Source organism: Panthera tigris, chromosome D1, assembly GCF_018350195.1.
Source record: "Panthera tigris isolate Pti1 chromosome D1, P.tigris_Pti1_mat1.1, whole genome shotgun sequence".
Classification (NCBI taxonomy): Eukaryota; Metazoa; Chordata; class Mammalia; order Carnivora; family Felidae; genus Panthera; species Panthera tigris.
Window position 1 is genome coordinate 19,294,928 of NC_056669.1, and position 72,089 is coordinate 19,367,016.

Consider the following 72,089-nt stretch of genomic DNA (forward strand, 5'->3'; position numbering starts at 1 on the left):
CTTACCCCAGTGATCTACAAACATGGAAAGACCAAGAGGATTAATAGTGACTGTTTTCTTAGGCTACTTTCACCATCGCTTTAATGTGGCCTTCAGCGTTGGCAGCTTGTTGTGGTGACCATACTTTCCAGCCATTACCAGGGTGCTCATGTCCCTTTGACAGCACAGAGACAGAACTGGGAATATCTCCTGCCACGTTATAAAACAGAAGGATATGGAGGCGAAGAAGATTCTAGTCACTGCCATCTAAGATTCCTGAATGACAGTCCCAGAACTGCAGTTTATTCTATCATAGAGGTATCTCAGAAATTATCTCGTTGTTCTCCATGGACTTAGATGTTTGGACACTGAAAGTTGGAAAGTTTAAATAATGTGAGTACGGCAGAATCAGGTTTGATATCTGCACTCATGTCCCTGGTTGAATTCTTTTTACACGTGCTATTCAAAGATGTTTCTGCTGAGTGAATGATCACTGCAATGCAAAAATCTTTAGGACTATGGCTCAATGTCGTAGAGTCCCTATTTCCAAGATGCAACCGTCATAGGGCTGCATCTTGGGTTCTGTGTTGGTGAAAGGAACTAAGATATATATATATTTGTTTTAATGTTTATTTTTGAGACAGAGGGAGACAGAGCGCGGGTGGGGGAGGGGCAGAGAGAGATGGAGACACGGAATCTGAAACGGGCCCCAGGCTCTGAGCTGTCAGCACACAGAGCCCGATGCGGGGCTCGAACCCACGAACCGTGAGATCATGACCTGAGCTGAAGTCGGACGCTTAACCGACTGAGCCACCCAGGTGCCCCAAGGAGCGAAGATATTTTTAAGAGAAAGCTGGGTGGCTACAATTAAAGGAGAAACTGCTGTATTTATCTAAAGATGGAAAGCTGTCTCCAAATCTCTTACCCTTAGCTTAAAAGCCTGGACATCCTGGGATTTGGAAGCACCGGATTATGTAGAACTTTGCTACCCAGGAGCGTGTCCTATACACCAAAAGCATCAGCTTCACATAAGAGTTGGTTAGAAATGCAGAATTTCAGGCCTTGTCCAGACCTACTGAATTAGAATTGGTATTTTAACAAGATCTCAGGGGATTCATATTAATTAAAGTTTGATAAATACTATTTAAAGGAAGTTTTCAATAGAACTTGGAAGTATAACTGTTCGAGAAATAGGCTATGAAGACCACCAGAGATTGGTTCTACTCAGAAGGGAAAAACAAGTATTACAGTGGGGTTAGAATTTGGAGGGCAAGAGATGAAGGGAAAATTGTCCAGTGGGACAAGAATGGCAATGAGGTAAGGTATGGCAGTCGCAACTTGTATGAAGTATCTAGAAAATATACATATTTAGTTGAACAAGAAAACGTTGGTTTATTCATTTTCCCTGGGTCTCAAGAAAGCTCAGGAAAGACACTGAGCCAAAACCAGCCTGGAGAAGTCTAGGGCCTGTGCTTCCAAAAACATCTTTGGAAGTATACACTTACCCAGCACAAGGAGGGGACCAATGCCATCATTTCATACTAGTTAAATGCCTCCACTAATCCACCAAGTTAAAAAGGATTTGACGCCTGCAAATAAAGAAGTACAAACGACCTGTCTTCAGAAAAGTTTATAAACTCACTATTCTGACTGGCCAGCGTCTCCTTAAATTGTGTCAGCAAAATGTTCCTTGATTGATGAAGAAGGTCAAGATGCCAGCAACACATTTATGTTTTGAAGTTTATCAGCGTGCCGGAAAACAGCTGGATTCAATTACCAGATTATGGAAAAATTAGAGTAACATTTACACCACCCGTAGAAATATTATAATTTGGTGATGATATTTAAAAATGTAGCATGTTGCACCTCTTTCCTTTTTCCTTTTAGATCCTAAAATTAATTCTCAGAAGATGCCATGCTTATTTGTATTAAATCACGGTGTATTTAGGGCTTCTGGGACTAAGAATGATTATTAGACATAAAAGTCAGTAAAGAGTTCCCCTGGGGGAAGAGAACACATACTCACCAAAAATGAAGATAAGAAACGATTCATTTTGAAGAATATTTTACCCATTTCTTAACGCTGAAACTGACACTAACATGTGTCTAAAGTGTCTGCCAACATAATTTATTGTCCTTGCAGTTCCCAAAGCCTGTCCTACCATGGGGGCTACTGGCTGAAAACACGCAACACTATGCCCTCCTAGACACCACAGCTATTCTGAAAGCAAAGAGGATATTATGTAAATTCAGGTGGATATCACCTTATTACTAAGTCAGTAGAAATTCAATCATATGAAAGTTAGCTTGTTTTCAAAGCATGATTCCAAATACTACTTGGCCCTTGGGTAACCGTGACCACTCAAGTTTATTGACCACTGCAAAGAAAGGATCTTATTGCCTTATACAGGAAGATAACTTGATTTTTTAAAAAAAGCTTTATAAACGTATGAACAGCACTCAGTAGGTCTTCACATGTCAAGTGGCTGCAGGTATTTAATACGCAAACTCTTAGCCAATACGGATACAGGTAATACCTGTGTTTCATGTCAAACTCATTATAAATGTAACAAAGTCATGGCAATGTCTTCTAGAGTAAGGCCAAAGGACTTTCTAAAGGATGAATGGGTGAACGGAGGAAGGAAGACTATACTGGAGGCTTAGAATCGCTCCCAGTTCTAGTGTAGACTTCCAGGGTGGCCTAAAACGAACGTTGCTAGCTGCGCTTTATCATCAAACTGGAGCTACTTATCCTTGAACCTCTTAGTAACGTAACAATCACCGTAAATCACCATGAAAATATCTGAGCATGGAATCAAAATGGTGACACAGGGGTCTCGTCTCTTTTTTAGTGTAGCTGAGAAGTAGAGAGGGAGAGCTAAAATGTGCAAAAAACATTCTCTTTTACAGATGTTGTATATTAAAACACCAGAAAGTAATAAAATGGATGAAATAACCCATTAAGCACTTTTGACAACATCTTTGCATTTTGTGTTAAAAGTGTCTAGGCTTGGAGCAACCCCATCCTGGTCAACAGACTTGGATTCTAGTGCTGCTTTGCCACCCATGCAGTCTGTGTAGATTGTGGGAGTCCGCCCCAGGTCAAGCAAAATGTCCATCTTTCGTGACATTGGTTATCACCATGAAATGACTGCGAGCTTGTTTCCATCCAGCTTAGTCGATCCCCACATCATTACAATTCCAGTGTCTTGGCAATTGCCCACAGAAGTTGGTTGGAGCACATCTCATTAACGGAGATATACATAACATTCAGACAAAGACCAGCTTAGCCCCCAATCCAAAATGTGAATTCACAAACATGGCCCTCGATCTTTGGAGCTTCCAAGAATGCAGGGTGCACAATTACTTTCAGTTTGATTGAATCCAAGAAAGTGCAGTGTGATTGCAAAAATGGTCCCAATTCGCTGTGCGTGTCTGAGTTCTTGCCCTTTGCCAAGAAATTTCCTAGTGCCTCCTACTCTGGCTCCAGGCTTGGTCATGTGACTTCCTTTGCCCAATGAGATATTACCAAACATAAAGCGAGCAGAAGTTGGCAAAATACCTAAGCCTTTTGGCTCCTTCTTGTTCTTGCTCCTCTGCCTTTATCGGGAGAACAGGCTAGGAATAACCTGTTGGAAGATGGGTCACAGAACTGAACTGCCTCAGTCATCCTAGAGACCCCGTCCTATGGCTGACAGAATGAATGAGGTCAGCCAAGACCAGAAAAACTGCCCATTCTACATCACTGACCCCCAGACTCACGAGCTAAACATGTTTATTGTTGTGTGTCCCTGAGGTTTTGTGTTGTTTATTTATGCAGCATTATTGTGCCAATGGAGAACTGATCTGCTGCATCCCTCAAAGTCTCACGTTTTTGGTAAAACAAAATCCAACCCAAAGAAACAGAACACGAAAATACAGCATGGGTACGCGAATGAAACAAAACCTCAATCCTAAAATGCCAATAAAATAACTGTACCCAATCTTACCTTTCATAGGCTTTCCTAGAAAAAAAAAAAAGGCCCGGAGGAATCATGATCGTTCTCGGCATGTTGTTTTGTGCAAGACCCAAGGAAAGCTAGGAGGCTGTACAGTTATCTCCCTTGATGTAATTCTAAACTATACAACCTACTACCTCAACCTGGGCACATGCAGTCACAATGGCTGGAAAGCTACCATCTCTTAAGCAATGAAATTAGAAGTTAGTCTTATAATTATTCTTCGTGTTGTCATCCCTCTGGGCCATGTACAAGAGACAACACCTCAAAGGGTCTGACGCTAGAGAAAATAACGCAAGAATCTTGGCTTGAGATTTACTGTGCATACAAGAAGGGAGGAAATACTTAGGGTTGGTTTTCTTGTTGTAATTTGTGCCTGAAAATTAGGGTAATGTTACATAACGGCATTTGTTCTGCTCAAGCTAATGTCCTCCAGTATCTGTTAAGAGAATATAAAAGTAGACCAATATTTAAACTTGAACAACCGGCAAAAGAGTTAGGAAGACAAATGTTTCTATCGTGAAACTGGACAACTGGAATCTCTAAAGGGTCAGCATACAAGGAGAAAGAGCTTAAGCCAAAACATGGTGAAAAGTTACAGGAAACAGGTTTGTGAGCAAAGCAGAGATGGGAAAATAATATAGAAGCTACGGGGAATATTCACTCAACAGTATTCATCATATTACATAATTCGCATATCTGAGAAAGTCCCCCTCCTTCCAGAGTTGACTGTCTCAGCACTTTTTTTTAAAGAAATTCTGTCCCCAACAGTTTACTTAGCAATGTATAGACTGAATTTTTTTCTTTATAAAGGAACACAGTGAATTTCCCTGTTTGCTTTTAATTTTTAAACTGGGTCTTTCCTTTATCTTCAGTCCCAGTTTGCTGCTAAGAGCAGCAAGAAAGACTCTTACAAGCTCGATGGCTTCCCATTTCCATGTGAACTCCTGTTTGATCAGGTTTGTACGTCCCCGTGAAGGCTGCTCTCTGGTCTGTAGATGGCCACCTCTCCTTATAGCTTAGCTAGACTCTGGTGTTTGCCTGGTAAAGGTTGTTCCACACAGGAGCTGGGCCCAGGCATTTTGAGATGGAGGAGTGTCTAAGCACATGGGGAATAAAAGAGTAATAATTCTAGGGCGCTGATTCAAAAAAAAAACAAAGATCCAAATGATGTACAGTTCATGTTTCATCTTGCTGCTGCACTGACCTGGAGAGAGACCATTTTCTCAATTTTTCCAGCCCCATTCCCTGATGCTGATATCAGGGAGTGGGGCTGCCTTTTTGGAGGAGGCTGCCTCTCTTAGATCAGTGGTACCTGGTTTGGAGGAAAGACCGGGAAGTTGGTCTTACCCAGCAAACTCCCACTCATCCTTAGCCTCAATTCAAAGCATTCTTGTTGGGTCATTCATAATTCCATACACACATTTCTAATTTAACCCTGACACTATTGCATTATCATTTACCTATCTGTCTCCTTTACTATACCTTGAGCTATTTGAAGACGGGCTGTTCTACTCACCCCTGCAAATTTAATCCTACCTGCACACCTATTACCTGGCACTTAGGAGAGACCTAAAAATATGTTTATAAGCTGAAGTATATGAATGAATGGGTAAAGTTGGGAGTATGAATGAACCTAAAGATAAGGGCCAGGTGATTTTTATTTTTATGTCACGTCTCTTGTCCTTCTACTTCTACTGTAACTTCATAGTAAGGTTAAAAAATAAAATAAAATCACAGAATGGCTGAATTCAATTTGGCCAGTCTGCCTTAAGTCCTGGATCTCATATGGAAATTCAAGGAGTATCTGAGAGTCCTCTCTCTATTCAATTATGTGTATGCTATCATCTTCACTGGGACACTATAAAAAATGTAAGTCATTTTCTTTTGTTTACATTTGAATTTCTTTCATTTTCCTTGCACTGACTGTTTGCCTGATTCCGTAAACACTGTCAAGATATAACCTCATGAGTTGGAAGCAAGGCAATGGAGGAACCAGTGAGAGTTAGCCAGAGGTGATAGAACAAAGACAGGGTAAGATTCAATGTACCAGCATGCTAGTATACTGGCCTAAAGGTATAGCTGATAGAGCTTTTAAATATCTGGAGATAGAAAAATTCATATTTTTCTAGAGGTCAAAGACAAAAAGATGTTGCTGCTAGAATACTAATGGTTTTCAATACCCTGCTCTTTTGGTTGTGTGAATTTCCTTGTTTATTTACACTGATTTTAGCCCATTATCATGTATTAGTGCAATTATGGCTCATTACATAATTAGTGTAAATATTTGTAGGCGTGCAATAACAACATGCAATTATGATATGGAATGATGTCATAAAAGTCTTATTGAAAAGAGGAAGTAAAACATAAAATAAAGTGGCATTTACAGAAGAACAGTAGTTATAGATCTTTAGGCATAGAGAATCGACAGTACTCTATAACTTTAAAAAATATATTCCAAAGGTATTCTGAATACACGCCAACAGACTCTCAGTCTGTTGAACACTGCAATCCCCTCAAATGACAGTGAGGATGAACTTGAAACAATGTTACAAGTGTCTGAGATGATGGAAAAGGAGGGGCCCCTCATTAGTAAACATACTCTGCATCGATCAGGTATTGGGAAGCTGGACAGCTATCGTGATTAGACCATGTGATTCATTAAATATGCATCAGTATAACTGACATGCAGTACCACAAAGGGGCTCCTGACCAAATAAACATTTTTGTGAAGTCAGAGTCCTATCCTCACCGTTTCACAGAACGCTGACTATAGTAAGCATTCATAAAAGATTGTTGAATGAAGGAGTGAATGAATCTCCCAATTTTGGGCTCTACCAAAATAAACAAGGTGCCTTATTCTAACTTATGCTTTATTGAGCACCATGTTAGGTGTTAATAAATCTTTGGAATGTTTTAAGAGTCATTCGTATTGACTTCTCTGTAAAAATGTCAGCACTATGACAGGCGTGAGAAGCTTTAAAAACCTAAATTAGAGGGGTGCCTGGCTGGGTCAGTCAGAAGAGCATGGGACTCCTGATCTCAGGGTCGTGAGTTCGAGCCCCACATTAGGTGTAGAGATTACTTAAATAAATAAAACTTAAAAAAAAAATCTTAGTTGGAGAGGCTAGGGGACATCAGATGAGGTATTTAAATACCATAGTCAGCAGACAAAGATCCACAGGACCTAAGAAATAGTAGGGAATTATTGGTAGGCACATTGAAAAATAAGAAATCATATTAACTTAAAATTCAAAGTTAATTCTATCCCAGAATACCATGTTCTTCCCATGTAGAAAAATTCATTTATTAATGTTGGAATAAAAACAAGAAACTCTTTTAAAACTAAATATTAGCTCCCCCTCTCTCCCCAGTCTCTGGTAGTGAGGGTTGAGTTGCTTTCTCAAAAGCAATTCTTGTAATAAGAATTATAATTTTCTGTGTTTTTCTTTAAAAACTAAACTATATCCTGGTGTCATAGAGCTTAAGAAATATATCTGGTGGGGCACCTGGGTGGCTCAGTCGGTTAAGTGGCCGACTTCGGCTCAGGTCATGATCTCTCGGTCCGTGAGTTCAAGCCCCGCATCAGGCTCTGTGCTGACAGCTCAGAGCCTGGAGCCTGTTTCAGATTCTGTGTTTCCCTCTCTCTGACCCTCCCCTGTTAATGCTCTGTCTCTCCCTGTCTCAAAAATAAAAATAAATAAAACATTTAAAAAATTAAAAAAAAAAGAAAGAAATATATCTGGATACTGATGATTTGAAGATTTTAATAAATCTACTTTCTTTTGTACTCATTCTCTCTATATCGCCATGCAATAATGACTACTGAAATATATTTTTAGAGTCTTTCTGGGGAAAACTTGAAATTATTTTACTTTCTGCAGCTTCCTGTACAATATTTGGTCCACTCTGAGGGAGACCCAAAGGAATAATTAATATCTACAGGACCATTCATTCATGAACATGGAAGGAGGGAAAAACACTGAATTGCATCATCATGTAAAATATTTAATATCCTGTTTCTTGTGGCCACTGTCCAGGGGCTTTGGGCTTTCCACTAGAATATTTTCTAGTCCGATGAATCAAATAATAATATCGTCAGTCTTTTAGAAACTTTGAATAGACTGACTTCTCTGTGTACTCTTTTTACTTGGGGTAATGGGGTTTAAAAACCTCCTTAAAAGAAACAACCTGGGGCGGGGGCACCTACAGGGCTCAGCTGGTTAAGCCTCCAACTTCAGCTCAGGTCATGATCTCACAGTTTGTGAGTTTAAGCCTCGTGTCGGGCTCTGTGCTGAGCCTGCTCCAGGAGCCGGGAGCCTGCTTCCGATTCTGTGTCTCTCTCCCTTTCTCAAAAATAAATAAGCAGTAAAAAAAAAATTTAAAAAAAAATTAAAAAAGAAAGAAAGAAAAAGCAAACAAGCTGGCAGTCACCTAGCGGCCATCCTGTGGTCCTTCTGTTGTCTCTCTACAGAGACTATAGGCAGCTAATGTCTCCTTGGGTTCATGAACTCCATTGGCCCCCTGGTAACACACTTTAATGGCAGGTTAAAGGGATGATGTGTAGAGATGTGATTTTGCCTTTATTAAATACATATTTATCCAGGGAAGGTACAAGCTTAATTTGCTGGCAGCTTATCCGTTCTAAGTCAACCACTTCAAAGAAGTAGGTAAAACCAACCAAGTAGATTGTTTGCTTAATGAGTGGATAAAGGCCTTGGGCAAACAGTTAGACATGATACACACCAATGGGGACAATCTTTCTCTTCGGGCTATAATGGTCTATCATTCCATAATAAAGTAATGGTTTCTTGGCAAGCTGGAAGTTGAGGGCTACAACCCTCCTCGATGCAATGCCAAGCAAACACAAAGGAAATGCATGTCCGCCATATCCTCTGGGTACAGCACTGGCCAACTGTTTATTCTCCCCTTTAAACATATGTGATCTATATCAAGATATTCCCAATTCCAACATACAAAATTTCATTTTTATATACTTAATAGAAGAACGAGTTCTACTATCCCGGAAGAGTGTGGATCTGAAGAGGAAAGAGTGTTTAATGAAATGAAATGTTACCATTTGAATTTCAAGCTTCTTGTTGATGGTAAATCAATAACTGCTTTATATTGACTCGTTGGATAGAAGAGTCTGCACACACACACACACACACACACACACAAATCTTAAGGGAATTCTCGGCACCATGTTTGACAAAACGGGAATGCAAAAGTTTAAGAGTCATCCAAATCTGATCAACTTTTCACCCTGGGTTCTGTTTACAGACTCTTCAGCTCACATTGTTGGAATGAGACAAATATAGCCACTTTTGCTTTGATCTGTGGTCAGTTTGGCTTTCCAATCCTGGCACAATGGTGACATTTAAGAGGCAAGGGGATAAAATTATTTTCATTCCAGCCTCTTAAAACATGTGAAGACTTACAATACAACTCTGGCCAAATATGAAGTTAGACCTAAACAGGCGATTTCTTTTTTTATAAAAAGTTCTTTTTCTTACAGTGCAGGCTATTTACAGAAGTATAAATACTTAAGCAATCCATTGTGCCCCCCCCATTAATTTTATTTTTAACGATAAGGACTGATTCGAGAACAATGGGGAAGAAAGAGTTGCCACAAGGTACAAGTCCAACCAGGGTGCGATGGGTCTTGTACACAAGCTTCTGTCAGTTTCCCCACAAGATAATAGTGACTTTCAAAACAATTAGGCCTCCAGAAAATAAGAGACCCTCCTTTATATGTCTATTTACTCACCACTCAACGGTAAGCTGTCTGAGTCACCCAAATTCTTGCTGCCTCACCGGCAAGCCTGGTCTCTTAATGGGATAGCTGAGGAGAGTTACAAGAGCTAAGGGAATTGAGCGCAAGCTTATAAGTTCACCGGTGAAGAGTCCCATCCATCTCAGAACAAAAGGTCTCTTTCCTCCGTATCAGCCCTTCTTTCCATTTCTACCACTCTTAAAGGACCCTAAGGAGAAGAGGGGGGATTAAAGGGATCGGAAGGGGAATCGAGTGGCATACAGGCAAAGCCCACGCGCGGTCTGTGAGGTTGCCTAACAGACACATACCTATAGACACAAGCTTGTGTGGACTATCACCACAAGTTCGGATCTACGGGTTTGTGGCAACAGGCCTCAGTATCTTCTCTCGTTTGGGGGTCTGAGATGTCTGAAAATAAAACGTTAAAGCCATTAATCCAACCAGAGATTCTGCCATTCTAATACTCGATGCCCCAAATTGGAAGAATTCATCCTGCTCTTAAAAAGGCAAAGGTCAGGGGCACCTGGGTGGCTCAATTGGTTGAGCGTCCAACTTCAGCTCAGGTCATGATCTCACGGTCCATGGGTTCAAGCCCCGCATCAGGCTCGCTGCTGTCAGCCTGTCAGCGCAGAGCCCCCTTCGGATCCTCTGTCCTCCTCTCTCTGCCTCTCCCCTGCTTTCACTCTCCCCCAATCAATAAATGGTTTTTTAAAAAATAATAGAAAAAAGAAGGGCAAAGTTTAGGGGCACCTGGGTGGCTCAGTCGGTTAAACGTTCGCTCTTGATTTTAGCTCAGGTCACGATCTCACAGTTCATGAGATTGAGCCCCACGTCGGGCTCCACGCTGACAGTACAGAGTCTGCTTGGGATTCTCTCTCTCCTTCTCTCTCTGCCCCTCCCCTGATCATACATGTGCTTTCTCTCTCTCAAAATAAATCAACTTGAAAGAAAGAAAGAAAGAAAGAAAGAAAGAAAGAAAGAAAGAAAGAAAGAAAGAAAGAAACTTTGCTGCGAAGGCTAAGCAGCATCCTCAGTGTTGTCCCTCACGCAGGTCCTTCTGTTTTTACTTATTCCACAGATACGCTAGGCTTTAGGTAAATTTCATCAGGTTACTGTTTAATATTTTGGAAGACTCATTTATTCAGACCTTAACACGAAATCTGGGCAAAGTGGTACCAAATTATAAGCAGGAGAGAGAGGGAGAGAGAGAGAGAAACACATGAAATCCCCAATGGAAGTTCTTCCTCTTAAATGCCTGTAATCACATGAACAAGGATGATGAGTTTTTTTCTTTTCTATTTGCATTCTGGAAAACAGGTAGAATAAACTGGCAAGCACCACGAACAGGCTTATAAGTATTTTCTGAAAAGTCTTCTGGAAGAGATTTCTAGCTACGTTAAACTGAAAGACTCATCTTTAGGAAAAGTTTATGGTTTTGTTTCCACCCCACCCCCCACTATTGGTACAAACATGAACACAGAGCAAGTTTGGGCTTATTTTATAAAATTTGAAGTAGAAAAGAAATAGCGTAATTGTCCCCCCCGACCCCCGCAAAACTTTTCAAGGATGTGACAACGGACCTGTTTCTGAGGCCTTCTTATAAATATAAATGATTTCATTTGTCAATATAACATTCCTTCTCCCAAAGCAATGTTCCACATGTAAGAATGGGAATCCAAGGCAACGAAGCTTCATTAATGGCTTCTTTTATGAATTTTACGGAAGACACGGTCTTAATCATAAGCACTTCTAGGACACATGATGGAAAGCAAAATAATCCCCCTCCCTAGATAACTGGGAAAAACACACGCCACCATCCTTGGCATGACCTAAAAAGAGGCCTTTTTAATTTTTGTTAGCAGTGTCTATAGATCCTGGATCTCATAAAAAAACTCGCTCCTTTGCCTCGACATATGAGCATTCCGGCCTTTCTCAAGAATCTGGGAAAAGACAGAGTTGAATTTGGGGACTATTTAGAGAAAAGAGCAGGCCCTTATGTACATGACCTGCAAGGTGAAAACAAGAGAACATAAAACCAATGGCAGAACCAATAGGGACTGAGATGCGACCATTCACAGATACCTCATTGTCTGTCTGTTTCATCAGGACTGAACCGTGGGTATGACCACTTGCAGCCCACTGGTGCCGTGAAGGTTACCCAGACTGAGAATTTAGTTGCAGTTCCATGGCTTGACTTTGAGATCCAAAGAAACAACAGAGTAGCTAGTGGAAAGAATTAGGATCCAAACCACTCACCTCCGAGGGGTCTTTGCTTTATTACCTTAATATGCTCCTTTCCTTTCTAAAATGAAAGATTTTAAAATAAACTCTAAGCCTCTGCTCTTCCTTTGATCTCTCTCTGACAAAGGCACAAATGACCAGAGGCATTTGAGGATGGGTGCCCTGCATACTGTTCAGGATTACTGGAACACGGGTGACATAGGAGCTCTCACTCAGATAGGAAGGAATCGGCCCAGGCTTCCCGAGTGATGAGGGCTAACTGTCATTTTCATGTTCATTACAAAGATGTAATGCAGTACTTGTTAGCAATGAATGAAAGACGATCTGTCAAAGTGTTATACTTAGTCATTCAATTAGAGCCGTCTTCATAAATGTGCACCTTCAAAGCCCACAGAAAGGAGCACAATGCTATGTTTTCATTGGGGGCATCTCTCTCTCTCTCTCTCTCTCTCTCTCTCTTTGGTAAATATAGGACAGAGAGAAGCTATTCCTTCCAAATGGTTTGTATTGTTAGCTTCCAAACAATCCACAGTTTTAATTTCAGAAAAAACAAAAACAAAAAACAAATCAGAAGATGCCTAGATTGCAGGGGGAAAAGAATTAAATCAAATACTGACCTCCTAGCAGTGTGGTTTGTTTGGAGGTAGAAAGCTTCTCCAAAATATGAATTGAATACCTCCTTCAAGAAGCTTCTCTGTGCTAAGGAGGAAAAGAAATGTTCTTTTCAGAAGAAATTTTGGCTTGCTTTATTAAGCAAGGTTTTGTGGGGCTCTCTTACATATTAATACTCGTAATTAAGTTGGAAAATGTAGGCTGATGCTTATGAACAATGGCAAATCAGGGTAAGGTAATTTATCAAGCGATATATCATTTATGTTATTAAACCTTTTTAAGTGGCACAAAGTCCTGCGATAACACTATAAGGAAACTACCTATATCATGAGAGCTGAGCTCAAATCTTAGCCCCTAGACATGTACAGGGAGAGTTCCATTATACGCCATACAGTATTACCAATCTAGGACTGAAGTTAAAATGTCAATATTGTTATGATGCAATTTACAGAAGCTCTATCTTCCAGGAATTCAGAGCACACGGTAGGCTTTTTAGAGACAATCTTCTAATATTTACATTTTTATATTCAATTACCCAAGATAGCCATGGAGTTTAAGGACAGTGCCTGATGGTTTCAAATGAGTTCTGCCTAAATCATTGTCAAAAGAAAGTAAGCACTGTTAAGTAATAACTTTACGTTTTTTCCGCTGAATTCCATACAGTTGAATGCCATGTCCGCTCTACTCATTCGCCATGAATATTATAAAACCAGTTGCTAGTTTTAAAAATCGAGTTTAAAATGCAATTATGCTTCATAATTAAATCATTCGGGCATGCCCTAAAAATGGGCAGTACTTGAGGAAATGGAAGGTTTGGGAAAGTTCTAGGAAAACGCTATTACCTGAAAAAGTAACTCCTTAGAAATCCTATTTTTTAAAGTTCGCTGCCACCTTATTAGGCCAGTATCTTCCAACCATTAGCCCTGCGTCTGGAAAATAAAATTATTTTAACTGGATCAAGGCTCTTTGTTTGTTTTTTTGGTTCGTTTCTTGTTGCCACCCGAATCTTGTTTAAAAGCTAAATCAGAATGAACACCAGAATAAGAGTAAAAGGGCACCCAAACCTTGACATAAAAATAAACCGAGGAAAACACTGGGCAGCCTAATTTTTACTTCATTTCCAGAACTATACAGGACACAAAGGTTCTGCATATAAGTCACTTTCACATTTTTCCTGGAATTTCCCTGGCTATCGACAAACCCTGAGAACGATTCTACCAGAAAAAAAAGATTAAACAGGAATGTGAGGTCTTAAAATACTCACAAATTCCCATGTTTTATACCAAACCGCTCGTTTGCTACACATGATTAAGAGACAGGCTATCAATAATTAAGAATGGTCAAGGTACAATCAAGTTGGGCAATCATTACCTGGCATGATGTAGCATCACTGAAACATCGTTTTAACTTTTGATTGTGAACTGTTTCGGGAGTCATTATTTCTCTCTGCTGATGGGGCTGTTAAAAAGAAGTAAAATATCTTATTGTGGAGAATTCATGAGTCTATCCCCTCTTCCACCACAGCAGGATTCTTGGCTTCCTTTCCCACGTTCTTTCATTGGCCATGTTTTAGACGCTGGGTTTGCTTTTCCTTCATTGTTCCTTTACTAATGGAAGGCAAACTCACTGTGCAGCTGCTTGCAAAAGGGAAAATGTATTTGAGTTTTGCCTGCCTGTGGACTTGAACACCAAATCCATGGTGATGTCAGCAGAACGACACCAACAGAAAGACTCCCTGCCCTCCACCCTCCTTTTTTTTTTTTTTTAAAGATGTACGTCTTGTACAGACTCTCTGCAGACCTCCTTTGTCCTGAGGGGACAGAAAAATTCAACTGAGCTTTTAAAAAGGAAAGAAAGAAAGAAAGAAAGAAAGAAAGAAAGAAAGAAAGAAAAGAAAGAGATGAGAAAAAGGAAAGAGAAAAAGATGAGAAAGAGACAAAGAGAAAGAAAGAAAAGAAGGAAGAGAGAAAGAAAATGACGAGAAAGAAAGATGAGGAAAAAAAGAAAAAGAGATGAGCAAGAGAAAGAAAAAGACAAGAAAGAAAAAGAGAAAGAAAGATGAGAAAAAGAGTAAAAGAGAAAGAGAAAGAAAGAAGACAAGAAAGAAAGAAAGAAAGAAAGAAAGAAAGAAAGAAAGAAAAGGAAAGAAAGAAAGGAAAGAAAGAAAGAAAGAAAGAAAGAAAGAAAGAAAGAAAAGGAAAGAAAGAAAGAAAGAAAGAAAGAAAGAAAGAAAGAAAGAAACGGAGGCAGAGAGCGAAAGAAAAAGAGAAACAGAACAAGAAAGAAAGAGAATGAAACAGAGAAAGTGAGAGAGGAAAGAGAGAGAGAGAGGATGGGAGAAATGAAAAGAAAAAAAAGAACAAAAAAAGACTCAAATCTACCCTTTGGCATTCGTCATGAGGCAGGGGCGACAGCTAGTCTTTGGTCTCCCTATGGGTTTTCTGTTTTCCTGATGTCTTTTCTCTCACCCTCTGCAGCCCTCGTTTTCTGTAGGAAGGATCCAATCACCTCAACAACAACAAAAAAGGCACATCCAGCAACTGCTGCCCCAAGAGTAATTCACTGGTGCCACGCGTCACACCACACTCTATCCACCTGCGATACTGCCACCAGGACGCCAGACCCGGCGTGGGAGCGGCTCTCTAGCATGCGGTGCAAAGGCGCCGGCACCAAAGCCAGCTAGCTTAGGTAGAATTAATTCTACTCTGCCCAGGAAAAACTGACCAGAAGGGAGCAGTTGGGAGGAGACTGGCAAGGCAACGCATTCGTTTTCGTGTTCCTTTCGGGAGCAGGGAAAACTAGAAATTGATATTGATAATCTTCCTATCACACCCCCCCGCATTAAAAAAAAATTCGTATTTTATGGAAAATGAAAACTGAAGTATGGCTAGGTCCACCAAAGAACAAAGACGTGAAAGTAGTGGGACAGAATAAGAAAGACTGGACAAAAACAAAAGATGCCCCCAGGTTGTTTTTAAATGACAAAAAAGCAGCCCGCTCCTCAAACCATCTTGAACCCACTCGAGGTTCGCCCTGGATAGAAGCGTAACAGAGATCGACCATTTAAGGGTGAGAAAGTGGAGGCAAATTTGCTTCTGACACACCCGACGGAACAAAAGAGAAAGAGGCTGCCAGTAACAAGTTATTTCGTGTGCAGCTGGCTAAGGAGACTACTTTCACTTTTGAAAGCAAGAAGTTTGCTTAGGATGACAATTTTTCCTCCTTTTTTAAAATGCAAACAATGATGCCAGCCTACAACTTCCTTTCTAGCTAGATTGTTAATAAAGCCAGGAAGGTTTCTTAAACCACAATTTGAAAAAATATATATACAGAAGACCCGGATTCTGATATGGAGACAGGAGATACATATTTTTAAAAATCAGATGTCTGTCATTTCTTTCAGATAAATGAACTGCATGCTGCACAAGGTTTCCTATATGCCAGCCGATGTTAACACTTTTCTTTTAAAGCTATGTTTTGCTCTTGAGAAAGCAGCCCACAATTCGATTAGGAAGCTGCGAATTAAGTGAGGGTGCAGAGAGGCTTGGTAAGGAACCGAGAAGAAAATCACTTGGATCCTGCGAGAAAAGAGATGTGCAATATGTAAAGAGTCAGGATGTCCTTAAAACCCGGACTCTAACAATGGGATGCTTGTTCTGGGAAAAGTACAAGGGAGCCCCGGAGCTTCTACCAGGATGCCTACAACCACCAAGCGCAAGAAACTAAGTTCAGCTCAAACAGAAAGACCTTTGCCTCCCTGGAGGGTTTGCATTTACTCAGAGGGAACATCTGAACACCCAACCAATCGCCTCCATTTCAGCCCAGGAGAGGCCAGGTTTTCCCAGCTAAGGCTCTCCACGTCGACTGATTTCCACCTTTCCCTCTTTCTTCGAAACAGCAAACAGCCAAATAGAGCACGATTTTATACCACTGCTACCACGTTGGGAGTTTGGGGGGGAAAAAAAGTATTAATCTGTATCACCTACTTCTTGCTGTCAACTTGTCCTGAAATCAATCTTTTTGCCTTTCAGCCCCTGTCCACCCAACACACTCTCTCTTCTCTCCCCCGGACTTCCTTTTTTTCTTTCTCTTTTTCACACACACACATACACACACACACACACACACACACTGCTGCTTGCTCCAATCTGGTACCTGCTTAACAACAATAGAATGACAGGCAACATCTGTTTGTAAAAGAGCCAAAATCAAACCTTAACGTCTTTTGGCCAGGTTTCATTTTTCTTTTTTCCCCTAACTCTAGAAGGGGAGGGGGCAAAGAAGGAGAAATATTAAGATTTATATTCGATATCGGCGCCGATGAGGCAGTAACTGTGACTACCCCAGAGTTATTTCAAGGGAAAGCAATTTTAGGTAAAACCACTGTAATTATTTCTGGTGGTCTCCCCTGAAATAAACCCAATCCCGTAAAATCCAACGTACCAGATTCCTAAAAGTCAGGGCTTTTTTTTTTTTTTTTTTGCCAATTTTTTTTGCCAAATAGCTTTATATTCTAATTATATTATATTCTAATTAGAATTACAGGACGCTGTGTGTGTGTGTGTGTGTGTGTGTGTGTGTGTGTGTGTGTTGGGGGAGAGGGGTAAGAGATGCAAAAGGAGAAGAGCAAGACCAAAAAAATGTCAAGAAACAGTCGAGAGGAAAGGAGCTGGACGGCTTCTCCCTATTTTACAACACACGGGCGTAGAAACAGGCGCAGTGACACATAAGCTACACGCACAGGAAGCAGCGAGGCTGTGGCAGAAACCTGCACAGCTGTGGCCATCAGAAACAGGCTCTCTCCTTCCCCCGTGGAGATGAGAATTTCTGGAACGCTCCCAACAGTCCACAAAGTCACAATGCAAAGGAGCAGAGCCACCTCCTGGAGGGAGGGGTCGGGAGGGGGGGGGGGAAGGGAGCGGCCCCGGGGGGTGGGGGGGGGGCGGGGAGAGAGGAACCGGCAAGGGGAGAGAAGGGCTTGCCACCCACTGAAACGATTTCACCCTCTTAGAAATCGAGGACTGTTAGGAGCTACAACTCCCGTTTCACTCCGGGTTTGGAAGAAACCCACACACGTTAAGGGAAAAATAAATTCAGACAAGTTGCTAAGGAGACTCGTGTAAACTCCAAGCGCAGACATATTTCTTGGCCTTCCCCCCTCTGCTCCATCTTGTATTCTGATCACGCTGCTCTGCGGCAACATTGCACCAACCTTCTGCATTAATCTTGGCCTTCACCGTGCAGACTGGCAAAGCACGCTGGTTGTATACATCATCATCTTTCAAACTTCACGAGTTAAAAGGGTGCGCGCGCGCACGTGCGTGTGCACGTGTGTGTGCGCGCGCGCGCGTGTGCCTAGTCAGAGGGAGAGGGTGGGGGAACTCAATTTGCAGTTTTCAAAACATAGGTGTTGAACAGAGGAGAATACAGAGGCTGTGTGTTTGGGGGGCAGTGGAGAAAAGCAGCAGGTAAGACACCTAGTGCTGGAAATTTCTCTTTGCCTCAGCACCACATCCTTGCTCGGTGCCCTTAGCCTTCCCCGCCCCCACCTCCCGTTAAAATCCTGTATTCCTGGCAGAGGTAAGCAGGGCCTGAACCACTGCCGAGACCAGGGCAGGGGCCCAGGCTTAGGCAGAAACGGTGTGTTCCACAAAGTGGAACCCTGTTCCCTGCTCCCCTGCTCAGGAGGGGTGTCCCAGAGAGATCGGCTTTCGAAAACCAACTGGAACTATTCGCAAAACTTCCAAGCCAAACCTGTTTAGATTCTAAACCAGTTAGCGTTTCGGAGGAGAGACCCCAGCCCAATATCCGGGCTCCCGAGCGGAGACCCTTCCCTCATAGTGACACATCTTTAGCGGCGGCTGATCTATGTCAACATTTGATTTAGGGGAAAATTAACATTTCCTTTCAGGACAGAGATGTTTGTACTGTGGAAGCCAATATTTTCCTTTCTCAGCCTCCTGTATTAGAATTTCTAAAATCTTCTAGGACATGGAGGGGGTAGACAATAAATAGCCTAAAGCATTACTCAGGGTGCTGGGGCAAACCAAAGTCAGGTCTGTGTGTGTGTGTGTGCGCGTGTGCGCGTGTGCATGCGTGCCTCGCTGTCACGGGCAGATTAGGAAGACATACACCAAGAGAGTTGGAGGACGAGCATCTGTTTGGTCCCTTCCCAAATTAGAGAAGTTCACAACGTCTGTCCACCAGCCACAACAGAAAAGCTCCAGTAAGAGGCAACCAACCAAGCCTGCTGCTGTTTGAGCCCACAATTCCCCCGGGGTGGGGGGGGGGTGGACACGGGACAAGGGGTGAGTAAGGGGTTGGGGAAAAGCATCTGCATTCAGTGCACAGGGCTGGGCGTGTCTCTTCAGGCTCCGAGAAGGCTATGCGGCTTCCAGCTCTTCTCCTTGCCAACCTTTATTTGGTTTTCACACTTCAAAGCTAAAGCAGGCTGTGCTGCCTCAGTTGAAATAAGGCAGCCAGGCGACTCTTCAACTAGCAAGATGGAGATTTCGCTGCTGCCATTCGCGGAGAAAGACATAACCCAGCAACCAGCTCTGCTGGCCCACCCCTTCCAAACGACTCCATGAAAATGAACCCCGGGTTTTAGGGAAGGGGGGGGCGGGAATCACTGGAGTTCTTTATGACCTTTTCCCTACCAGGCATATCCTCTGATGTTTGTGGCACTAAGCCATCATGACTCAATCAAAATGAAAAATGAACCTTGAGCGAGAAGACCCTAGTGGGCCTATCCCAGCAGGCAACTGGGCAATTACCCTGTGACCTGGTTGGCCCCGGGGGCAGGAGAGTGACACCTGCCTTTTTTTCATTTGTTCGGGAAGCCCAGGAAATCCTGCCCGGTCGCCTGCTGGCCTATTTGTCCTGCCTGCTGGGAATGGGAAGGTTACCTTCCCCTGATACGAAGACATGTTTGCTGGGCCACTCCATGATCCTACAGCATCGAAGAGAAGAAGAACTAATTTACAGGATCAGTGTAACCACTAATCCTGCAGTTGGAGGAGACCCTTCTCCATCTAGATGGCCAAAAACACGCCTGCCTTTATAAGGTGGCTTGCTGCTTTCTCAAAGTCCCAAAAGAACAGAAAACATATTAGATATCTTTCATTTACGGCACCACCTGCCCTCCCACCAACCCTGCCAATCCTTTGTGGAAAAAGAAAGAGAGCAATAAACAAATGATCAACACGGATGGGCTGGCCTGGAAGACAGCCTGCATCGGGTACATAATGAATTCAATCAGAGAACTCTCAGATAAAAAACACGATTTTCACATCATATTGGAAAACCTCTAATGAGTCCGTTCTTTGAGATGCAGGAAGAAACGTAGCCCTATTAACAGTGGCTGGCCAACTCAAATGCCGCCCGGACACCTCTCAAAGTAAGAGAAATACAACTTCGATTTTTCACGTGAGTATAGGTACGTGTGTGTGTAACACACACACACACACACACACACACACACACACACACACACACACACACAGGTAGTGCCATCCAAACCTCTCATGTCTAGCCTTGAGCTCAAAAACCACATCTTTTTCACATTTTGTAAAGTGACCTTCCCTTACTCCACCCTGAAATTCAGTCTGATGCCCCACACACAGGGTAAGGAACAGAATGTTTTGCCTCTCCATCTTTTATGAGCTAATGCTTCAGATTGCAAAACGCTTTACGCATCGTTCAGTAATGGTCTCCTAAGCCCAGTTGGTACTATTACTCCACGTTACGGCAGAGAGCCGACATAGAGGAAAATTAAGTGTTTTTCCAAAGCTCGTGTGTTTTTGTGACGGCAGCATCGGAATGAAGATGCTCCTCCCCTCCCCACACCGGCGAGAGGGTCCTAGATGGGGCCGAAGGAATTTCATGGTGCCCCTTTTCTCATTCTGCCTGACTTGTCAGCCATGGTGTGCCCCCCATAACCCTGAGATGTAGGAAACCCCAGCCATAAGTACTCTAGTGACTGCCATCTTGGATAAACCAAAGAGTAAGTCACCAAATGCTCGTAATGGAGATTGGCATCAGAAGTCAATTAAGATTGAGTACGGTCTCCAGCACTGTGTTCTAGTCAAGGCAATCTGACTATGCATTCCTGTAACCCTGATCATGAGTGACAGGCCTGATTCTGCAAAATGCTGTTAGTCTATCAAGACCTGGACTGGAGTCCATCTGTCCATTACCTGGGGGTAATTGCTCCTGTTCACTTAATTTTTATTTGTTTTCACACATGGGACAGGACTGAGGAGAGGATAAATTCACGATTTGAAGAAGACATCGAATTCAAAGTGTCCTGTGTAAAATGTTTACACATTTTCCACATATTCCCAAGGCAAGTGTTACCAAAGTATAATTGAAAAAGTGTTAGTGTCCCTCAGGGAGCATTCACGGTGGTTAAGATGCTATTCTTGGGTAGGATTAATATCCATAATATAATCACATCTCTGTATTTTCATCTCACATAAATTATTTATTTCTGACATTTAATATGGACCAGACATCACCTCATGGATGGCTCATAAATGCAGGATCCTGCTTCCCATTTTTTGGGTGTGATTTTTTGGGGGTGACGAACAAATCTGAGCGGGACGGGTAGAAAGCTGAATCTTGAATCCCATCTAAATGATTTGGAAGCAGAAAAGGCTGGCAAAAGCCACAGACTGAGTCCAGAATCCCATCCTGCAATGTTTTAGTTATGCCATGAAGAACACAAGATGTCACCTTTTTCATATGTTTATTTTGAAAAATTGAGCCCTTTATGCCAACTCTGACGGACTGTTAGGGGCTGTCTGGAGTACAAACTTAAAAGGCTTCTGAAATCCTGTCTGATCTCAGTAGGAAAGAGTTTTCGGAGCATTTGGTAAGTTATCACTGCCAAGGGGAAAGGAGGTTGATGAAACATACACCAAGTAGTAGCTGCCGTTCCTGACTGACCCCAAACTCCTCTTGGGTCAACATTTCCCTGTCTTCCTCATGACAATGGGGAGGTGGTGTTCAGCAGCCTGTGTGTGAGAAATTTGGGGATTTCTGGAAAGTATTACCGTTCTTATTATATTATTTGTGGACATTCTAGCTAATAAAGGAGTTCGGGTTGATTTTTATCTTAACACATTTTATTCACACAACCGACTCTCATCCTCTTCCCCCAGTCACTGAGAGATGCCAATCTGACGCTAAGTCTCTGTTGAAGACAAGAGAAATCACGAAAAACAGCAATTTCTTTGCAGCCCAGGATGCCAAGTCCGTTCATTCTAATCTGATTCTCCTTGGAATCCATGTGAGGCATTCCATTTTACAACACAGACTTCTCCCCAGAGGATACAACTGGTCTAGATTGGCATTACCATTTCTCCTGGGAAGCTTGGGAGGTTCCCGGACCCAGATGAGGGAAATCACGGACAAGGAGAAGCTGCCATGATGAGATGTGGACACTTGCCATCCCACGTCATTGACTTTGCCTGCCTCCCTCCTATTAGGAAGTTAGACAGCTATGGCTGAACGGGACCTAAAATCAGTAGACTTGCCCTTTATTCGGGATACTCAGCAACAGACAGAGTTCACCTTCAGAAATACCTGAGCCCTGAAGAAGCCTCATCATTGTAAGCAAGATCTCACTGTAATTCATGGGGTCGCTAATGGACTTCTGCCCTACAAGAAGGTAAAGCATTAGTCTCTGGTCTAAGTAATTAAAGTAAAAGTCCCTTTTCAGAAACGGAAGCCTAAGGGGACCCCATCAGAAACTTTGTCACTCTTATTGATCTAGCTTTCTCTGCACAACGCCGCATCATGGGCTGGGAAATGCACGTTCTTGAGAGACAGGGTGGGAATCTCCCAAAGGGCAATTAGGTATTGATTCCAACCTGTGGAGAAGCCACACTTCTCCACACTTACTGTCACATTTCTGAGATGAGATGACAGACATTCTCCTAGCCCCAGCCCAAAGAAACTCAGCATAATGGCTTACTGTAAAGATGGAGATCTTCAACCATTCAAGGAGGGGGGGTGGTCATCAATCCTTCTTTGAGCAAAATAGATAGGGCTTACGGGTTCTCCTGAAGTCAGACCACCACCTAGCCCTCCACCACCATGGAAGCCTACAGATGGGTCCTCCAGTAACCCCTGCTTTAATACATTTGGCAAACGGACATGAAAGGTCAGGGGCCACCAGATGTTCTTCCGTGACCTGTGCCCATGCAGTGAGGGATTAAGATCAAGTCACTGATGAGTTTTCCTTGTGGACCTGCAGACCCGGGCAGAAGTGGTGACCACAGGAGTCAGGAGCCTCTACCTTTGAGGTAGGAATTTTCAAGGAGACTTGGAGCCTTGACCGCCAAAGGGAAGCCCTGGTTGGAGCTCAGAAATAAGATACAATTTTAAAAAAACAAAAACAAAAAAAAAAACAACCCCGTCTGGAATGGGTTTACACAGGATCCCCCTGGGTAACAGAAAATTACGGGAAGTACCATCCGGGAGTTCAGCTGAGCATCATAACCTTGGTTTTTCTGCACATCTGTGAGTCCTATTAGTGCTTATGAGACCGACTTGCCTGTGAATTGATTTGGAGGCGCAGTTACGCTGAAGGGGCCATGAAGATGTGAGGGCTTAACATATGGTTCCCTCCACCCCCTGCTCAGAGCCTTCTTTGGAGGTATAGGAGTAAGGGTACCCCCTGTCCTAAATTATCACCGCCACCCCTGTGCGCGAGTGTCAGTGTGCGTCTCTCCAGTCACCGCGTTTGTAGTCACCATGACCTTATGGGTACAGATATTGGGTGTGCTGCCACCGAAACCCAGAGCTGGATTTTCTTCTTAGCATGTTCGCAGCCTCCAGACCCATGGCAGACAAAGGCACCACCAAATCCGCGCTAAGCTAACATAAAAGCCTCGAGAAAGAGAAACACTCGCTCCCTAACTGCCTTTCTTACGGCATATGGCCTCACGGCCTCACTAATACTAATACAATGAAATTCCTATTTAAACATCTTAGCAGAGGGCTCCAAAATGGGACTGGCTCCACTGCGCGTTTTCTTTTCTTTTCTTTTTTTTCTGTTAGATCTCGGCCTTCACTAAAGTCCCACTTCCCCGCACACACATACCTCACAAATGTGTTGTGCCAGATGGGCTCTTAATCATAGTAATCAGCTGGGAAATTAAATGGTGGAAAATCCAGCCAGTCTCCTGCATTTTCCCACTTGAGATCGGGGCCTGAGCTGCCACGATGTCCTCTATGAGATCCAGGCTGCCTTTTTAAAGAAGGGTCAGTGTGATGATGGACCCAGCGTGGGCTTCATGCTTTATGGGCATTTGTGTTTCCTTCTCAGCAAGTGACTGTAGCTCGATTCACTTTTGTTTCAGCTCTGACGGCTGCTATTAATACCTCCTATTTACAGAACACACACCTCAGAGGAGCTCAAAACATTTACGGAAATTAACCGAGCCTTGTAACATCCCCGTCAAGTAGGCAGGGACGAGACAGGGACGAGACGGTACTTTGTTCATTTCAGGAGGAGGAACGAAGCTATTAAGAGGGTAAGTTTCTTTGCCATGTACTCAGGCCCACCGCCTCCTCATTTCCAAGCGTTTGCCAAAGCTGCCAACTGGGGTAGGCATTTATCTATATTCTTCTCAGTAGCTTATTACTCCAGTGTTTTTTCACACGTGTGTGCGTGCTCACAAGCACACACACTCACACACACACACACACACACACAAATCATACTGTAAGATCCTGATGTGCACATATCATGTCTTTTTTCTACGAACCTCCCCACCAGTCTGTTATTACAGGTTTCCTCTAGGAGGTGATTGATTGGTTTGTAATAAGCCAACACCTCTTCCTAGAGTGGCTTTCTTCCTCTCTGTCCAGAAGCCTTCTAGATTCTGCTTCACTGTCACTTCTCCAGGTGACGCTGCCTGAGGTTCCCTCAGCAGCTAGGTTTTTGGTGATCCTCCAGTACCCCACCTCATCTGGCACTGAAGCCCTTCCACCGAAACTATTAAAAGGCATAACAGTGAAAAGAAAGTAAACTTTGTAGGCTTTGAGACAGGCCTCCCCTTGAATCCCAATTCTGCTGCCGTGAGAGCTTGGACGAGGAAAAATGAGGGTAACAATGTTTACTCTGGAATCCACCACGGGATCATTTGCGGTAAGAGAACATAGAAACAATCGGATATTCATCAATATGGGAATGATTAAAGCCATGATGGTCCATCAATACTGAGAAATGCTCCGTAGCCATTCGAAAGACTAGACGTATCCAAAGAAAGAACGAGGAAAATACTTCTAAGGCATATTAAGGGGGAAGAACAAGGGCGGAGAATGGGTATGACTCTATAAATATGAAAAACTCACAAACCATATTGTGATTCTGTACAGCCTTGCCTACAGGTGAGAAAGGAGATGAATGCAGGCGATATGCTATATGAAGCACACATAAAGCAAATGTTCAAGACATAGTTGTTACTCCTCTTGCGAAGTCTCGGCTCCTTGGAGGCAGAGCTGTGTTCTAATCCGTGTATTTTGAGCTGCTGACACAGCTGTACGGTACCTGATGGCAGCTTACTGAGTCAAAGAATTACTACTCAACGAATGAGGCAACCAGGAATTAGTTGTTGAAATAAGAGCATTAATGTGAATCACAAAGAGCCTTGTTGCTGTTTGGAATGTTTTTGAAGGTAGGGAGGCAACAGAGTCCTTGGGGAAGAAATTGTCCGGAGGCCCGAGATTCCAGATTAGTGTTTCTTAAAGTGTGGCCTCAGGACCACCGGCTGCCAAATCACCCTGGAGGCTTCCTAATCATGCAGATTCCTGGGCCCTGCCCCTGATCTGATGCAGATGACCTGGGACTGTGATTCTGCCTAGTAACAAATCTGCTTCTTTTTTTAATCTAAAGGTAAAAGTTTGAGAATCACTGCTTCAGATCCTGTTCTGCCTTCCTGTTTGGCATTGGGCAAATCGCTAACCTCTGCAGAATTTACTTCCTTCTCCACAATGTTAGGGCTGGATCTCAAATGCTCCTTAAAGGTGCAAAATTCTATGCCCATGCCTAATTCAATTCCCTGCCTTTATGTAGGCCTATACATAAACCATATAAGATGGGCATTTCAAAGCTGGCTTGGGCTGTTTAAGGGTCCCTGGGCTATTTATTGGATATTTTTCAGATTCAGAAGCTGTTTGTTATTTGCCCTTGCTCTTTATATCTTTTAATTACTAAAATCGACAGTGAAGATGTTCCCTGAGCACTGGTCCTTACTGATTAAAATATACAGCTTTTATGTTTTAATACATTTGTGTTATAATTATATTAACATAATGTAATAACAATGAGAAACAATATAGGAAACACACATACACACACGAAAGGGAAGATGGTTTGAAGACCTTGGAACAGATACTGAAAACAAGAGGAAAGATTACTGGAGAAAGCCAATAGAATGTCTCCCTCTGGCCTTGGGTATGGATAGAATAAGAAGAATGTGTCCAGTCATTTTCATGGAATTTAAAAGCCAAGAGCACAGATGGTTGAATCGAAGAGGGACTCTCTAGCACATTCAATGTGTAGCAAGCCAAAAAATGCAAGTGATAGCATCCTCTGAAAAACCCCAAAGGTTTTTAGGACAAAATCCAAAACCAAATTAACCCCTCCTTTAGTCTTCAGAGGGAGAAGACTTTCTTAAAGTCACCAAGAAATGGTTCTAAGCCTTAAGAAGAATATTGCGAGAGAGATTTCTACCTAAGGCAAGGTCTTTGAAGTCAATAAATCTGTATTTAAGTCAATGAATCTGTATTTATCTGTCTCAATCAGGTTTGGGGGGACTGTGTATGGTTTGGGGGGACTTCCTCAGTCGCTCAGAGCTCCCATTTTCTAATCTATAGAATGAAAATAATGGGATGTGTTTCACATGGTTTTTGGGAGAAGTAAATGAAATAACGGGTGTGAAGGTGCCCAGCCTTACACGCTAGGCGTTAAGCATTAGGTCAATATTTAAATGAAAATACCTTGCTTTCTGCGATTTCATTGCAGATCTTTGTCCTTTAGGCCTGGCTTGTCTTCCCCACAGGAGCCTGAGAAAGTGGTGGCTTAGGACTATTCAACAGGGTCATGTTTCTGGAAATTCTCAAATTGTTTTAATTTTAGTTTTGATGTCATTCCAGCTCTGCTCCATACTCCTTTTAGTAATTCAAACAAAATCACACACATGCATGATGGACTTTTTTTTTGGCGGGGGGGGGGGGGGGGGGGGGAAACGGCTGGGCAAAAAAAAAAAAAAAATGGAGTCTAGAGGCCCATTCAGCGGCGCTTTGAAATGTATTTTATGAAAGGAAAACCAACCATTATCAATGGCAGCACCAGGTCAGTGGTTTGAGGGTGATGAATTCGAGGTCCTGGCACAATGCCTGACACATAGTAAGTACCAAGCAAATACGCACTAACTGAACCCAAGATCTAATGCTTCTAGCCATTGTAAAAGTGGGGACAGATTTTTTACAATTTCTTTTAAATGTTGATAGTGTATATACATAGTAGAGATGGAGGGGCAGACTCTGACAATTCGTTGAAAACCCTGAGAAACTTAACAGACACCCATGGGGGAGGGGAGGGAATAAAAAAAGAGGTTAGAGAGGGAGAGAGCCAAAGCATAAGAGACTCTTAAAAACTGAGAACAAACTGAGGGTTGATGGGGGGTGGGAGGGAGGGGTGGTGGGTGGGTGATGGGTATTGAGGAGGGCACCTTTTGGGATGAGCACCGGGAAACCCTCATACAACAATTGGTTGTATGGAAACCAATTTGACAATAAATTTCATATATTGAAGAAAAAGAAAAAGAAAATCTTTGTTCAGAATGAAGCAAGTTACCTGAAAATAGGCTGCCTCCAATAACCTAGATTACCGGAGTTATTTAGACATTTCTTGAATTTCTACTGACCTCACATCCTGTCACTTCAACAATATCAAGCTCCTTCTTGAAAAAAAAATGTCTAAGGGAAAAGTTGAGGTTCCTGAATTTAAAGCCATCTATCTTTGGAATCCTTTGGACCCAGAGGCAGGGGACCGAAGAAGAAGGTCTCTACCTTTCTTACTGTCCCCTCCCTTTCCTTCCTCTCTCTCACCCTCCCTTCTGCTCACTCATATTCACTCTCATTGGCCTGTGCCTTCTAGAAGCAAGTTTCCCACCTTCCTTCTGCACAGCCATGTGCCCAGCCCTGGCCTAGTGTTGAGCACACAGGCGTACAAAAGAAATATGTGTAATATAAATTACATACTAGCTGAAAGCATCAGGGAGATTTCATATTGGGGGAAAGTCATTGTTCCATCGCTGTAAGACAGCTTAGCCATTTCTAATGTACCTTACAACTTAGAGGCTAGGCATCTATTATATATGTCAAGTATTTATTCATTCACTACCCCATGGGCTGTGAGAGTCTCAAGATCAGGGTAATGACTTCCTCCTCCGCATTCTCTCGCAAACAGCCACTTCGAGGCTCCACCCACAGTGGCTGGTGACTCACCCAGAATGGCTGCCTGACTCAGAACCAGCATGATCCGTTCAACCCACTCTGGACCTTCTAAGGGAGTAGGGACCATGTGTCGCTCGTGCTGGCAAATGCTCCAGTGCCTGACACATCAAACATGCTCAATACATCTTGACTGAGGAAGGCAGGGAGGCCGTATGAATGAAAGATACTCAAAAGAAAAAAATCCACGTGTTTCAGGGAAGCCAAACATGTGGCAAAATAAGCGAATGTGATTTCCTGTTCATTCTGTCTTGCATTCATTCAACAAATATTTACTGAGTGCCTTAGTTTATGCCAGCCATTGTAGCAACCTGCAGACGAACGATGTAGAAGACTTTGGAAAGCGGGTGTGCACGGAATGTCCACTCTAGTAGGGAAAACACATGGTGCAGAAATAACTGCGTGTGTGCTGATGTTGCCAATCAGCAAGGAGAGGGTATCCTACCTCTTGCAGGCGTCCAGAGGAGTCATGAAGGAAGCAGCGGGTAATCACGGAGAGACAAGGAAAGGAAAGAGAAGACTGAAGAATATTCAACAGGGGGTGCCTGGGTGGCTCAGTTGGTTGAGCATCTGACTCTTGACTTTGGCTCAGATCTTGATCTCACAGAGCTGTGCTGTCCTGCTGGGGATTCTGTCTCTCTCCCTCTCTTTGCCCCTCCCCTGCTGGTGCACACGCATGCTCTCTCTCTTTCAAAAGAAACAAACATGAAAAAAAATTTTTTTCTAAACATTCCACAAAATTTCCTTGCCCTTGCAAGCAAGGAACTTCTTGTAAAGACAAGTGCACTCAGGACATCCGTCATTCTTTAAACTGATGGTTTAGCGTGATAGCAAAGGCTGGTGCAGCAAATAGACATCTCTCATGCACAGCAATAGCGACACACATCCAGCCAAGAAACCCCAACATTCCCATCTGACTGACTCATTTGACAAACTCAAATGCCTGAGCTCAAGTGTGGGCTGACCTCCTTGACCTTGGCACCTGCGCACGAGCTGTTTCAGTATGTTTTAACAAGTACTGGGAAGTGGTAAGCTTTTGTTTCTCTTGGTTTTCACGGAGGTATCTATTGACTTGCACTTGGCATTCAATAATACTACTTTGTACCACGGATTCAACCTCAGTAGGGAAGAGTGGCAGTAATGAGGATGAGCGAGAAAGGCATTTGAGAAATGATCAAGATAGAAGCACAGACACTTAAGCACTAAGTAACGCTACGTGAAAAACAGATCCAGAAAATGAGTTATAATATCGACTCAGAATAAATTCAAGTGTAAGTGCAATTACTTCCAACATCAAGATGGGTAAGAGGAAGACCAAGGTGTTCCGGTATTTGGTCATACACAATGCTTTGATGTGGCACGTATAGATGCATTCCTCCTGTCACCATGATGGTCTGCCCACGATCAGAAGTGTGGTCACGGAGCCCAGTCTCCGCATCTGAGAAATGGAACCTCTGCTGTTGTTAAGAAAAACGGAAGAGAATCTGAGCTTACGTATGGGGGTGGACGAATGGTTGTCTCTCTGTGTTGGTCTGTAGTGAGAAGGAAAGGAAAGAAGGGAGAAAATATGTCTTCAAACAGAATAGTCTTACCCCCAAGCATGTCTTTTTGTTTAGTTTCTCAGGATGTTCTATCTATCCTGAGGAAGTCCATGTAGAAATGCAGGGGCTGACAGCGAGGGTTTCAAACCTAGTCTCATCACCTAGATGGCCACTCTGGATAAGTTACTGGTGCATACTCAACTTTTCGCACCTAAAACATGTTGAGTGGGAGAGACGGTAAAATTACTTGGCACCTGCAGATGCCCAATGGATGCTGATTACTTTTTCTCATTCTCTACTAGAAATAGCAGGTGAGAACCAATGCTTATATGTTCTTGTAAAACAGGGACGATTCCAGAGCCTCATATGTGGTGATGTGGGAAACACACCTGAGATACAGTACTGAGGAATTAAAGGTAAGTACAGGGCTTTGAGTTGCCGTAAAGGAAAGAAGGAAGACTGTCCCTCTGGGGGATACTTTCTTTGTTTCATCTCTTTTGCTCCTGTGACCTCCCCATGTCTATGCTGCTCCCTCGTGACCACTTGCTTCTGGATGCCAATGCTCCAGGTTCAATTACCCTCATGAAGAAGCCGGCTGCTGCAGACAGCCATCCTGGCCACCCAGCTCTCTTTCCCCTCACTTCTTCCCAGGTGAGTCTTCCCACTGGAAGGAAAGCTCTAGAGACTTTGTGCAGAAGATGTAGGCCCTTACGTGGTCTCAGCCCTAAGTCAGGCAAGTCGATGCCATTGTGATTTGGGCTTTTTACGTCTTGTATGAAAGGTAAGGTTGAGAGAAAGAGGGAAGGGAGCACAGCCACAAGGTTCTCGTGGGCTCCTAACGCATCGTTCTATCTGAATGGGTGTAATTGCAAAACTCAAACGCTAACAAACTAGACGGCAATTCAGGCGCCCTTACAAAGGCTCACTCAAAAGCCTTACACTCGCAGTCTCTAAAATTCCCACTTGTCATAGAAAACAGATGTAGAAGGAGCTTTCTTTCAGTGGTTTATCAGTCAGCTGAGCTTCGGAAATATTATGCTCATAAAAGCATCACGTGACTGACTATTCCATCTTCCTTATTGGCATAATATAAATATGATATGAATGATATGGTATTTATGGTACAAGGAAAACATGACGTACATCCAGCCACCCAACAAATGGTTATTAACCACCTTCTGTGGATTAGGCAATGAGCTAGACCAGCAGAAATGCACTTATAGAAGGAATTTTCACATTCCCTTGAATACTGTTTATCAGTATAGTTGGGATATAGATCTCATGGGTATACAGTGAAATCTGCCAGCGTGTTTTCCTAGTGCATCACATTTAGCCTTCATGATATTTTCATAAACATAGCTTTTTCACTCTTAGCGTGTTCTCTCTTCAGAATTTTTTTTTTGGACAATCTCAAAAAAAATCCATTTAGGATGATTTTACACTTGCTACAGAAATATTGATTCTAAAACGAGAGACTGAGATTGGATACTGTCAGCCTCAAATCCCAAGTAGAAAAGCAGCACCCAATTCCAGGATGATAAATGTCCTCGCGTAAAGCCATCCTTTTCCATAGTTTCCAAGGCAAGTGATGTTTGCGGTGGCCTTTGAAGAAAAAGAATAGAGAATAGGAAGGGACAAGAGAAGGCCTGGTAAAATAACTGTTTCCCACATGCTCCAGAGACATGAGTTCCATTTGACTTCCGTCAATACTAGCCATTGTTTATTGAACAGTAATGCAAGGTACATCACAAGATACACACACACACACACACACACACACACACACACACCACAAGATCTACATATTCATTCCAACTTAATTCCACAACAGCAATAATGAGGTAGGTGATATTTTACCCATTGTCCAAATAAAGATGTGGAGCCCAGACAAGTGACATGTCTAAGGTCACACAGTCAGGAAGTGTAGAGCAAGGGTCTAGGCCAGAATCAAGGGTCTTACTCCAACGCTTACCCTATGTTGCTAACCTCTGATCATGTTCAACCTACAATTCAAAGTGGGAAATCTAGTTGAAAGAGAACAAATGATACTTAAGAATATTTCCTTCATCATCTACAATGGTGCCTCTTGCAAGTTGATGGATCTCAGACTTACATAACAATTTTATGAGAGCTGTGCATGCTCTCCCTAGAAAGAGGCATATATGTTCACGGTTTTTGTGTGTGTGTGCGCTTTGGGGGGATTTCCAGACTCCTCAGAACTAAGGCTAAAAACCTGTGCCCTGACAGTTGCAGGACCCGATAGGGATGGAGTGGGTAGAAATATCTCCTGGGCTGCGCAAATTCTATAGTGTAAGCAATTCTTTACAAGCACAAAATATGCCCCCAACAGAGGCTCGTTCTGGTAAACGGAGACCCCAAATGATAAAGATGTTCACAAAGAACACAGGTGACAACTTGACTCTTACCGGACCTGTGAGTTGGAATGAGTCAGCAGCAGCATCTAAGGGAGTAGAATGTTGCTAGAATGAATGTCAACCCTGCAGCTGGGCTGTACCCCTTGGTCATGACCTTGAGGCTCAAGGAATTGGCTCAGACAGTTCTGAACTGAGTAGCCATGTCAGACAGCCCACAGCCCGGCAGGACGCCTCTCTCTAACTCTGCCATCCTGACACTGCCATCTGCAGCAACTGAGCTGAGATTTCTCAAGACCAAATTTATCACGCCCGAGATTCCAATTCTTACATAAGAATCACCTGTCGCTCAGGCAGAAGTTTCAGCACCTGGCTGAGCCAAGGGTAATCAGGATTTAAAAGGAAGGGGCCTGAATAAACATCAACCAGATTTCCTCTCTGTGGGGCCGAGTTTTAAATAATCGTCGTGCCCTTGTGTGCCCCTCATAAGAGACGGTCATTTTTCGACTTCCAGTCCGCATCACCACTGTCAGGGGAAGGGTGCTCTAAGAGCCACAGGCAATCTGTCTTCTTGGAGGTTCTGTTCAAGCTATGACCTCGGTTCGCTTCAGCTTCTGTCTGTCCTCATGAGTTTCAGCTCGCTCTCTTCATCGGCTAAATTAACCATGAAACAAAGCCTTGACTCACATTACCGAAGCCTGAGAGGTACAAGCCCAGCATTATGCATCACTATATCAAAGGCTGTGAGGGCCTAGGAAGAAGTGCAAGGAAGACACCTTGTATTTACATAGTACTTGGGTCATCTAGAAGCTTCCTTTAGCCTGGGACCTTAGAGTGGAGGTTCAAGTGTGTTGTCTGAGGGCAAAGAAAATGCCATTGGAAAGTGATGTATGGAAGCAGGGTTGTTTAAGAAGTAGTGGGATTGGGATGGAAGGGCTTACGTAACAACGGATAGGACGGTGAGACACAGGGCAGGCGGGGTATCCTCAAGTAAAAAAACAAACACAAAAACAAACGAACAAACACGCCAAGAAAATCACCTATAGCTCTATTTGGGGAGATCTGCAAAAACTAAATTCGGGTTAAGAAATATCTGGGAGGGTTTGAATCTGTGACCTTGGGCAAATTGTTCCTTCTTCTGGGTTTCCATTTGTAAAATGTAGGAGCAGAATGAAGCCTTCCTCCTGCACTAGCATGCCATGATGGGAGGTAGAAGAAAAGGCCTTTGAAGCCAACATAATTACTCCTCTGTCCAGGGAAATCTAAACAACAATAACTCCACCAGCCTTCAGCTCTGCTTTTGAATGAGTTCTTTGCTTCCGTCTGAGAGGTATAGTAGTCCATTCCTTGGGGAAAAGTTGAATGTGGGATAGCGGACCATGCCCTTTTCACTCTGGTTTCATTACGTTATTTTGAATTATTACCAATACATAGAACACGGAGTACGAGGTATTAAGATTTTACTAAGCGTCCGCCACGTACCCAAGGCTGCCCGCAGTTGGTCCAGGATAAAGAAAAGCCACGTGTCATGTTCAGGGGCTTCAAGTATCTTAACGTTTTCTCAGACGTTCACATGTGCCACTTTAAGTCCAGCAGAAAACAAGCTGTTATATTTGCAAAGTCTAATTTTGAAAATAAATACGGCCTCTCGGTATTAATACTAGCAACTGAGGTGGACTGGACTTACTTGTTTCCTCCTATTACTAATACATACTATTTATGTATTATTTATCTTGTTTTTGCCTGCCTGTAAGAAGCCTCACTTTAGCATTTCTAGATCTTGCACTGGCTTGAATTCTGGGTGGATATCTCTAGCTAAAACGCAAATGAAAGTCCATCAAAACTTTCGCCTTTTCGAGCAAATGCATACTTTTACAGTTTGAAGTTCTACTCAAGTGCAATCTATAAATTATGAAAGAAAACGAAATGAGTCATTTTGGGGGAAACTGCGCTAAGTCCCCTGTATGCACGTTGGATAATGTTTTTTCACATCTGTTGCACACGGATGGTGCCTCAGGTGAATTCCCAGCAACGGAGTATTACCCTTTGGTATGTGCTTATTTTGCAGATGCCAAGTAGATGGTCAGTTATGTCATTTTCCCCAGGTTATTGTGTCTTCCTTGGAAGTTTTCCGAGACAAATCAGTAATCAATTTATCGCAAATGATAATGTTTGCGTAAATACGCCGCGGGTGCAAAACAGAACTTCTCAGGGTCTGTTTCAAATGAGGTCTCTCCAATGCAAATTATTTTTGTCGTGGTCTGAAAGTACTTGTCCTAAACTGTTCCGTGTGAATCAGCTTGTGTGTGCCTTCACTTACATGTGTTTAAACACACAAGAATGATGTAAAGCATGGTATATCTGGGGCACCTGGGTGGCTCAGTTGGTTATGGCCCCTACTCTTCATTTCAGCTCAGGTCATGATCTCACCGTTTATGAGATCGAGTGCTGCCTTGGGCTCTACGCCGACCACAAGGAGCCTGCTTGGGATTCTTTCTCTTCCACTCCCTCCGCCCCTCCCCCGCCCATGTGTGCACATGCTCTCTTTCTCTTCCTCTCAAAAGAAATAAATAAACATTGAAAAATACAGCATGGTATCCGTTAATGGAATTTTCCAGTCACACTATATATTTCTAAGTAGCTTATAAAATGATGCACAAAGAATTAAAGTGGGATAGTCTTATTTGAGAGGTGATATACTGTATGATTACCACGTTTTTCTTTCCAAGGCACTATTTTGGGACCTCAGCTGTTCAGAATTGAGTTGATTATACTCTTCAGTTCATGAAATGTCAAAGCACCTTTATATCCATTGTTCCGGATACGGCAAATGATTAGGGTGTGAACCGTCCCAGTTTTCCCAGGACTGAAGAGGTTCTCAGGACATGGCACTTGCCATGGGAAAGCCCCCGCAAATGGGGTACCAGTTGGTCATTCTGTGGGTGTTATAATTCCCATTTGTAATGGGGGACACTGAGGCATATAGCAGCAAAGTGCTTTGCTCAGTTTACCCAGCAAACATCCTACTCTCTACATCCCACTCTCACCTAGAATGGTAAGAAAACCAAGGTCATCTTTTGCCTATTTTTGTGTGCTCCCATTCCAAAAGTCCTAGGCTGCGGTACTGTGGGAACTACTGTACCAGACCCTTTGTGGATTTCCTACATTATTCAGGAGGAAAAACATTGCCATTTGTGTTTTAAAGAGTACAATGACAAAGAGACAGACGTTCTAAATATCACAGCTCTTAAGAGCAGAGCAAATCCCAGTGTAAGTTCTGTCTGCCCCTTAAACCTTCTCTTATGACCACCATCTAGGGCACCTAGGTGACTCAGTTGGTCGAGTGCCCTACTTCTGATTTTGGCTTGGGTCACGATCCCAGGGTTGTGAGATCAAGCCCTGCGTCGGGCTCTGCGCAAGAGTGTGAAGCCTGCTTGAGATTCTCCCTCTCTCCCTCTGCCCCTCTCCCAAGTCACGTGCTCTCTCTCTCTCTCAAATATAAAAATAAAAAATATAAATAAATTAAAAAAAAAAAAGACCACCCACGATCTCCAGTCCCGACTGGGCCGTAGGTGTAATTTCATGAAACAAATCAACTGAAATGAACCCTAAGAAAAAACGACCAGGTGGCCAACTTTGGAACCATAACGTGACACTAGCTAACACTTCCCGAGGGCTTACTGTGCGCTAGGCACTGTGCTTACCGTCTTACATAGATTCGGGCAATTCAGCCCCACAATCATTCCACGCCGTAGTAACCAATGTCCCCATTTGACAGATAAGAAAAATGAGTCTCAGAAAGGTTATGTGACTCATCCGATGTCACACGGCTGATACAAGTTGGAAGCTGGATTTAACTCCAGGCAGTCTGACCCCCAGAACCCGTGCTTTCAGCCATCCACTATATCACTTTTAATAAAAGAGCTAAGCAGCCCAGTTGCCAATGTCCAATCACTCAGACAGCTCTTGGCTAGGGTAGACCTAAGACTAGCCAGGCCACTCATTCCGCAGATGCAACGGACGTGTCCATCCACCTGTTTAGGTCAAAAGGTATGAGGCTTTCTGATCACAGGTATTGAGGGATCTGAAGGAAGAGATTTTAATCTGTTGATTAATTCCAGAGGGAGAGAAATTGCCCTGCCAAGCTGCTGTTATTCCTTCAGTACCTCTATTTCTCGCTCTGAAAAACGTAAACAACACGTCCTGGGCTTCTTTGAGAAATGAACTGGGTAAAATAACGGGAAAGCACTATGCAAACTGTAAAGTGCCTTCTACAATGATCCCATATGTTAAGAAGCTTCCAAAATAGCAATTTCTTCCAATGCCCTTGCAAAGCAAATGAGACACAGCTGCTAGAATGCTCCGCAAAGAGACAGGAATCCAGCTCTTTAAAACATTCAAGGGGGAGAACACACAGCGTAAAATTACCCCAAAGATGAATTTTACAAGAACCACGGAAGTGTCATCAAGTTTTTCCGTGGTTAATTCTAAAAGAGTGCCAGCGTCGCAAAGATCGAACCAGGCAGTTCTTCCACAGAAACCTGGGGAAATACGTGGCTCTAATGACACTTGCACAATAGTTAGAAATATAAATTATACTCACATGAGCAGAGGTAAGGAAGCCAAGTCTACTGGCTCTTCTCAATCTTTTCCAAGGCAAGTCTGTTGGGGGAAAAAAAGGAGGACTTGTTCTAAAACTAAACAAAAGGATGACTTACAAAAAGAAAGAAAGAAAGAAAGAAAGAAAGAAAGAAAGAAAGAAAGAAAGAGGAAAGAAAAGAAAAAAGAAAAGCAAAAAGAAAAGAAAAGAGAAGAAAAGAAAAGAAAAAAGAAACAAGGACACTAATACAGGATGAGGTGTTCACGGAATGCCACGGAGCATACAGGGTGATACCACACTTGCCAAGGGGCAGCAACGGTTGAGTTTGTTGAAAGAACTCTAACAAAATGAGCAGTCCCTGTAATTTCAGAACGAGACTGCACCACTAAAAGAAGTGTTCGACGACGAATCGGGGCGGGGGGGGGGGTGGTGGCTGCGATTTGGTGGAAGCTGTTCGGGGGTGGAGGGCTCAGGGATGAGTCACAGAGTCCTGAGATGAAGCAGACGCATGCTGGAAGAAGCCGGGTGGGGTCTCCGCCCGCTTCCTCTTTCTCTTCTGCTCTCCCTCGAGGGATTTCAGGCCTTCTGCCATCAGCCAAAAGGAGCAAGCGAGCTGGCCCTTGAGCATGAGAAACTGCCAGCAAGGTTCACTTGCGGGGCAACGCACAGAAGGTGTAGGCTGCATAATCGAGTCCCGAGATGGGGACGGGGTGGAGGGAGGACTTCCGAGGGACCCTGTGCTGTCGCAAGAACGATGAGCACAGAAGCCTCTCTCCCGGTGGAAGAGCCCTAGGTTGTCAGAGAGGCAGGCTAAGCAGATTTTTTAATTCTTTGGAGAAAAACAAAGTCACATTCCCTCTTAGTAAGTTCTAGCTTTCTCAACCCCGTTAGCCATTAAGCTCTGTGTTTCAATTAACATCAGCTTCTCCTGTTCTCAACAGGTCTTTGTAGACGCGGAGGAACCTTTTTTTTTTCCCCTCCCCTTGAAAAGTCCAAGTCCTTCATAGGGTTTTGCATAGCTATTCTCATATGAAACTCCTGATGGAAAGTCAGGCTGTTCTCCTGTCCCTTCCTGAATGAGTACTGCCCATCCCCCACCTAAGTTATAGACAGAAAACAACAACAACAACAACAACAACAACAAAAATCCATTTTGATGCCCTGGCATCGTTTTTCTTATTTTAGGTGGCCAACTACATGGATGGACTGGAGAGTTCGCATTGTCACATCCTCGGAAAGAAAAACAAAAAACATTTTTTCAAGGGTTAAGAACTGGGGAGGTGACATGTCTACAGTAACTTTTTTTTCTCAAAATGCTTGTATTGATTTCTTTTTTGTTCTGGAATACACTCAGGTGTAAAATATCGTGTTGTACATATTCATCATTTAATGAATTTACTGGATTTACGTAATATTCATGGACGAAATATTATATTTGGAAGCTCTTCTGCCAGCCAAACTGTTCCCCTTCATTCATAAACAGCGCTTCTCCGTGTTGAAACAACTGATTACCATGAACAAAGACAGTGTTACATCTTTAGAATGTTCCAAAAAGCTGTTAAAACTAAGCGACTACCATTTGGTTTTCCTCTTAAAAAGAAAAAAAAAAAAAAAAGAAAGAAAGTTATTGTTATTGATTTTCCTTTGTTCTGAATAAAATAATCTTTTTTTATTTAAGTTTGTTTATCTTGAGAGAGAGAGAGAGCACGCGCACAAGCAGGGGAGGGGCAGAGAGAGAGGGAGAGAGAAGAATCCCAAGTAGCCTCCGCCCTGCAAAGCAGAGCCCGATGCAGGGCTCTAACTCAAGAACCTGGAGATCACGACCTGAGCCAAAATCAAGAGTCGGGTGCTGCTTAACTGTCTGAGCCACCCAGATGCCCCCTGAATAGAAAAATCTTAAAAATTAGGTTGGATTTTCTTTTTTTCCTGTTGCTGGTTTTTTTTTTTTTTCATTTTGCCATTCCTGTAGGAAGGGGGGTGGGGGGATGGTCTTTTTTTTTTTTTTTTTTTATCAACCAAAACAATGCCAGTTTGAAACACAGCCAGGTTCTAAAGAAACGGTACTATGGTTTTCAGGAATGGGAAGAGCTTTTTCTCTCAAGGGACAAAAGGTGAGATTCTCCTATTGTCTCCAATCTGTGTCAATACCAAAGTGTAAGCCATTTCTACATACACGTTTGGAAGCATAAAGTGAACCCCGTGTTGGACGGCAAAGTACGCGGAGTCTTTGATTCTGAGCCAGCCAGCCACGCGCACTTGAATTTGAGTTGGATTTAGATGAGCAAGTCAATAGTAAAAATAGTAGAAAGAAGAGTGGGACTTAGGAGTCAAATCACACCGTGATCTTCAGGAGGATTTTGCTCTCTCGTGGGCAGCTTATTAGATGGAGTGAGTATTTTAATTTACTTAGCGATTTGCAGACAGCTTGCCCATTGTAGCACTTCATCATGTCTCCCCAATTCAATTTCCTCATCTACGCAATGAAGTTAATACAACTTACTGTGCAGGTCTATCATAAAGACTAAATAAAATGTATAGATCAGATGCTGACCGTAGTGCCTCGAACGTAATGCTGAGTGATTGTTTCTTGTGACGACCCTTCTATGATTCTACTGTTAAACGCTCGTCCTCAATAAAGTACTGTGGGGCTCTAGTAACCTTTCGCCACCCTTCCCCTCTGCCGAAAAATGCACAGCTAAGAACAGTCCCCTAATTTTGACAATTTTATTGTACCTTTCTTAAGGAACCTCATCACCTTATACCTACCACATAATTGATTGGACTTCCCATGAGCCATGTGCTGTAATAAGCACTTTACATGGGCAATCCCATTTCACTTTCCCTACAATCCGACGACGTCAATACCATGGTCATTCTTCTTTGGTTCAAACACACTTGGTTCACCGATGTGAAGAACCCCAATAAGTATTTTTTAAACGTGCTTTATTATCATTACAAAATATTTACGCACTGCCTTCTGAATTGAGTTTTGTACATTTCGTTCAACCAAAGCGCTGAGATACAATTTCAATCCTCCAGAAAGTGACTTTTTGTTTTACCCTGGAAAGGAAACGTAATGTAAAGGACCTACTACCTCTTTTGTTTAAAATCCTGTACGTGCTGGGACACCTGAGTGGCTCAGTCGGTTAAGTGTCTGACTTCAGCTCTGGTCATGATCTCCAGGTTCGTGGGTTTAAGCCCCACGTCGGGCTCTGTGCTGACAGCTCAGAGCCTGGAGCCTGTTTCAGATTCTGTGTCTCCCTCTCTCTGACCCTCCCCCGTTCATGCTCTGTCTCTCTCTGTCTCAAAAATAAATAAACGTTAAAAAATAATAATAAAAAAATAAAAAATAAATAAATAAACTTTAAAAACAAACGACTTAAAAAGAAATAACTGTAGAAGAATTCCCAAGGAAATTACTCCACCCACACTTACCGTGCAAAAAATGTTATAGGCATTCATCCACACTGAACTGGCAAATAAAAATTTTCTATACAAATACTCCTGATTTTGAATAAATTTGAAGGTTAATAGAGCAATAAAGAATGCCTGCTTAATACTGAGACACTTACCAGGAGAAGAAGGGGCCCCCGTTGAAAAGACATTACATCTCTATTTTAAAACCTCACTCAATTCGGTTCATTTAGGAAAACTCCTAAAATGAAACATTTTATTGCGTACTTTTTATATTGTGTTTGGCTTTGTATTATTTTTTGAATAAATATTGGTAGAGGCATAGATTCGGGTCTTATTTTCTTTTGAATAATTTTTGATATTTTATGAGATAATGTTAGCTCTTACTCCTTGGAGAAAAGTGAACCACTCAAAATGGATTTTGCACAGGGTCTCAACACTCCATCTACCTTTCCCATCAGCATCAGTACCCTAAACATGCCTGTTCCCGTGGATGAAAAGATCTGATTTCTCGGAAGCTAAATCTTCTGCTTGGATGCTCGATGTTATCACCATTTGACGAGCCAACAAAACGGCTTAAGGAATTCTTTCTATCTGTCCTGAAACATTAATCTGTCCTCTTTTGGATCATTTCCATCAGCGCACAACCATATTGCTGTGTTTTCCAACTCCAAACGCAGACCCCACCACCAAACCCTTAGCTCGACTTCACTTTCCCCACCTGTTTCCACTCCAGGGCTCTGCTTCCTTTTGTAGGAACTTCAAGAGCTGGCTTTGCTCACTATTTCCAATTCTTCTTCGACCACTCTCTCTTAAGCTACTAAAACCAGGCTTTAACCATCACCACGGCACCCACTATGTTCTCGCCAAGGTCACTGGTGATCTCTACTTGTGAAATTCGACGGTCAAGTTTCAGCCTTCACCTTCCTGACCACTCATCGGCATTTGACACTATCCTTCACGTTCTTCTACTTGATACACTTCCTTCTCTTAGGTTTTGGGACATCACGCGCCCTACAAATTTTGATGGCCGCCCCTTCTCCATCTCTCCTGTGGTTCCTTTTTTTTTTTTTTTCCTTTTTTATCTCCTCATGTTGGAGATTCCCAGGGTTGAGTCCTTGCCTTTACTACTGTATCTATACTCAATCACTGTTAATCTCATCGAGCCTCACAGCTTTCAGAACCGACACGTTGACAACTCCATCGGTAGTCCAGACCTACTCACCGTATCCTCATAAGCCCCACATGATCGACAACCACTGTGACACTCCCGAGCACGTGTCTCATAGTCACGGCAAACTCACTCTGTCCCCAGCCCGAATCCCAATATCCTTGACAGGGCCCCTCTTCTTGTAACCTTTTACATCTCATTCAATGGCGATTTCATCTTTCGAGTCTCTCTGGCCAAAACCTGACTCCTTTTGCTCTAATATTCCACATCCAATCGGTCATGAAACCCTGCTGAACTTTACTTTACTTTTTCAAATATAAATGCGGAATTGAACTACTCACCAACCAGCCCATGGCCCAAAGCCACATCATCTCTGCTTGGGTTACTGGCGCGGTCTCATAACCAGCCTCTTAGCGTCTATCCTGGCCTCACTCAGTCTACCCTAACTACAACACTCAGACAGATCCTTCTTTGAAATCAACACCTTGCGGTGACTCCCATTTGACTCAGATCAAAGCTGACGTCTTTTGCGGTGACCTATAGAGCCCTACTTGTACGGTCTTGACTTTGCTTGTGACCTCTCAGGTCTACCACTGCCTTCCTTTCACACGTTTTGCTTCAGTCCCACTGGCCTCTTCGGTGTTCCATAAGCGTGTTAGGCATGCTCCTACCTTTTGGCCTTGTTCCCTCTGCTTCTGACACTCTTCCCCAAGTATATGCTTATTGTCTTACCCGCTCCAGCTTTTGGCTCAAATGGCACCCTTGTTTAAAATTGCAAGCGTGCATACAACTCTCCCCTGATAGCTCCCAAAGTTCTCAACCTCATTACCCTGCGTTCATTTCCTCTTTTCCATAGGAACCACTACCAGGAATACCGATCGATCGACTAATACATCATGTTTACCCTCTGTCTGTCTCTGCTCCCATGCAGGCTCTATAAAGGCAGGAACTGGTGCAGACCTTGGTCATGCCTCTTCCCAGCCATTTAGAATCGTGTTGGAATATAGTCAGTCAGTGGGTGTTAAACTGAATGGAACGAAATTGAACGAAATAGGCTTCCAGGGAGAGAACCTGAATGGATAACATTGTGCCAATAAGTACTCAACTTAAAATAGCTTGATAGAGGATTATTGTCTAGAATCTAATTAGATCATAAGCAAGAGGAGAGGACCCTGGGATACATGGTCCATCTGTTGAGAGAGCGTATGGAGCCAAAAATGACAATATGGGAGGAAATAGAGACATATCTTCCCTCGTTTGCTAGTAAATACTCAGGCGTTATATTTTCAGATGACCAAGAAGTTTGGAATAGACCACAATAATCTGTTCTACAGAGTCATGAATGAGCTGAAATTTTAACTTAAAAAAACAAAAACAAACAAACAAACAAAAAACAGGGGCGCCCAGGTGGCTCAGTTGAGCGTCTGACTCTATTTTGGCTCAGGTCATGATCTCACCGTTTGTGGGATCGAGCTCCACATCAGGCTCTGTGCTGACAGTGTGGAGCCTGCTTGGGATTCTCTCTCTTTCTCTCTCTCTCTCTCTCTCTCTCTCGGCCCCTCCCCTGCTGGTGCTTTCTCTTTCTCTGTCGCAAAATGAATAATAATAATAAAAAAAACCACACACAATTCTGGCTTCCTTTTTCTAGTATTTATCATAGTTCTATACGGACACTCTGACCCATCCATGTCTGCTTGTGGTTTGTGCCACTGACGGTTATCTAAGTCCCCTTTCACTAAAGCAGTCTCAGAAAAGAGCAGCGGTGCATGGGATATTTACTTTTACCAGTCTTGGCCATCTGATGTTCGCACAGCGTTCGCAGCGTGTGGCCCCTGGACCTTCGGTATTAGCCCCACCTGGGAACTTGTTAGAATTGCCGATTTTAAAGCCCAAGCCACGCCAGATCTACTCATCAGAAACTTTGAGGGGAGTATCCAGGCACTTGCGATTCACTAAGTCATCCAGGTGATGGTCATGCCTACTCAAGCTGGAGAATCACTGAAGAAACAAAATGCGAGAAGTCAGCAGAATCGTTCGTGTACAAGTTTCCAACAGCTTTCCTAGGAAGACAGCATCAGAATACAGATCTCCTCCATTGATAAACGCAGTAAGTTCCTAGGGTCATCCAACACCCAACAATGAGTCAGTGGACTTTTCTTGCACTACCCTTGATGAAATACTCTTTCTGGGCACTCTGCCTCAGATTACTGAGAAGGCAGTGGGCTGCTCACATATTCCAGAAACTTGATTTAACGGATTTCACAACGCTCTCAGCTGCTGGATTCCCGGCTCTTCCTGTTAGGATTTAAGGACCCAAGCAAACCATTTCTGAACATATCTTCGAGCTGACAATTCCATTTCAACAATAAAGATAATCCAAATGGAATGTGAATTGGGGGGGGGGGGGAACCAGCTATAGAGGATTGTAGGAATTTGCCCCAAAATGACATATCCATTAAAAATACTGATCCCCAAGTAAGTCATCAAGATTCCCTTTGCTCTGATTAAATCAGTCACACAAGGACCGTCAGTTTGCAAGTTATTTGTTTAAAGGATAAAACTCCACCTGGTCTGTGAAGGTGAACAGAAATATTGTGTAAGGCTCAATTTGGCTCTCATTGGTCATTCAAAAGTGGACAGAAATCTCATTTTATAGAGGATGTAACAAGTTCAGTGACCTATCTAAGGGCACACTGTAATGGACAAAGTCTAGACTGAGTCTCAGATATCTTGGATTTTCTTATACCTGTCAATTCAATATAAGAGCTATGTATGAAGTACCTGCTCTGTGCCAGGACGTGGATTAGGAGATGGGGATATAAAAATTTCTGACACAGGGGCGCCTGGGTGGCTCAGTTGGCTAAGCGTCCGACTTCAGTTCAGGTCACGATCTCACAGTTCATGAGTCCGAGCCCCGCATCGGGCTCTGTGCTCACAGCTCAGAGCCTGGAGCCTGCTTCTGAGTCTGTGTCTCCCTCTCTATCTGCCCCTCTCCCCCTCGTGCTCTGTCTCTGTCTCTCTCTCAAAACTAAATAAATATTTTTTAAAAAATTTCTGACACAGACCCTGCCTTTGCAGAGCTGGATGCAAACTACCCCGTCTCCCTGATCATATAATACCCACCTTTGTTCTAGAAAAGCAAATGAAATAAACGGTAAAGACACTGATTTCAGCACAAAAGAATCTACAGAAGCAGCGGATTTCATCATGACCTTGCACTGACCACACAACACTCAATCCAGGCACTGTGAGACATCTCGGTGACGAAGAGTTTAAACGTGCCTGGTCATGTCTTGTTCATATTTCATACCCGGAACAAAGCGTGAAAAAAAAAAAACTGATAAGCTTGCGGAAAGGCAGTGAAAACTGGAGCTCACGGTCAGAGAAGACTAAAAGCCATCTCTGAGCAAATCACATTTTACAATTAAAAAAATAACGCGACGTTCAGACGTTCCAGACAAAGACATGTTAGAACTGGTAGGTACTCTTTCCATTATTCTCGTCATTATCTGAGTATATGGTTAAGTTTGGAGGGGGTGGGGGGAAGGCCTATATTTTTTCAAAACACTAGCACCTGTGCTTTGATAAATAAATGTTCAGGTTAAGTCAATAAATTTACATGATTTGGAGACCGAAGCTCAGACCTCCACTTCGACACTTACTGTGTTTGCAACTACAGGTAAGATTTAAGAATGGGGAGGGGCACCTGGGTGGCTCAGTCGGTTAAGCGGCCGACTTCGGCTCAGGTCATGATCTCACGGTCCGTGGGTTTGAGCCCCGCGTCGGGCTCTGTGCTGAAAGCTCAGAGCCTGGAGCCTGTTTCAGATTCTGTGTCTCCCTCTCTCTGACCCTCCCCCATTCATGCTCTGTCTCTCTCTGTCTCAAAAATAAATAAATGTCAAAAAAAAAAATTTAAAGAATGGGGAAAAAAAAAAAAAGATTTGAGGATGGGGTTGGAGGTGGAGAAAATAAGAGAACCCAAGACAGGATTCTTTGAGAAAGCTAAAGCTTTTTATAAGGTATAAGAAGCTATATAAACATGAGGCCATATTTATCCATTCAGTCGACACTTTATTAAAGCACCTATAATGAATTCTGAGTGGCATTAGGTCCTGGGGATGCCCAAGTGAATATGCCAAAGTGTTGGTGTTTTTTATTCTATTATTAGAATATCTGGGGAACACCTTCAGAATAGTAACCTCAAATGACCTGATGTATGGAAAAATTGGACGTAAGGGAGCTTTTGAAATGAGTTTGCTTGATTAGAAAAATAAAAAGACTAAGGGGTAAGCTTTCATAACTTTTTAAAAAGTTTACAATGTCATTTTAAGATGAACTTAGGTCAGCCAGTATGAAAGCAAGAAAAGAAGAAATCGCCTCAAGTTCTAGCAGGAGACAACACGGTTTGGGGAAAGGATTAGGAAGAAGGAACTTCTTCTAAAACAGTAGAGCTGGCGATTGAATTCCTCTGCTGTTCTACTCCAAATATTTTGAAAGTGATTAGCTAATTCTCTCTCAGTGGCTTCAAAGAAAGGACTCAATGTGGGGTGCTAGCATAGTCATTTTTGAAGTTCCACTTCTAGAATCCTGTGAATGGTAACTAGGTGGATTAAAAGTCTGTTTTCTTCTTTATCCCTTATTTGGCTGATGTGTCTTGGTCCAGATTTGGAAATTCATAGACATTGCTATGAAATGTATCACAGAGCATGACTCACGATGAAAAGGACAAGTGTGTAAATTGCCTTACCAGTGAAAAATCCTCTGCCTGTCCTCCCCTTCTTTTCTGGAACAAAAAATTCAGTTGTTGTTTTTTTGTTGTTTTTTTTTTCTCTGATTCACATCCTGAGGAAATCAAGTCACAAGATGGCTGTGTTCAATACAAAAAATATCTCCAACCCACTACACTTTGAGAATGTAAGCTCCTTTTTAATCCAGATGTTCATGATCTTTCCAAGGAAGCCTCTTCTTCAGAAGAATTTGGTGCACTTAACGATAGCTAAAAGAGTCGGAATGTCATTCATACCCGGAAGTTACATATTAAGTTCCCTGAGGCTGTAACAGGTCCGCAGAATGTGTTCGCCAATGGCAACCCACCCGTACTGGGTACGCTAGGCACTTTTGTAAAGTGATGGTTGGCATTCGTTAAATTCTTAGTAGGTAGGAGTTATCAATCTAGATTTTACATGCGTTACTTCATTGAATCGGTTGAATTCAAACTACTCGGTGAGATAAATACTGTTATAGACCCCAATTCACAGATGAGGGAAATGAGGCTCAAAGAGGTTAATTCACTTGCTCAAGATGATGAAGCAAATCAGACACAGAGATGAGATTCAAGCCCAGAGCTGGAGGACACCAGACCTTAAATTGCTGACTACTATCCTCATCTGATCTTTTAAAAAAAATATGATACCCGGGCCCCTGGGCGGCTCAGTCAGTTGAGTGTCCGACTCTTGATTTCGGCTCAGGTCATGATCTCATGGTCTGTGAGTTCGAGCCCTGGGTCAGACTCCACACTGACAGTGCAGCGCCTGCTTGGGATTCTCTCTCCCTCTCTCTCTCTGCCCCTCCCCCACACTCGCTCTCACTCTCTCAAAATAAATAAACCTTAAAAAATTAAAACAAAATAATATCTCTATTATGTACAAGAAAATGGAATCTCAGCGAAGATAGATAACTTGATCAGGAACACACCGATTACTCATGCTTCTTTGGCCTGAGATTCGAACTCAGGTCAGCTGGACTCCAACATTCACGTTCTAGACACGTAGGTATTAATCCCAAAAGACGAGAAGATAGCCTCACTCACATTCACCCCATGTAAAGTATTCTTAAATTAATTCAAATAAATAAATGTCAACTCGGTACACAGCACTGCACGTGAGATAGAATATACTGTCCCCTGAGCCCAAGAATCTTTAAATTCTTATTGGCAGATGACTGGAATGAGGTCAGTTGCAAAGCACTGCGTCATCATAGGTAAAATGACACCCTATGAATGGAATAAATGGAAAGCAGTGATAAGAGAAGAAAGTTGATGTAGAAAAGCTTCCGAGAGGAGGAATAGAATAAAACTTATGTTGCATGGCCTTGACCCCACTGTCTAGTATCTTCCTGACTCTTTTGGGGGTGGGGGGGGTGGGGAAGATGCTTTGGAGGCCCTATGGAAAGAAAACACAGTCTTAGCACTTTTTAGAAACAGTCTATTAAAGATACAGCTCATAATCACAGAGCAATGGAAAGGCTGGAGAAGAAGAAAGGAATTTTCTGTGATTATGACTAAAACTACTGGCTATTACTCTGTCTCTTGGCGTGTAGGTTTCCATCGGGTTCCATCAAATACAAACTATAATAGATATAAAATCACACCCAGACTCATTCTTTGTAAAGAAAAGAAAAAGGGCAGAGGGGAGGGAGAAGAAGCGTCAACTGCAACATTTTCAAGAGATTTTTCATGAGCTCTCTCCAGTCTAATGGAAAAGAAGAAAAACTTTTTTTCTGAACTAATGTTGGAAATGGAGTTTTACTGGATGAATGGATGGACTAGAAGATTGACTGCTTATTTCAACCCCCTTCCTGCAAACCTCTAATTTAATAAAGAATGGGATATTTAAAAGAACCTTTGGGGTGACAAACATGTATTCTCTATTTACATGGTTGTATCTAAGCTGCGTTCAATTTTTCTTCAATCTAACGCATAGACTTCAGTCTTTAATAGGAGTATTTACCGAAACTTCTCTAAGAACATTCTCCGAACTGTACTGGGGAGGTACTCGAGATGTTAATGGGCATTACTAAGTAAAACAATCTGATAGTCAAATAGCTCTGGGAAAGCAGAGCTCAAATTCTGCAGCCTTAGAAATGTTAATGTGCATTTTGAATCTCCAGTAGGGACATATTCAGAATTTCTCAACTTGTTTGTTTGACCTAAGTCTACCTTGTTATTTTATGGAACTTGTGTGTTAATATATCACAGACCTAGTGTTCCAAGAGAGGAGCCGTGTTCTCCTTCCTCAAATAAGTTTTGGAAAGACGGCCATCACAAGAATTAGGTCCAGGTAGATTGAACCATGGGTGGAGAGAGAGGACGCGCCACCAAAGACTGGCCATGTCTTTGACCCCATGCCTGGGGGTGACGAGCCTCCACTTCCAGGTTCTGTGGGCTTATCACTGAATGAGAATGAGTGACAAATCTCCAAAGCCTTATTCCGTGCTTCTTGGGGCCACCCTCCCAGCAACATCATAAAGCATTAGTCATTCTCTCCCATAATGATCAGCTCAGAGTTAGCATTGGTGGTAAATGTGGGAGACAAGGCAGGGGTCTCTCTCCACACAATAGCCAAAAGCTCTGGAAAACTGAAGGAGCACACGGAGTAAAGATGGTTACCAGTCTGCCTGAACATATGTTGTCAACTAAATTTTAGTATTTCATCCGTAATCTTTGAGATACAGCTCTTTATTTTTATTTAACTTATTTTTACTTTCTTTAGAGAGACTGCACGTGAGTGGGGGAGAGGGGCCGAGGGACAGAAAGAGAATCTCAAGCAGGCTCCACACTCTGTGTGGCGGATCCCACGACCCTGGGATTGCGACGCCAGCCGAAATCAGGAGTTGGACGCTCAACCCGCTGAGCCGCCCAGGTGCCCCAAGTGCAACTCTTTTAAAATGCCGTCATTATTTACGCCCATTTATTTATTTTTTTAATGTTTTATCTTATTATTTATTTTGAGAGAAAGAGAGAGCACCAGGGAAGGGGAAAAAGAGAGAGAGAATCCCAAGTAGGCTCCACACTGTCAGTGCAGAGCTCAAGGCAAGTGAGATCATGACCGGAGCTGAAGTCAAGAATCAGTCGCTTAATTGACTGAGCCCATCCAGGCACCCCTATTTATGACCATTTAAAGAGGAGGAAATGGTGGTACTGAAGGGGAAGTTTTACCTCGTAGAGTTCTATAGCTAGAGGGAAATCCTCGGGCAAACCTTCTGTCTACAAAAATGCAGTTCACTTAGTCGACAGAACACCTGATAATCACAACATCTAAGTGACTTAATTCCTAACCCATCACATGTCTGGCTGAGTCAAACCGTGTCCCCTGAAGCAGTGTTTCTCTGCTTTATCCTCAGAGTCAGCTACGTATAAAAAGCCACAGTCAGCTGGTTAATACGTTATGCATTTGGCAATGGCATTAACCAAAATCTTTAGCCAGAAAGTAAAATTAATACAACTCTTAACATGAATATAGTATCTTTTCATGTACCTGTATTTATTTATTTATTTTTCTTTTACATTCATTTATTATTGAGAGACAGAGAGACACAGAGCGTGAGCAGGGGAGGGGTAGAGAGAGGCAGAATTCGAAGCGGGCTCCAGGCTCAGAGCTGTCAGCACAGAGCCCGACGTGGGGCTCGAACTCACGAACCGCGAGATCATGACCTGAGCCGAAGTCAGTCGCTTAACCAACTGAGCCACCCGGGCATCCCTCATGTAACTGTATTTACACACCTTTTCATATCTTCCAAATAGTCTTGTCAATTAAGAGCTCTCTGTTTTAAAGATAGTCAGGTTTAAAGAATAACTTCAGTTTGTATAGCGCTTTACAGTTTATACTTTTATTTATGTGTCTTATTTTGTCCTCAGTATAACGATGAGCACGTTCATTTTATGACAGAGAAATCAGCGATTGAGAAATTATCGCCGAGCTAATTCCTGGCAGAGCGAGATTGAAACTCAGACTCTGATTTCAGATTTAGCACTAACTCCCCGTGAAGTCGATCAATACCCACATTTTTTTAAGGATTTTATTTGTAAGCCCATAGTAATTTCAATCTTTGCTTACTCCTAGCGTATGGTACTATAAAATTAGTACTTCACTGGAAACTTATTTTCCGATTATTTCACGTATCCTTGCCTTTGTTTCTAATGTCTACTTATTTATTTTGAGAGATAGGGAGAGAAAGAGGGAGCAGAGGAGGGGCAGAGAGAAAGAAGGAGAGAGAGGATCCCAAGCAGGCTCCGCACTCAATGCAGAGCCTGATGAGGGGCTCGATCCCATGACTGTGAGATCATAACCCGAGCTGAAATCCAGAGTCGGATGCTTACCCGACTGAGCCACCCAGGCGCCCCCCACGTATCCGTCTTATCTATGCCATTCAGACATAAGCTCTTGGTTATGTTCCGCTTTCAGACATCCCCGGAGCCTCTCATAGGCTGTTCCTACCCCAAAGAACACGCCCCCTACCCCCACACCTTACACAACCAAGCCCAATCCTCCTATTCAACACAGTATAGGCCAGGGGCGGCCCTTTCCTACCATTTGGAAATTTTCTCTGGCCTTCTCAACCCCCATGCTTGTTAGGGAAGAGACTGTCCTGTATGTTATGGGCTCCTACAGCACCACCACTGATGTCCATGGAGAACTCATCCCATGCGTCGCACGGCAAGTGTATATGTTTCCCACTTGACCTTGACCATCTTGGGCTACTTCTCTTCGAATCCCCAGAGCCTAGTACGCAGTAGGCTGTCAATAAGTAATAAATAACTGATCTAATAAATAGATAAAGTACCACAAAACCAATTAGTGCCTTTGAGGAGTTTCCAATCTCCCGGGGGAGGAAAGCCTGTCAACCGACCATGACGAGCAACACGAGGAGCTCTATTTCCCGGTATGGATGGGTCCCACGTGCTCTGGGAGCACAGACAGGAAGGAATTGTGCTGCCCAGGCAACCAGCCCTCAGAGGCAGTGGGGTTGATCAGGGCCTTCAAGAAGAGTAGAAGGTCAGCAGCCGATGAGCGTGGAGCGAGAGGAGGACGGTGACTGGGTGGCAAATGGGAGGCGACAGCAGGCTTTAGCGGGGCTCTGTTTCATTGGCTATACAGCAACCTCTTCTCTGGGCGAGCTGCCCTCTCTCTCATGGCGCTGAGAGCAGCCACCAGTCATGGTGTCTTGTTTTCCTGGCCCAGGGAACTTCTCAGAAGTCTTATGAATTTCCTCATCCTCCTGGAGAAAGCGGATCGGAGAGAATGAAATTGGCCCGGAGCGAGAGGCGGAGGACAAAGTCGGAGGAAGTGTGTCGTGCAAGGGCTTGAGTCCCTGATTCTGGTAATTTCCAGAGTCTGGTGCAGCCCTGCCCTTCTGGAGTGTGGTTTTGTACCTCAACTAAGTCAAGAACACTTGAACACACAAGAATCCTGATCAACACCAAGACCTTGAAAAAATCTCGCACCACAAGCTCAGAGATAGGTACCAAGTGGCTCCTCTCTATTTTCTTCCTCAGGTGGACCCTTTCCATCCCCTAGTTCCATCTAAGAATAGGCTTAAGCCCCTTTTCCAAAGCCACCCACCCTACTTAAAACCGAGTCTACACTAGAACCCGAACTCTCTTCCCAGAAGTGTTCTTTTTGCCACAGACCACTCCCTTGCCATTTGCTGGCTAATTGGCCTTAAGAGTAGAGGTGATCTTGGGATTCCCATGTGGCAAAAAATAAAATAAACAAATAAAAATGGACAGGGGCGCCTGGGTGGCTCAGTTGGTTAAGCGTCCAACTTCGGCTCAGGTCATGATCTCGCGGTGTGTGAGTCCGAGCCCCGCATCAGGCTCTGTGCTGACAGCTTGCTCAGAGCCTGGAGCCTGCTCCGGATTCTGTCTCCCTCTCTCTCTGCCCCAGCCCTGCTCACACGCTGTCTCTGTCTCTCTCGAAAATAAATAAACATTAAAAAAATGGACAAAGCATTTGTGATATGGACATAAAGTGATGACATTATTGATTTTTAATTCATTCGACAAATAGCCCCTGATGTGCACCTGCCTCCGCGAGGGGTTGGTAGTTTGAAACAAACAAGGCGTGCTCCTTGACCTCAAGGAGTTCACCAAGGAGACTGAGAAACAGTATGGCTCACCCAGAGCTCACGTGTCCTCAAGTTGGCCATCTGCGAGAATAAGGACTTACTTCTTTCACAATTGCTGATAAGTCCTTTTTGAACCAGTTATGAGCCGAGCAAACATGCCAGCTCATAATTTCATAGCTGCATTTAAATTCATTTTTAATCAAAAATAGTGTCATTCAGCGGGGCCAATTAGATATGGCATTTGGTTTTTTGGAAATGCAAAACATCCTGCAAAGACAATGATTTTCCCCTACTAAATACATGCAAAACAATATGCTATAGGCTCTGAGGTCTGCTGTAAAATAGAAGGTTCAAAGATGTTTTGCCCAAGGCTAGGCAGCACCACAACCCTGAAGGAAACTATTTTCAGGATGGGTAAACTTTTACATATTGTTAAAATGATGAGTTCTAGAGTTTATATTAAATTTCTAGACAGGCACATATGTGCCCAGAGGCAGGTGCCAGGATCACCTTAAGTCACCTTGAGTCCCTTCCAGCTCTGTGATTCTGCAATTGCTTATACTGGATTTCTCCAAGTCTGTGATGGGCTGAAGAGCTATTCCTGTCCTAGTTCTTTTCCTTATATAGGTCAAATCCCATTCCAACGAGAACCATAACAATAACCACCTCGTGGCCTGGTTATTTTAGACAACCTGATAAAATGAGAATCAAGTATGACCTCCAAGCCAGAGCTGGTTGCTACAGCATTTGACCTGAATATTATTTAAGCAAGGAGGAAGCCAGCCTACTAAGTTTTTATCTTCATGGCACTGGGCCACTGCGAAACAGTCAGACTGAAGGTACGGAAAAACTGCCAGTGAGCCCAAACCACAGCACTCGGGAGTCCTGAATCAGTGACTCCATTTGCCTGATAGACACTGGAAACTCAGAACGTCCGGGGACTGGATTCTGTGAGTCTCGGTGTGAGTGCGGTATCCCTCTGTCAACTCCCGCCAAAGAAGGCCCAGGCAACTTGCACATCCTAATTCAGGTCTATAAATAAGCCCTCTTGTCATACTGAGTACCCCCCTCCCCCAAACCTAAGGCTCCTTTCTCCATTCTTTCCCCGTAGGGCTGGATTCATGCTTCTTTTTGCCTATGTTGCCCTTCTTTCTTGGAACGAAGTGCCAGTTTCTTGTCTCTGACACGTTCCTCGGTAAGAACGTGAACTCCCCGAGGGTGGAAATTTGCTTGTTTGGTTCCCAGGGGGATTGAATATTGGGATCTCCTTTCTAGAAGGTAAGCTCTACAAAACCATGACATCTCACATCTAGAACAGCGCTGAGCATGTAGTAAATGCTCGATAATTATTTGTTAAGTGAATGCTCTGTGCCTAACACAATTAAGAGTTCCATAAATGCTCGTTGCTTGAACAATCGAGAGAGTGAATAAAAACGTTTCCCTTATAACAGTGAACACTGAAAAATTATGATTTAACATCATACCTCAAATTCTGCCTGGACTCCAGAGCTTTCCAAACTGAAGAAGCTGTGAGTCACTGGGCTGGGAGGGGAGGGGTGTTTGTTTGTGGAGAACTTGTTTCCCGACCTCGATGAATCACATGTATAATCACCCCAACTGCATCCTGTCTGGGGAAGTAACCAAAACCCCTATTTCTGGCCCCGATGGCTTTTTGGTTTTATGAGTAAATGCCACTGGCATGCCATTAAATAAGTGCCCTCAGGAAGCCCTCAGCCAGTGCTGTAACCTACGATAGTCAGGTTACGGAGGAACAGTCTCGTGAGGAGAGCACAGGATGAAGGTAATAACCTATCTCGCCTGGTCCATTAACTCTAGGAGCTAAATGATGACTTGGCCTCCAGGATCTTTTCAAACACCTGTCCCATCTCTTCCCAAATCACAGGTATGACCATGTAATTCTCCCGCGGAAAAACATGCAAGGATTCTCATCATCCACCCAGTAAAGATCGCACGTCTTTTATTTTTCTTTGAGAGAGAGAGAGAGAGGGAGAGAGAGTGCGAGTGGGGAAAAGGGGCAGAGGGAGAGAGAGAATCTTAGCCAAGCTCCCCGTTCAGCACAAAACCTGACGTGGGGCTCGATCGCACGAACTGTGAGATGGTGACCTGAGCCAAAATCAAGAGTCAGACGCTCAACCAACTGTGCCACCCGGGTGCCCCAAGAACAAACTCCTTAACCTACAATTCGAGGCCCCCGAGAATCCGACCCTGACCTGCTTCCCCGCCCCAATCCTCCTCTATACCTGTAGAGGTTCACGTACAAGTCCTACACTTGGCTTGAGGACTTGGTTCTCTCTGCTTGCTCCTAGGATGCCCACTCACTTCCGTTTCCAAACGTCTAAAACCTACACACTCCCAGGTCTCCCAAGATGCGACTTCTTCCACAATTTCTTCAGCGACTGTCTAATCAGGAAAAATGACTTCTCCTTTGAGCGTGCTCAGACTTCATTTATGTTTCCATTCCGTTGCTTCTTTCTAATTTGTATTATAGACACAAAGGTACATGTTCATGGCTCTAATAAATCACTTATCAGAATATCTGAATCTTAGTCCACGTGATACTGCTTAACTCCCAGCAGTGCCTACCCCAGTGGACACCCACATAAAGGTAGGCTGCTTGAGTGGAAAAATGGGAAGTTCGATTGTTTAAATCCTTATCTTCAGCTCGGAATCTTCAGGGAAGATTTGACAAAAGAGTGTCTTACTCTCCTCTCTCTTGTTCTATTCTGTACTCCCATTCCAAGAAAACCTAAGATTAAGAAAACCTTGAGTCTCTGCAAACAACTCATTTTATATCAAAGGCAAAGTCTTCCTTCCAGGCTTCCTCTCTCCTAATATCCAGCACCTCATGGCCCACCTCGCTGGTAGATGAAACGAGCTCCTGGGGGGGAGGCGGGGGGAGTGTAATTTTGATAATAAACCGAGTAAAAGCAGAACATAATTAAGAGGGGATTTGCCATTTCAAAAAGCAAACTTTTAAAAAGATAGCATATTCCCCAAACAAAGACGGTTCTGTTCCTGGCTGTTTCAGAATATCCATGCCACAGTGCCAATTTCAGGGCGGGTACATTCCTTCAGTATGGATAAGTGAGAGTTGAGGCAATAAAGCTTAGCTTTGTTTGACTGCGAACCATTTTTTTTTTTTCTCCTTTCTGGTTATTAGTGTTCCTCTGCTTAGGAGAATAGGACCGTAGAAGCAGAACGAGTGCAAAATCACCCAGGCCAAGGTCAGATAAAGAGGGAACGGAATGTCAAGACTATTGCTTCCCCTACTGTTCTTTGGCCATGACCACATCTGGGTGGATGAAAGAGACAGGCAGCCGTGACCACAGCCTGACAGCCGTCTCGGTCACTGCTTCTCTAACAGCGGCCCTCGGGGCAGCGTCCCTTCCCTCTTAGGAGGCCAAGGTCTACCTACACCAGTTAGTGGCCACGGGGCCACGGGGCCACGGACAAATCTGCACCTTCTCCATCAGTTAAATGAGAATAACATCTCTTGCAAAATAACACGGTCAGACTTTATCAACCGTAAAGTGCAGCTCCAATATTAGTTGGTGCAGGAAATTCAAAGATAACTTTTTTTTTTTTCATTACCCTCCAACTGGGGTTGGCCAACTTTTTCTGTCAAGGGCCAAAGAGTCAGAATTTCAGGTCTCTGTTGGGGCTCCTAGAATGCCTCGGTAGGAGGCAAGCAGCCACTGACAATACGTAAGTGGGAGCTGTGCTTTGTTCTGATAAAACTTTATTCACAGAAACAGGTGGCAGACTGGATTTGGCCCATGGGCCGTATTTGCAAATCCCTGCCTCACACACATCTTGGGAGAGAATGAAACTCCAGAGGCAGACACAGGGGCATATCTAAAACCTTTCCAGAATGATATAATCAGTTTTTATGGGCAACTGTCCTGAGACTTTCAGACGTCTCTCTTAAGATACTTTTTGAAACCAGAATTTTCGTTTTGTACATTATCATCACCATCAACCTCATTTTGTGCCCTTATCTAGAAGTATTACTGAGAGGGGCATAAAAGGTCCCCAGTTTTCTACATCTACCACTTGACCACACTCTCTTCTGGGAAAGACAGCTCTGATTATTGTTACAGAAAATATCAATCACACTTGTGGTGAAAGGTCACTACATTTTTTTTAACAAATTGGTCCTTTGAGCAAGATGAATTTTAATGGATTGGTTTATTAACCTAAAGGTTGAACCAGACTGAGAGTAACTGAATGATTTGTTCATAATTAGTATTATTTATAATTATTTTACTTGGGAAAAAAATATCACCTTAAATGTCAGGATGTTTTTTTAATTGCCTCAGATGAGATTCACAATAATTGACTTTGCAAATGTATTTTAAAAAAACTCATTTAAAAATATCTGAAGCTGCCGTGAGTCTGTCTGGAAGAAGAGGATATTGATATTCATTCCTGGGAACGGGGCAGAAATTGATCCATGACTTTTTTTTTTTTTTAACCACGTGAATCGTGTATTGTGGTCACTTCTGGACTCTAAAATAGCTGAGATGCTGATACAGTTCATTCCTCCTCCCTATGAAGTCTGCTCTCTAAGTGAGTGTCTTGTGTGAATGTCACTGCATGTTTTTTGCTCAAACGTGTATTGCATGTATTTTGTTTTTTAAATTTTTTTTTTAACATTTATTTATTTTCGAGACAGAGAGAGACAGAGCATGAATGGGGGAGGGGCAGAGAGAGAGGGAGACACAGAATCGGAAGCAGGCTCCAGGCTCTGAGCCATCAGCCCAGAGCCCGACGCGGGGCTCGAACTCACGGACCGCGAGATCGTGACCTGAGCTGAAGTCGGACGCTCAACCGACTGAGCCACCCGGGCGCCCCTGTATTTTGTATTAAAGGAGGAGTAAGTACCTGCTTGAAAGAAGGAATATATATATATGTGTGTGTGTGTGTGTGTGCGCGCGCGCTTAGGGTTTTAGAAAAATATAGTCTGCATACATATTATGCATCTGTACACATGACTTAGGATACAAACTTTCTGAAGGTGAGTAGGTATATGGCTTACACTTAGCATCTCTATAAAGATTTAATTTATTAGTCAATTGACAGAGAAGAAAATGCAATACATTAACACCTGGGAAAGACAATTTTTAAAATAATTAAGGCTATGGGGCGCCTGGGTGGCTCAGTCGGTTAAGCGTCCGACTTCAGCTCAGGTCATGATCTCACGGTTCGTGGGTTCAAGCCCCGCGTCGGGCTCTGTGCTGACAGCTCAGAGCCTGGAGCTTGCTTGGGATTCTGTGTCTCCCTCTCTCTCTGCCCCTCCCCCTCTTGCACTCTGTCTCTCTCTCTCTCTCTCTCTCAAAAATAAATATACGTTAAAAAAATTAAAAATAAAATAATAAAACAAAATAAAAGGTTGTGAGATACAGGTCGATCACTAGTAAGAAACACGCAGCAGAACAACGATGATGGGCTCTTATAATTCTATGACTCTGTAGAGAGTTACAAACTTGTGGTGAGCTCAAGTATAATCTCATGAGTGCCTCACATCTACATCTGGATGCAGGAAGAAAACGTAATAGCAGCTCCATTTGACGATGGAAAGAGAAGGCTCAATGAAATCAAGGGATTTGCCCATAGTCTACACTGCCTTCCCCATACAGCACACTGCCTCAGGAACCCAAGGAAAGGGTGAATGCGCCCACAGGTATCAAAGCCAACTACAGCCTTCATAGGTCAACAGAAACAGCCTGCCCCAGAGTGCGGAACCCGACTTCCCATCAGAGACATTTTAGTGAATAAGTGACACGTAGTCTGGAAAGAACATTCCAGGCAGGGAATATGGTGATGAGATTATAAACACAGCCTTCTTATTTGCTTCTTCCAAGTGTAGTCTGATCATGTGCCTGAGACACGTTGTGACATTTACTCGAGCAGCAGTGTTGAGGACACAGACGAATCACTCTTCCAGAGAGGGAAGCAGACACCATCAATCACTATCTGCATGTTTCAGAACTAGAAACGTGTAGCCGAGGCCAGAAAAGAGAACATTGGAAGGTGGCTAAAAGGGAAAGAACACGGAGTTCCCCACTTATCTGCCAAAGAGGTTACTCTAAAAAGTGATATGGAAATTGGGGGTTATGTACTGAGATTTTCCCGCAAATAGTAAACACACATGTCCCTCCAAAGCTCGGCAGGAACATGCCCCGCTGAGCATCGTAAGGGTATCTTAACTGATTAATTATTATTAATGCCATCTTTTATTTAACTAGCAATTATAATCTATTAGGAACATTTATTCACATCATCTTACTTATTCAATCCTCAGAAAAATCCTATAAGGCTCATTAGTAATATATTATTATCTCCCTGTTATAGACAAAGAAAAAGGGGATTCTGACGTCTCCTTGCTTCAGCTAATCTCCCTAAGCTGCACAGTGCGCACTTCTGACTCCTGGTCCGTTACCGACAGCAACTGCAGGAGACCGGAGAGGAGAGGGGGAAAGTCTGAGACATGGGTTCGGAGCAGAGAGAACCTGAGAAGGCCGGCCGACCAGAATTCCTTCCAGTTTAGGGAGTCCCAAGTCCGGAGTGGCTGTGGCTATCTGACACACAACCAGACCGATTAGCTGGACCTTCAGGCACACCTACTCACTTTGAATCTTCTTGCGCCACTGAGCGCTGGCTTTCAGACTCCCGGCCTCTGAAGTCCTGTGAAGTTTCTGGGCGGCAGAGTTGGAACCAACTTCAAACTAGTTTAAGCCTCTGAGTCAGTTCACAAACCCTCCCTTCTCCGGCCCCGGCCCCGCGGTCAGCCTTTTGCATCACATCCTACAAGCGTTTTTGTTCTTTTGCACCCCTTTGGGGGTTCCTCCCTCTGCCCTTCCTCGGTCTCTCTGCGCTGCCTCCCCCCCCCCCACCCTTAATCTCCCCTGACACCCCGTGTCTACTCCATCCACCCTCCCACCATCAAGGGCTCCGTGCCCCTCACCCCCAGGAGCCCCTCCGGCGTCCTCTCCCGGACACCTACCTGGGCTGTGCCGTCACAGGTCCCTCCTTGGTTCTGTCTGCCTGAGACCGCCGGCCTCCGTCCAGGGCCTGGGAGCCATGAAAGTCTTCAAGCTCTTTGTTACTTTTCCTCCTTAGCTTATAATGCTAGGTCATTAACAACAGACAAGAAAAGATGGCATCAGCTGTGGTTCCCGGCTGCAGCCTCCAGAAGTGTTATCTCAGACCCCAACATTGCAACAAAGAAACCTCACAGTTGGGTCAAGCGCGAAAATCGGAGGACAGGAGGAGAAAACTTCAGCTTCCCAAATTCCACTGCCCTGCGGGGGCTCCCCCTTGTGGGAGATGCGGGGCATGGCAGGCAGGACCCGGCTGGGACCGTGCCTCCGTGGGAGGAGGGCCAGGGAGCCGAGCGCTCGCACCCCAGGGGTGTGGAGTCCGACGCCAGCCACAGCGGGCGAAGGACGGCCTCTGCGGGACGTGCCGGGCTGAGACCCTCCACAATTAATCAGGGGAAGGTTCTGGGGAGACGGAGCCCTCCGTGCCTGGAGGTCTCCGAGTCCAGGTGAGTGTGGCATGAGTCACGGGGCTTGCACAGCCTACGCTCTGCATGGGAAGTGGTGGCTGGCAACCGTGTGCCTCCGCCTCGTGCCCAGGTCGCTCACCGGCACAAACGCATCATACAGTCGGACATTCACACTGGGCTGTTCCGCAGAGACAGGCGTGGTCTCTGCCGTCTGAGTAAGGAGAGGAAGGTCCAGTCTCCTGGACTCTGGCCAGCGTGGGCACAGGGCCCTTCGGAGCCCTGGCAATTTACTACTGCTCCCCACCCTGATGGAAACAGACGGTGTGTCCAAACAGTATCTTTCTCCAGAGCGATAGAGTCTCATTCATTCTCCCTTCCCCGGGCAGGCAGGTGGGAAATCAAACGCATTTACCCCTTCTGCAAGTAGACTCCAGAGGCTCGTGCAACTGAGGAAGGAAGGCGTCCCGTGCACTAGAAAAACCACCAGGGGAGCGAAGAAGGCCCCGCGTTTCCTGACTGCCTCCTGTCCCATGTGTCTAGACTATGCTCTGTCTCTGGAGAGAAGACACTGACCTTCCTCAGTGCAGGGCAATGAGCTGAACCATTAAGTTGTATTGATTGACCCCCCACCCCCCACCCAAGCCGCGAGGACAGTGTGCTGGGTATGACACAGATAGAGAGTCCCAGACGGAGCCTGCAGGAGAGAATCCATCATTATGTCGAACGCAGGGGAAACAACCAATGGTCTGTTGGGATGCTCTTTATTTCCCAGAACGGATAGTGACTGAATAAAGAAACTTCGCAGAATGACAACCGTGCTTTGGCCAGAGTTCCCCACACGGGTGGTGATACATTATCTCATTTCATTGCCACACCAGTTCTGAGACCTTGGTTGTGAAGTTAGGTTATCTCCATTTCATAGATGAAGAAACTGACGTCAGAGTGGTTAAATGACTGTGGAGGCAGCGGCAGAGACAAGGAGCAAACCTAAGTCTATTTAAGCCTGGAGCTCTTCTCGCCCTAGCACGTCGCCTCAGCGACCCTTCTAGCTGTCCTGGCAAGGGAACTCTGGCCAAGGGGTCAACATAAAACGTCTCCTGTCGGTTTCAGCAAAGCGAATCTCAAGCCAGTTCCCACTGACCTCTGTTAAATTCTACGATCTCCCTGATGTTCGTAGCAGCTCTGTACTGGGTCACACAGAAGACCGAGCTTGGGATAAAATCAGAAAACTCCATGTTTTAAAAGCCATAGCTTCATGGGGGCGCCTGGGTGGCTCAGTTGGTTAAACGTCTGACTCTTAATTTCGGCTCAGGTCATGATGCTCCAGTCGTGAGACTGAGCCCCATGTCAGGCTCCACACGGAGCCTGGAACCTGCTTAAGATTCTCTCTCTCCCTCCACTTCTGCCCCTCCCCCGCTCATAAGCATGCAGCTCCCTCCCTCTCTCCCTCTCAAAATAAATAAACTTTACAAATAAAATGATAATAAAATAATTAAAAAAAAAAACAGGGGCGCCTGGGTGGCTCAGTCGGTTGAGGGCCCGACTTTGGCTCAGGTCATGATCTCACAGTTTGTGGGTTCAAACCCCATGTCGGGCTCTGTGCTGACAGCTCGGAGACTGGAGCCTGCTTCTGATTCTGTCTCCCCCTCTCTCTCTCCTCCCCTGCCTGCGCTGTCTCTGTGTCTCAAAAATAAGTAAACATTAGGGGCGCCTGGGCGGCTCAGTCGGTTAAGCGGCCGACTTCGGCTCAGGTCATGACCTCGCGGTCCGTGAGTTCGAGCCCCGCGTCAGGCTCTGTGCTGACAGCTCAGAGCCTGGAGCCTGTTTCGGATTCTGTGTCTCCCTCTCTCTGACCCTCCCCTGTTCATTCTCTGTCTCTCCCTGTCTCAAAAATAAATAAAACGTTAAAAAAAAATAAGTAAACATTAAAAAAAAATGAATAAAAAACATAGCTTCTTCATGGGCTCTCCGTCCATAAGCAATACAGACACTACAGGTGTAAAAACAAAACAGACACCCTAGGCCAAAGGAGCTATGTGTCACCAAAATGATGATGATAAGTTGATTCACGACATGGTTCCCGACCACAGATTCAAGAAATATCTCTCAGACCTATATTGGGCTCTGGGCTAAATATGAAAAAGGCAACCGGCCCTGAAGACACTTAAACTTCGGTATATCAACTCGGGTCAAGTATAAAACAGCAGTAAGGATTTGGAGAATTCAAGCTGCAAAAGCAAACAAACAAACATCTCTTCCGCGCAGATGGATCTAAAACTGAGGATCTTTGGTAACAGGGATGCTGTGAAGGCTAGAATACGAGTCTGGACATTCTGCTCCAGAAGAAGTATCAGGGGGTTTAGCACGTGAAGGATGCTGCGTCAGGTGCTGGAGAACAAACAGGACGATGGATTGGGGTGAAACACTTGCTCCTCTCTGGGCTGGGCAGAGCATCCCATTCTGACCCCACACCAGACACAATGCAATACGCTGGAAAGACAGCAACCCAGGTATAGAAGGGACCGGAAATCATGTCCCGAGGAATTCGGAACCCTGGAAACGTTCGGGCAGATGCAGATGAAACTCCATATAGAAAATAATGACTGTCTTCAAATACCCAAAGGACTCTCAGATAGAAAAGGGATGGGATTTTGCTCTGCCGAGCATCAGGGCATAGATTGGAACCAATGGGGAGCAGCCTCAGAGAGAATGCTATTTTATTCACTAGAAGAAAAATATTCTGGTAGCTCAACCCAAAATTGGAAAGACCACTTCCCGTCTGGAGAAGGCTAGGAGGGCTCTGTCATCGGAAGTTCTTTCGGTCAAGGAGAGACGCCCATGTGCACAGATCTACTGGAATGAAATCACCCTTCGGGATCCCTCTATGGGGCCTATGAACAACACGAGGCCCAAAAGGAGAAGTTGGATGGAGAATCCCATGAACCCTTCACACAGAGCATTCAGCTCCCATTGAGGGATTTCATGGTCTAATATGCTCATCAAAGATCACCTAAGCCCATAGTGTGCCTGCTGCCTTTTCCTCTCTTACCCTCGAACACGATTGTTTATTTTACTCTCTCAGGTAATTCCAGTATTTAATTAAGTGGACCATTTAAATGCCCTTCGGCATCGCAGACAACCCAAAGGAAAAGGTAAAACTCCTCGACTCTGTTCAGTTTAAGGAGGATCTCGGGTTTTATTTATTTATTTTTTTTATAATTTTTTTTTTACATTTTTATTTTATTTTTGAAAGACAGAGCACAAGTGGGGGAAGAGCAGAGAGAGAATGAGACCCAGAATCAGAAGCAGGCTCCAGGCTCTGAGCTGTCAGCACAGAGCCCGATGCGGGGCTCGAACTCACAAACTGTGAGATCATGACCTGAGCCGAAGTCGGGCAGTTAACCGACTGAGCCACCCAGGCGCCCCAGAGGATCTCGGGTTTTAAAAAGAGATGTTTAGAAGCTGTCTTGTTGAATACTCCCACCCCTCATCTCTGAATTCAGGTGAGTCAATTGAGCATGGCCCGATCTCTGTCCGAATGCCGAGCTCCAGAGCTAATTCCGTCACAGGCCACTCTAATGGAGAAGTAAGCAAAACGTACGCACGCAAGATGCATCAGCAAGAAGGGGAAACAAAGGAAAAGAAAAGTGACACCTGTAGGAGGAAGAAAGGACCTAAAATGAATCGGGATTTTATAAAGTCAGAATTATAGTCAACTTTCAAAATACCACCTCTCGTCGGGCCAGGCATTCGGACACATTAGCGGTGAAAGTGCAGGTGAAATTGTGTGTGACACTACCTTTTGCATGGGCGTGCAAGCCTTCCGGTGCATGTCGGGGAGGTGGAGGAACAGGGGCAGGAGGAATGAACAAGGTAAAGATGGTCGATGAGGAGGAAACGGTATGGAGCTCTGAGGTGCTGGCAGGTGGCTGGTGCTTGAATTGTTTGCATGGTGCGACCCCGCGGCAGGGCGGTAAAAGCGAGTAGAAACCCGGCGAGGGTGGCAGACGAAAGAAACGGTGTGTTAAAGAACGGGTCTCTGATTCAGTAGAGGGGACAGAGGGCATTAAGTGGACAAGGGAAAAGACACAAAGCTTAGTGATGGAGGGAAAGGGAGAAACGTGAGATCACTAAGGGAAATTGAGAGGCAGGAAGAAGTGAAGAGAGAGCCTCTAGGGAGTTCAAGGCCTCTGGGCTCTTTCCAAGACCATCTAGGAGTCTCAAGAGATGGTAAGAGATGGGGGTAAACGACGAGGGCAAAGGAAGACCCTAGGCATTGAAAGATGTGAGTGGACAAAGGCAGAGAGGAAGCTGGACTCATCACGGGAGTTAGTTTCTCCGTTCCTAACTGGCTCATTCCTTCCTAGCTTCGGAGCTCAGCACCTTCCCGGCTGGAGAGGATTGTTAATCCATCAGAAAAATCCGAATCCATCCAGTGTTGACTCATCACCTTCTATATGCTCAGCTATGCCACAGAAATAGAAATCAAAATGGTACTAAAGAATCATGCTATGAAACGTCCCACGGTAAGCTGAATTATTATTAGTCAATTAACAGGCCTTTATTTAGTAAGTCCTATGGGCTGACGACTGTGGTAAGCCCTAGGAATATAGTCAGGACTAGCAGGCGAGCCCTCATGGAGCACACAAATAATGAGGAAGGAGGAGAGGGCAGCCAAGTGTAAAAATGACTGCAGAGAATTCTAGAGCGCTGTGGAGAAAAATAACATACAAAACTGGGTTCCCAGTTTTTAACCATTTTTTTTATAGAAAAGGGGTGTGAGAATAGGGAATCAGGAGTAATCAGTCCATAGGAAGTATCCCCAGTCAACTCCCCAGGGTCCAGAGGAGGGTTGTCGATGCTGAGCCCAGCTGGGGATCACTGGTATAACTGGTGGGGAGCCAGCCTGGGCAAGAAGACTGGCCCTGCCCCTCAGGAAAAACAGGCTCATAATGGAAGGAGAAAGCCTGTTACTCAAGATCTTTCCCTCCAGATCACGCTCGCCCTGCCCTATCTGACCAGTTCAGTTGGTGTGGCCACCACCCGTGGCTAAGTGAAAAAACGGTCCCTAAGGAGCCTCTCTGATTTCCTGAACTTTCTGTCCATCTTGCTCTTCTACTTGGGTTCACAGATGAGCCCAGCTCTTCTCATCCACCCTAAACGTCCGTTTCAGGGAAGCATTTGCATTTCCTTGGCACACGTACAGTGTGCTGAGTTCTTTTAGGCCAGGCCAATTACAACAAGCCCTAAAATTGCTGAGCCAAGTGGTTTCTTCAGGGATCTGCTTACATTCCCTCCCTGGAAAGGGCAGGGGGCCCACTTTGTACAGTCTGCACACAAAAAGGGCACGTTCTGCTTTTAAGGCGGAGTAGGCATGGGATGCTTTTACCAAAGAGAGGACGAGGCACAACCAATTTGCCCTTTGGTTTTACTCGCTTGATAGGGTCGCATGCTATTTAAAATGGGCAAGATGGGCTCAGGGTCGGCTCCCTTGAAGACTCTCTTGAGGAAGGGCTAGAGAAGATTTCAGTGTAGACCCCATGGGACCTCAAGCGGGCAAAACAATTTGTGTCAATACCTTCTCACAACATTGCAATTACATTTTTGTAATCCCATTCCACAGGGAATTGCCCCAAAGTTGTGGTTGTTGGGGTTGGTGTTTCTGATTTGGAGACTGTTACATGATGACTTTTCAATAAGTTCACCTCCCGGTTTATTTTCTATTATGCTAATATCAGAATGCGTAACATTCCCTAAGTCTCCCTAGCTAAGAGAAGGACATTGAGGGATATCTTAATGGGAGCATGTCAAGTTGGAGAGGAAAATCTGAAGTGTTCGCACGGGCCAAGATGACCCACATGTGTCCAGAGATACCTAGAGCAGGCATTCAGTACCGAACTTCCTTACCCAGAGAGAAACTAAAGGGTTCTGAGGTCAAACCTGCCATTTTTAATTCGGAAGACAAAGGAATCAGGAGGGCAAATCTCAGTTGCAGATGGATAAATACATTCTAGGAACCTAAGCTGGCTTCAATGCCCTTCTCAAAAAGCCTGGCATTGTGAGCACGAGTGTTAATGCTGGCTGGCACCCTCCAAGGAGTGAACGTCCCTGGGATCCCCAGCCCTGCTTCACCCAGAAGCTCTCCGGCAGTTTCCGGCCCCCCTGGGGACCAGCAGTTGGAAATAACCACAACCCCATGCTCTGGAGGAGATTTTCCAAACTGAAGTTTCCCTGACCCAACTACAGGGATGCTTAGTTTTCCTATATCAACTAATGAAGAGTAGATACGAGCATTTTCGACCCAGGAAAGAAAGGCCATCTTAGGCTAAAAGCAGCTTTCGATGTGGAAAACCAAAGGGGGTATGAGGAGAGTCTGGTTTCTTTAATTAAGAAGACAGCTGGACCCTCATGAGCTGTTCATCTTCAGGGGATTTCATAGGTCCTTGGCCAGAGACCAACATGGGTCACAGAAAGAGGCACCCTCCCCCCGGCCTTTCTGTTAAAGTAAGAGCTTTAGTCATGTGGGTGTTGCTTATCCAAAGAATATTCTTTCTTGCCCTGAAGTCAGCATAAAAGAATGTGCTGCCAGGTTATCTGAGAGGCCCACAGGGAGATGCCAGTGTGACAAGCCCACGGGTCCCATGCCACAGTCTTTAACTGTGAAGGCCAACAAGACGCCATTTTCACTGCACCTCCCAAGGCCTACTGTCTTCAGGCGGCACAACAGCAACGAACAAAGAACTTAATTGTAAGTCGTTCCCCATTTCACTGTGAAAAAGCCAAAGAAATCCGGTAGCAGGGCCCTGGATGTATGAGTAGGGAAATGGGTGACAAGAAACCGAGGGTGGGAAGAATTTAAAACACCACAAGCTACCCAATACTGTTGTTTGCACGGGATGTTGCCGTGGTATTCTCTGCTAAATTTTTCCCCGCCCAATGCTTTGTGGAATTCTCCCCATTTCTGTGTGTAGAGAGCCCCAATAACTCTTCAAAAAGCAAGCCAAGCGTTAGCTAGCACCACCGTTAAGAGTGGGGGCAGAGCAGTGGCAATGGGACCCACACAATGGCATCACCCGTCATGGAAATGCAGACCTATGTCCAACACCCTATTTCTGACCTTGCCTCACCCTCTGTCAAGGCCGTATTCCACCCATAATGATAGGTTATGGGGATAAGTCTGCACAGCTAACAACAAGCCACTGCTGATGCCTCTTTTTTCCTCGGCAAGGAAAGTGTAGAAAGTCCACTTACTCCCACTGGCCACTGGACAAGTGCCCAGCGGCTCCCTGGGGACATCAGCTAGTGACTGTGTCACAGTTCATCCTTCCTTTGGCCAAGCCCTCCCTCGCAGCTGCTGAGCCGCCAAGCTCTGACCACTCATTCTCCACGTCTTCTTGCATTAATCCCTTTCTTTTCTTCCCGCTGCAATTGTCCTTTTTCTCTGTCTGGCTTTTGCTACCTCTTCCCATTGGTTTCCCAGGAATCCTGTCTCCCCACATGTAATCCATTTCACATGTGACTCTCAGTTGAGTCTTCCTGACGCCCCTCTTCTGTTCCAAAAACTCTTGATGAAAGTCTCTTGCCTACTGGTCTCTGCCCAAACACAGGGCTTTTGCATTGCCTCCCGATCAAAGTCCAACAAATAAACGGACAGCTTTGTCCACAAAGATTAACTTCTCCAGCGACTCACACGTTACTCCGTAAGTAAAGGACCGAGACCCAGAAAACTGCTCCCACTTCATGGAGCCCAGGCACTGGAGGTGAACTGCACATGCGCTGTCCAAATGGGTTTCTCTCCTCTTTATGCTCTTTGTCCCCATCAGGAAGCCCTTTCTGACATCTTCCCTGAATTATCCCTCAGGTTCTGGAATGTGCTATCTTCAACTGTTGTTTTAATAGCGAGTTCCACTCACGGAAACGAGACTAGCAAAGCAAAAAAAAAAAAAAAAAAAGGAACGAGTGACTCCCAAGGAAAACACCAAAGAAGGGCAACATAGGAAATGGGGGAAGGAGCCGAAAGGTAAGCGAACAGATGTTTGTGACTCTTGTGCGTGTAACACCCTGCATCTTAGGCCCTTAATCATCTACAGGCTATTATCCTGGATTGTGAGGGGTATCCCTCTGCTGTCCTTATGCTTCCGTTACTCAGAACAAGTATTTATCATATATCATCACAATTAGACTCTACTAATAATCCGTGAGGATAGCAACGGTTTAATCGAGGAACGTGCCCACGGAAATAGGGCAGATACCAGAGCAGTGCGTGAAGACTAAATAAAGCAACTTGGAGAATGAGGCGCAGAAAAATGGGTCATGTTACCCATCATTACAATATTGCCATTTCTGAGGCTTGACGCGACCATGGCTACCGGTGGGCGTTACCTCTTCACAGCGAGGGGCGGAACACCCCATACATATCACACACACTTCTGAGGATCCCAATTCTAGAGTTTCTTATCACGTGTCGATGATCAACATACAGGAAACTCCCTTCATAGACAGCCTACAATAATCATTCCCCAATCCTCAGAAGATGTATGGACTATAGTCATTATAGCTTAGGGAGGTCAAGACCGAACTCATTTTTAAAACGAAAAGAAAGATAAAAGAAAACAGGAAGCAAGCAAACAAATTCTGGAGGACAACTTATAATTCGCCTGATTACCCCCAACACATTGCCCGAGTGGGAGGTTCTTAAAATCTAACCTGGGGGCACCTGGGTGGCTCAGTCGGTTAAGCGGCCGACTTCGGCTCGGGTCATGATCTCGCGGTCCGTGAGTTCGAGCCCCGCGTCGGGCTCTGTGCTGACAGCTCAGAGCCTGGAGCCTGCTTTGGATTCTGTGTGTGTGTCTCTCTCTCTGCTCTTCCTCCACTCATGCTCTGTCTCTCTCGCTCTCAAAAATAAATAAACATAAAAAATTTTTTTAAATAAAAATAGATCTAACCTGCATTTCTCTAGTTGTTTTTTGCTTGTTTTACCACTGATTGCTCATAGCCTCTTTGCAAACAGAAATACAGCCCCTCCCAATTGGCCATTTGGCTTAGGTAACAGAGCTGTTCTTTTTTTTTTTAATTTTTATTATTAAAAAAATTTTTTTTAATGTTTATTTTAGAGAGACAGAGAGAAAGAGACAGAGAGAGAGAGAGAGCAAGAGAGAGAGAGCGTGGGTGGGGGAGGGCCAGAGAGAGAGGGGGACAGAGAATCCAAAGCAGGCTCTGGGCTCTATCAGCACAGAGCCCGATGTGGGGCTCGAACTCACGAACCGTGAGATCATGACCTGAGCCAAAGTCAGACACTTCACCAAATGAGCCACCCAGGCGCCCCAGTAACAGAGCTGTTCTAAAGGTCATGATTAACATTTCTGTCCCCCAAAAGGGTCACCGGGCTTGGCTCCATAAGAATGCTATATAGGCCACACCTCTCAAGCTAAGGGAGGCCAGGTAGGCGAATACAGATGCTTTCATTACCACCGGTTCTTTCTACTGAGAAAAAAATGAAAGCAGGATCCGTGCCTCCTCTTCAACCGGCACAGACTGCTGCAGAGTCAGGTACCTGGAGTTCATTCTATCCCCTCGTGTCCAGCAGGAGAGACACGAGCCCAGAGCAGCGCAGTCAGTCACCGAACTGGGGCCACGAGCCCCCGGAAGGAACCCTCTGCCCCAGCCCTCATCCAGTGTTTGCCGCGCAATACCACGTTATTTCCTGGGGGGGAGGGGAGGGTCCCTAGTTTCTTCTCTTATCAAACACAACGTTACTCTTGATTTAAAAAAAAAAAAAAGGCACAAAGGGGAACAGTGGAAAACAGAATGACTTCGGAAGGCCAAGCGGCTGTCTGCATTTTGCCAGAACCAGACGTTGCCTCCCCGTGGGCCCCCCGAGGCGGCCAGCACTCCGGAGCATGGTGATTCCCCAGGGAGCCAGGCGTGAAGTGGCCCTAGGACACCCATGTCTGGGAGAGACGCCTTGAGAGCCGCAAGGAGGGAGCCGGGGCAGAGAGCCACCCAATCTGCGTCCAGAATTTCCAGTGCAGGTTGCTTAGCGGCTCCAAGCTCGGTTTTCTCACCTGTAAAATGGGGCTGGTAAGACGAGGTAGCTCACAGGATTGCTGGGAAGCTTTGACGGAATGAGATGCAACCCTTAGCACAATGCCTGGCACATAAGGAGTGGCCATTTAACTGTCTCTTTGGTACTAGTCATCTCTGGGGGCGCAGTGGCAAGGAGGGACAGTGGGAAAGACGGCTCAGGGGAGGAGACCAAGGCCATCCCCACGGCCCTGCCGATGACCCCTCTGGGCAAGGGTGCGGAACGTTTCTCCCGTTCATCCAGGTCGCGGCTCACTCCCAGATAGGGAGCAACAGGGCGGCACAAGAAAGGCCGCCTCCCACGAGACGGGCACCGCGCCGAGCCGTGCCTGGATCCAAAGGAGACGTCTCTGTCCAGCATTTCGCAGGGCTCTTCGGAGCCAGCTCCTGGGGCGCACACAAAGACCCATTCAGGATGGCTGCAGTTCGGAAAGCAAGCAGATGAGCCGGGGGGCTCAGGAAGGGGTGGAGAAGAGCCCAGAGCCTGGCACCAGCCCCACGGGGGCCCGCCTCGGGCAAGCGCGCGTGGAGGGCTCAGGTCCGCAGCCACGGAGGCGGCGCTCTTTGTTTGCCCTCAGATTCCTTTCTCTGGTGGTGGTCCGGGGCCTCGAGGACACCAGCTGGCATGGCTGGGACTGAATGACCTCCCTGGCGGAGGCTGGGAACCCCCACCCCACGATGCCAGCGTAATAAGCAGGGAGGGTATCCGGTGGATACAGGCCATTACGCACTGGCCTGCCGTTTCCGAAAGCACTCCTTTCTGGGAAAAAAATGCCTCTCCCGGGTTCCCACCCAGAGGTCCTAGCTGCAGCGCTGTCGTAAGAAACAAGAAGCTACGTAAGTATACAGTAGCTGCCCGTTACTCCCAGGACCTGGGAGGTGGCTCCACACTCGTCAGCCTCAGTCTTCCCATCTGTACAATGGGGCCTGGTGCTATAATCTTTCAGAATGCAACAAGCAGCTGCTGTGAGAGTTGCTAGGTGGCTGTCTGTTTCTTTTCTCTGACCCAACAGTCAGGCTCCAGCCCTAGCCTTCCTCCGGGCAGCCTCCTGGACGGCATGGCTTTGCGGGCAGTCCTCAGATACGCCAGACGTGATGGGTCACGGGCATGCCAGCTCTGGGGGGGCCCTGAACGATGGGGCAGAGAGGCTGCTTGAAGGATCATGACCCTTGACTGCAGAGGGCAATGAGATTCCTTCCTTTACCTTTTCCCTCCTAAATCCACGAGAGGCTGTCCCAATGAGGTGACGAGTCCAACACGGGACAGAGAACCGAGCCCCCTGTGGCCACCAGGATTGTAAGGCATTTCCTATGGGACAACAGCATTTCCCAGAGGACTGGACTCGGAATGACAGGAAGGATCTTCTATGATCTAAAGATGTTTCTACATCAGTTAATTCAGCTGCCCGCCTTTCCTGGAATGCACTAACTGCATTCATTCCCCTAGACATCTCCCACCCGGTGGTAAAACTCAGTATAAACACTACTTCTTCCAGGAAGCCTTCCCTGGCTGCAGAGTTGCAGTTAGTGTCCCTTCATCACACACCCACAACACCCCAGGTACACATCTCTCTCGGCATTGAAGAAATGGCATTGAAATCATCTATCTGTCTCAGTCTTCTCTGTGCTCAGAGAAGCACAGCTTAACCCCGGCTTCCAGTATGCTGCTGGCACAATGTAAGAGTTCAATAAATGTTTACTTAACTAAATGGATGTGTCTCTCTCTTTAGCCTAGTTGCTGGGATAAACCCTCATTTGTATTTTTATCCAAGTATCCTGCAAACTTTGCTGTCAGGAAGTTAATCTCAGACCCAACTGCGCACATGCCTTACTACCTTTGTTTCTTTTTTGTTTTTAAGTTTATTTATTTATTTTGAGAGAAAGAGAGTGAGCTCGGGAGAGCAGGGGTGGAGCGGAGAGAGAAAATTCCAAGCAGGCCCTGCACAGTCAGCGCAGAGCCCGACGCGGGACTCGAACTCATGAGCCGTTAAGATCATGGCCTGCGCTGACTAAGCCCACCCAGGTGCCCCATTTGCTACTTTTTCTAACCTCATGAGACCACAATGGCTTACATCCTCATTCTTATCACAATAATAGTAGAAATCACTGTTATCACTCATCATTTCTTTCTACCGGGTCAGTTTCATTTTTTCCAGGCTTACATCGGGAATGAGCGCTCAGAATCTCAGACCCGACAGTTTTTACTTTTAACCAACAGAAAAGGACTTTCTGCAAGTTTTCGGGAAGCACCTACTATATGCCAGGCTCTGTATGATGGAAAATAGATGAATACCTACATCCTGCATTGAGAGATTTTCAACCTAGAAGAGGAAATAGTGGGGTCACTTAATTTAGCTAATGCAAAGCAACACCCTACTTGCTTTGGGGTCCCTCG

At 44.5% G+C, this 72,089-nt stretch overlaps 1 long non-coding RNA gene across 1 annotated transcript; it reads right to left on the minus strand.

The window, feature by feature from the left end:
- Nucleotides 1–13,472: 13,472 nt before the first annotated feature.
- On the minus strand, nucleotides 13,473–59,435 carry LOC122231528. The gene is made up of 5 exons (XR_006208765.1): nucleotides 59,340–59,435; nucleotides 59,108–59,232; nucleotides 36,654–36,712; nucleotides 13,978–14,064; nucleotides 13,473–13,535 (listed from the first exon to the last, which is right to left on the minus strand). It is a non-coding gene; the product is annotated as an uncharacterized LOC122231528 (long non-coding RNA).
- Between the last annotated feature and the right edge of the window lie 12,654 nt (nucleotides 59,436–72,089).